At 45.5% G+C, this 61,659-nt stretch overlaps 3 protein-coding genes across 4 annotated transcripts in view; 2 read left to right on the forward strand and 1 right to left on the reverse strand.

Annotated features, from left to right (window-relative positions):
• The window catches only part of LOC309716471 (atrial natriuretic peptide receptor 1-like), a 66,264-nt gene extending 56,750 nt beyond the window's left edge, over nt 1-9,514 (forward strand). The window contains exons 18-23 of the mRNA XM_082550267.1: nt 27-173; nt 2,489-2,612; nt 3,749-3,817; nt 3,958-4,132; nt 5,918-6,016; nt 6,600-9,514. Coding sequence (XP_082406393.1) covers nt 27-173; nt 2,489-2,612; nt 3,749-3,817; nt 3,958-4,132; nt 5,918-6,016; nt 6,600-6,745 — 760 coding nt within the window. The 3' untranslated portion in view covers nt 6,746-9,514. The remainder of the gene's footprint in view (nt 1-26; nt 174-2,488; nt 2,613-3,748; nt 3,818-3,957; nt 4,133-5,917; nt 6,017-6,599) is intronic.
• Nucleotides 9,515-24,225: 14,711 nt separating this feature from the next.
• Nucleotides 24,226-40,191, reverse strand: dek (DEK proto-oncogene). 2 transcript variants are annotated; one of them, XM_082550273.1, is made up of 12 exons: nt 40,059-40,191; nt 39,102-39,255; nt 38,917-39,015; nt 38,718-38,827; nt 38,179-38,273; nt 37,341-37,470; nt 36,956-37,255; nt 36,744-36,866; nt 28,140-28,224; nt 27,561-27,703; nt 27,117-27,185; nt 24,226-24,552 (listed from the first exon to the last, which is right to left on the reverse strand). In XM_082550273.1, exons 2-12 carry the CDS (start codon nt 39,223-39,225, stop codon nt 24,541-24,543), a joined length of 1,290 nt encoding a protein of 429 aa, XP_082406399.1. In that variant the 5' UTR covers nt 39,226-39,255; nt 40,059-40,191; the 3' UTR covers nt 24,226-24,540. The 2 variants fall into 2 exon arrangements, with proteins under 2 accessions (XP_082406399.1, XP_082406400.1); XM_082550274.1 differs by having other exon boundaries at nt 36,962-37,255; nt 40,059-40,181.
• A 6,704-nt stretch (nt 40,192-46,895) lies between these two features.
• kcnv1 (potassium voltage-gated channel modifier subfamily V member 1) lies at nt 46,896-59,994 on the forward strand. The gene is made up of 4 exons (XM_082550272.1): nt 46,896-47,044; nt 52,037-52,363; nt 54,966-55,633; nt 59,080-59,994. Exons 2-4 carry the CDS (start codon nt 52,050-52,052, stop codon nt 59,589-59,591), a joined length of 1,494 nt encoding a protein of 497 aa, XP_082406398.1. The 5' UTR covers nt 46,896-47,044; nt 52,037-52,049; the 3' UTR covers nt 59,592-59,994.
• Nucleotides 59,995-61,659: the final 1,665 nt, after the last annotated feature.

A 61,659-nucleotide genomic window follows, 5' to 3' on the forward strand; every position in this document is an offset into this window, starting at 1 on the left:
CCAGAACACCATGTGTGTGTTTTCAGGGAGTCACGGACCAACATCCTGGACAACCTCCTGTCCCGGATGGAGCAGTACGCCAACAACCTGGAGGAGCTGGTGGAGGAGCGAACGCAGGCGTACCACGAGGAGAAACGCAAGGCCGAAGCCCTGCTGTACCAGATACTACCACAGTCAGTACTGCAATTACTGCACACAGTGCGGCTCTACAGTAAACATACCCTCCTCCTCCTCAGGTGCACCTTTGGACATCTTCCTCACAGCTGGGTTCTGAGCATGTGCAGTTGTGCGTGTGATGTATGGGCCGCTCGTCTATGGCGTTATTTTTGTGCGTCTATTCTGAGAGCACGTAAATAAAATGTTTGCAAGTACAAATGTTGCATTTTGAGGAGAAAATTATTTTGCGCGAAGCAAACTCATCGCCGCATGCAGGAAATGTGTTTCAGTGTTTGCTAATGTCCATAAACACACAGTAACAGCCGCTCTGTGTGCTCACAGACGTCTGCAGACCTGCTCTCAACATCTCTGCACGCTCAACTCTTTGTACAGCGTTACAAATGTGCCACAAAACCAGCCAATCACAGACTTGGATGCAAAAATTCTGATTGGCTGTTTTGGTCTCCAATCAGCTCGACAGCTACTGCGTTCCAGAAACACGGTCCAGAGTGTAGCCAAACCCCTTTGCAGTTAGTATGTTTAATTATTTGTTTTTAAATATAGACTTTTTAAAGAGCATTGTTGGTTTTAAGCTAGTTTGAACCAAACCGCTCTGCTGGATCTGGCTAGTAGCTGGTGAGCTCGTGTGTGTGACAGCAAACACTGAAACACATTTCTTGCACGCAGCAATTATTTTTCTTCTCATAAAATTATTTTCTTCTCAAAATGCAACATTTGTCCTTGCAAATTTTTTTACACCAAAATAACAGCATACTCCTCCTGCCGTGTACTTTGGAGGGTCTGCTGGGTGGAGGCACAGCTGGTTGGTGTAAACAGAAAGAGGCGTTCCCCTCTTCTACTGCCCAGCTGTGCACAGGTGTGACCTGTAGTCCCGCTCACACACCTGCGCCTCGATGCTCGAGCTTATCAGATATTTGTCTGAATGCTGGACGCAGCGCTCTTCGGCTGTGGTGACCCTCGATGTGAAGGCGGGGTCGATTTAAACATGGCGATGGTCTTGGTGTGAGTTTGAGGTCTGTGGCGACTAGAACTGATAATAACTTAAAGATTATTGATATCATTATTGATTATTGACCGTTGTATTGAGTCTCGCTGGGTTCTCATTGGCTCAGTGTTGCAGTCGTTACTCAAAAAAAGTCATCATTACACAGAATAAAAAAGTAATGCAGTATGTTACTTAATTACTCCCAGGAGAAAGTATTTGGTTTGAATACTCGTTACATTACTTGGCTGTTACAAAATAAACTGAGTCACAGTCGCACACACCAACACAGATCCTGAAGAGACTTTAAAGCGGTTGTCATGGTGATTCTATAAACATTGGCAGGTAGACACAGAGGCTGCAGCCTCACCTCTTTGTTTCCTGTTCAGGCTCTGGCTGCTGGGCTCAGGTCTGCATACGCGCTGCTCGTCTCTCGGGGTTTTTGGCTAGCTTAGCGTTAGCATGCCGTCTGCGCTTGCAGGCAGTCGTGTTAGCGGCCTGGATGGATCTTCCGCTTCACTATTACGCTGTCGTCCTTAGTAATGTCTGTATCCACGCTGCGCAGCTCTTTTCCTCTAGCACACGAGCTGATGTCAGCTGATTGTAGCTGGAGTGCAAGAACTGAAAAGCAGGTAGACCAATAATTCCAAGGAACTGGACTACTGGGAACCAGTTCTGGATTCTTGTCCTATAGTGTTGACATCAAAGTAAGCTTTGTTGTCATCTCTGCTATATACAGTTCAGTATATAGAGAGACAGATGACGAGGCTCCAGTTCCAACAACCATAAATACAGGAAGAGTAAGAATAAATATACACTTTGAGGTAAAAAGGGTTAATAAATGTAACGTTTACAATTTATAAAATGAGATTTAAAGTGACTTTGAAGTGGTTTAAAATAACCAACGCAGCAGTTTTACAGTATAAATGATTTAAAGTGACCAACATGAGCAGGACTGTCCACAGAGCAGCGTCTGTGTTTACAAAGGCAGCGATGTGTGAAGTCCAGTAGAGTCAGTTACTGGTTTGTGTGGGTGTGTGTGGTGGGGGGAGTGGGGGAGCTGGTAGTGAGGTCAGGAGTCTGATGGTTTGTGGGAAAAAGCTGTCTCGCAGTCTGGAGGATCGGGCCCCGATGCTGCGATAGCGTCTGCCGATGGGAGGAAAAGAGTCCGTGTGAGGGGTGTGCACCAAGCGCACATGTCAGACAGGGGCATCCAAGGTTGGATGTCCAGCAGCAGAGGTGGTGAAGGTCCCGAGGTGCACACGGACATTTTTTATGGGCGGAGCCCCCTGCTCACACACTCATGGCGCCGTATTGTCTCTCTGTCAGTTCGGTGGCCGAGCAGCTGAAGCGTGGAGACACGGTTCAGGCTGAAGCCTTCGACTCGGTCACCATCTACTTCAGTGACATCGTGGGCTTCACCACCATCTCCGCAGAGAGCACGCCGATGGAGGTGAGACGAGTTTACCTGAGTACTTCAGTACTTCTCACACAGCTTCCAGGTCCAAAGACACAAACACAGAAAGCCAGACGGAGAGTAGCACCGGACACCTGATCCTCCCAAATCCGAGCTTGGACTCTGAAATTGGCTCTGCGTCCTGTCACGCCGTCAGGGCTGCGTGTGACTGACGTGTCAAACGCCTGCAGCGTAGTGCAGGTGTCTTATCAGACACGCTGGTGTTTCTGCTGCAGGTTCAGACGCTGCATGCTTGCCACCATGTTAGCACGCGGGCTGAGGGCGGCTGGCGAGATCCATATTTCAGAATCACATGCTCAACGTATTTGTGGAGAACAATGGGCTGGTCGAGGGGAGTAAAATATCGATACTGCGGCTTCCTCCCACGTGCAGGCAGTGGGGTTAGGTTAATTGGTCGTTCTAAATTGTCCATAGGTGTGAATGGTTGTCTGTGTGTTAGCCCTGCCACAGACTGGCGACCTGTGCAGGGTGTGCCCCGCCTCTCGCCCTAAGACACCTGGGACAGGCTCCAGCCCACTGTGACCCTGATAAGAACGGATGGATAAAAGGTGGAAATAGATTCTCATATTTGTACTGCAGGGATCAGTAACTCATGAGGCAGCACGATTAACGATGTCCCAGCAGACGGGGCGTCCTCGGCTGGCCGGACGCCGCTGCATACATTTACGGATTTAATCTAGAAAATTCTCCCTCACCTGTCCTTGTAAGGGTTTTTGGATAGTGACTAAGAGTATGATTTGGAATTAAAAAGGAATTTCAGTGCATTTTATTTGAAATTACAATCTAATTATATTTACCTACAAATACACACTGGGATAAGGAGGAAACCAGTCAGAAATAATTATACTGGAAGTTTAAGTAACCTGTAAGTCGTCTCAGGCAGGGCTTCATGCAGATCAATGTAATGAATATTAAATAAAGTGCTTTGATGTACAAACCTGACACCACGTGTCAGTGTTCGTGTAAGTATAAATCTATAATCACGCTGTTGTATCAAATAAAACACACTGAATTATAAAGTGTTAACATGTTCTCTCACACACTGAAAGCCAGCGGCCTGCAGGGGGCGCTCAAACACCGTCCTTCAGTCTGACGTGCTGATGTCTCTGCAGGTGGTGACTCTGCTCAACGACCTCTACACCTGCTTCGACGCCATCATCGACAACTTTGACGTTTACAAGGTAAACGGCTCGTTTCTTTCCTCCGACCTGTTCTCAGGGCAGCTCTGAGCAACAGAGCGCATCGCCATGGAGACCAGCTCACAATAAGGACAACTTTTAGTGCGACTCTAACTGATGTCACGGTGCTGTGGCGCCCCCAGGTGGAGACCATCGGCGACGCCTACATGGTGGTGTCGGGGCTGCCGGTGAGGAACGGGAAGCTGCACGGCCGAGAGATCGCCCGCATGGCGCTCGCCCTGCTGGACGCCGTCAGAGCCTTCAAGATCCGCCATCGACCCGAGCAGCAGCTAAAGCTGAGGATCGGCATTCACAGCGGTGACAACACACACACAGACTCACACTGACACAGACACACACTGACACTCTCACACACAGACTCACACTGACACTCTCACACACAGACTCACATACACAGACACACACACATACACAGACACACGCACACACACACACAGACACACACACAGACTCACACTGACACACGCACACAGACACACACATACACAGACACACGCACACACACACACAGACACACACATACACATACACAGACACACACACATACACACACACACAGACACAGACATACACAGACACACACACAGACTCACACTGACACACACACACACAGATACACAGACTCACACTGACACAGACACACACAGACACACACACAGACACACACACACAGACACACGCACAGACACACACATACACAGACACACACACATACACACACACACAGACACAGACATACACAGACACACACACAGACTCACACTGACACACACACACACAGATACACAGACTCACACTGACACAGACACACACAGACACACACACAGACACACACACACAGACACACACGCACAGACACACACACAGACACACACACACAGACACACGCACAGACTCACACTGACACACACACACACGCACAGACTCACACTGACACATACACAGACACACACTGACACACATACACAGACACACACTGACACACACACACAGACTCACACTGACACACACACACTGACACACTGACACACACACACACAGACTCTCACACACACACACACACACACACACACACACACACACAGACTCACACTGACACATACACAGACACACACTGACACACATACACAGACACACACTGACACACACACACAGACTCACACTGACACACACACACTGACACACTGACACACACACACACAGACTCTCACACACACACACACACACACACACACACACACACTGACACACTGACACACACACACACAGACTCTCACACACACACACACAGACTCTCACACACACACACACACACACACAGACTCACACTGACACACACACAGACTCTCTCACACACACACACAGACTGACACACACACAGACTCTCTCACACACACACACAGACTGACACACACACAGACTCTCACACACACACACACAGACTCTCACACACACACACACACACACACAGACTGACACACACACAGACTGACACACACACAGACTGACACACACACAGACTCTCTCACACACACACACAGACTGACACACACACAGACAGACTGACACACACACACACAGACAGACTGACACACACACACACAGACTGACACACACACAGACTCTCACACACACACACAGACTCACACTGACACACACACTGACACACACACACAGACTCACACTGACACACACACAGACTCTCACACACACACACAGACTGACACACACACAGACTCACACTGACACACACACAGACTCTCACACACACACACAGACTGACACACACACAGACTCTCACACACACACACAGACTCACACTGACACACAGACTCACACTGACACACACACTGACACACACACTGACACACACACACAGACTGACACACACACAGACTCTCACACACACACACAGAGACTCACACTGACACACACACACACAGACTGACACACACACACACACACTGACACACACACACACACACTGACACACACACAGACTGACACACACACAGACTGACACACACACACACAGACTCACACTGACACACACACGTGGTGACTGCCCCGTGTCCTCGGCAGGTCCCGTGTGTGCGGGCGTGGTTGGTCTGAAGATGCCTCGGTACTGCCTGTTTGGCGACACCGTCAACACGTCATCACGTATGGAGTCCACTGGCGAAGGTACGTGCACAAAAACAGGTCACGTGACCTGACGCTGCAGTTTCAGCCTGAAACCTCTGAACTGTAACTAAGTACTCGAGTACTAATCCAGAGGGAACATTGAACTTTGACCTCTGCATTCTTCAGGTGTTCACACGGAAAATAAATGGGTTCAGATCCTCGTGTTAACGATCACACTGAATACACATAGGATGACCAGGTCACGTGACTTGGCGCGATAGATAGACGTGAACGAAGACGTCGCTCTGTGAATGCTGACGCAGCAGCGCCCTCTGCAGGCTGTTGCTTCCCTGTTGACGGGCTTCAGTTTAGTGACTCGGTCTGAGTCAGCTGATACTGCAGTTTGTGCTCCATGAACAGTTTCTCTGTTACACGTGTAACAGCTGAGCTTCATTAACAGGAAGCAGATTTATTAAAGCCCCTTCAGAATAAAGTAATGTTCTTTAAATAAACAGCAGATTAGATTTTTGCAGGTTGGACTGAAAAACCTAAAGCAGCATTTTTATTCCTGCTGCTGTTGCCAAACATGACGTGTGTGTGTGTGTGTGTGTGTGTGTGTGTGTGTGTGTGTGTGTGTGTGTAGCGCTGAAGATCCACGTGTCGGCGGCGACTCGAGACGTTCTGCTAGAGTTCAACTGCTTTCAGCTGGAGCTCCGAGGGGAAATCGACATCAAGGGCAAAGGGAAGATGACCACCTATTGGCTGCTGGGAGAGAGCGACAGCCAATGACAAAGCACTGTCAACAGGAGGACGACAGGAGAGGATGGATAAACGAGGAAAGGAACTGAGGAGTGAATAAGGGGTAACACCGCTACAGATGAGGGGACGAGGAAAGGACAGAAGGGAGCACAGCTTGAAGGAAAGGAGGACTCACTCGAGCGCTCCCCGCCTCCTTGCTGCTTCTCATCTCCGAGCAGAAGGACTTTGGATGGATTGGGACTGTCGGACGGGAGGAAGTGACACGGGAACGGAGGGACACGCGGACCCGGACTCTCCTCACACTCGGATCAAAAGTGTCCTGCTTTCCGGTCCTGGAAAAAGAGTTTTTCGCCGTCGTCCCGCTGGTACTCCGAGCAGTTTGTCTCTCCACGCTGACGTTCACCATGCTGCCTCTTCTTCACTTTTATGTGGCCCTGCATTCATCATCTTCATTTCCTGTCCCTGCTGTCACTGGAGGAGGGGCACCTGGACAGGGCGCCGCCCTGCTAAGATGGTGAGGCTAAGGCTAGCCAACAGGTTTGAACCTGGAACCTCGTTGCTGTGAGTCAGCGGCGCTAACCATTAACGTGGGGTGTAATCTGAGCTCAGTACTGCCCCCTGAGGCCAGACACAGGAAGCACCCACACCACAGCAGAGAGACGCTGTTTGTCCTGCCTGAGAAGCAAACACAGCTTCTGTGGGAGGAACATCTGTGCTGTAGCCCCTCCCACAACCTCTGACGTCAGCGGCTGCGGCTTTGAGCACGTTTATTTGGTGAAGCCGCACATTTAAGATGACCTCCTCACAGTGAGGGTGAGACGCTGAGTTTGGGGACTGTTCTTCAATAAGCAACCAGATCAGCGTACGTCAGAGGTGTGGACTCGAGTCACATGACTTGGACTCGAGTCAGACTCGAGTCATTAATTTTATGACTTTAGACTTGACTTGAAAAAATGTTCTAAGACTTGTGGCTTGACTTGGACTTTTACACCAATGACCTGGGACTTGAATTGGACTTGAACCGGTTTACTTGAAAAGACTTGATATTTTACCCCAAATATAAAATTTAACATGCATATTATATAGAGATTGAAAATGTGACGTCATTCACGGGTAGAACCGCAAAGGATTCTGGGAACTCGTGGCAAGCGGTACTAGCGCACGCAGGCTTTCAATTAAAATCAGTTATACAGCGATAAAAAGAAACACAAAAATGTCAAGAAGCTGTTGTATTATTAACTGCAATAGCCGGTCGCATGACAGCCACGGGAAGCCGACGGGTAAAGAGATCGGTTGTTATCGGATTACGTCGTTGAAGAGAAATTGTTCGAGCCATGTTTCCGAAGTAACAAAGAGGCGACTGGATTGCAGCCATTCAAAGATCAAATATAACGTCCCAGAACACTCCAGCTCACAGGTTAGTCTGCTCCAAGCATTTACACAAAGGTCAGTCTGCTGTTGTAGTTAATGCGTCATTTTCATAACATAATTAGTGATATAGGTTACAAGCAAGTCTGGCACTGAACAGAAATTGTCGCGCTATGCTCCTTTGTTTATTGTGCATAAATAGTGAATTGTCCTGACACAATATTGCGTTTCGCTTCTGTTATTATGGTACATTGACAAAAACATATACTTTTATTCACAGGATAAAACAGGTTTTTTGTATCACTAATTGCCCAGTACGATTACAGCATACAGTATTATTGTCACTGCTACATTTCTGTGATGCTACCAGAAATTATTTCCACTACTAATTAATTACCGTTGAGCTCAAAGGTTATATTAATAAACGGTTAAGGAATGTGTATTTATGAAGACGATTTGTGAGACTGGTAAACTTATGATACGTATGATGGTCTTTACTTTCTACACCGTGCATTTCAAGGTCCTGCACCCATCCGTCGGTAAACTGTACCTGGGCTTGTTGCAGTGACCGGAAGTTACTAAACTTCATGAGTGTATGCACTCACTCCAAGAACCGTATGATTATAAATATGCATATAAATATGCTACGATGAGATAGCTGACTTCATCTAACTAGCAAATGTTGTCCAGGCTACGTTGGTGATGCAGTTTTTTTTAATGTGTATGATATTTTTGTCATGCGATTTTAAAGCCGGTCCTACAACCGCATCCAAGAATAACATGCAGCTTATCTCAGAACTGTCGGTGAAAATTATTCTTGGAGCTAGGTTTAATTGAGCTGCATTTTAAAGAGGTGCAATTTCACAATTTGTGTATATTTTCTAAGTTCACTATTTTGTCATGTGTTGAGAAAAACACAGATTTTAAAATTACATGGTCTAATATTTAAATTTAGCATAACTGCAACATGCTTTTTTCGTTTTTTTTTTAAAGACTCGAAAGGACTTGAAATTCAAAATTTCAGACTTGTGACTTGACTCGGACTTGCCTGACATTACTTGAGACTTACTTGAGACTTGCAAAACAATGACTTGGTCCCACCTCTGGCGTACGTCACCTCGCAACGATCAAAGAATCAACATGGAAACCGCGCTGCTGTTTCAGAGCCCGAGAGGAACAAAAGACTGCAGAGCTGCAACGTGTCCGAGCACACCGTCGTCTTCTGCAGCTGCTCTACAGCAAACGCACATCTGTGAGGCGCCGGCACAAACAGCTGGAGAACATCAGAGACTTTCACCAATTAGTGTTGAATGGATCATTGTAACATCTGCACATGTTTCAGATCATTTAAAGTCATTTATATTCTGCTTATTGAAACTAGATCAACGTATTTTAATCCCACCATCGTCTGAATAAAAGCCTCGAGCTGTGTGTGGTGTGGTTAACTTTGATGTCTGAGAAATTAAGTGAAAAAATGAAATCATCTCAAATTAAACTTTGCTTCCTCGCTAATGCTAATGCTAGCTGTGTTTCCACAGGAAGTGCAGATTGTAGCTGACGTCAGAGGACACTCGCACACTTTCACCAGTTTACAGTCACACACCTCCAGTTTAGGTCCCGCCTCTCAGCTGGGATGGACCCGTCCATACAGTGGACACAGCTACAGAGATAAGCACAGCTTTCGATGACAGCAGGCGACTGCGGGCACAAGATGGCGGTAATGTGAAGGCCGGATCAGACGAGTGACGGCGCTGTCTTTGTGCTCACCGCGTTGCTTGTGACGTGACGACTTTCACATCACATTCTGGGTCACAGTCTTTCGCCCGCCATGCAGTGGCGAGTCTAGAAAATTTTTGTTGGGGGGGCCAGGTAGGGGCACAGATTTGGAGAAGGGTGGCAGATAATGTTTTAAAAAAATTCTACCAACCGTTAACCATAATTCAATAATCCTATAAACCTAATAACCAAATGCGCTTTTAACTCTTATTAGAATGAGATTTTAACCACTACGGTGCAAAGTTTTTAGATACTGCGTTGATAAAGTACAAGAGATACAATCAGTGCTTTGTCAGTGTTCATTCAGTGTTCATCCACCAAGAGTCAGCCTTTTGCTGACTCTTGGTGGCGCTGTCACTTGGTGTTCGCTCGCTCTGTGGTAGAGTATCACTTCCTGTTCCTGCTCAAACACAGTGGTGTTTCTGAGTAGCTTATTTGCTTAGCAATTTAATTAACAACTTTTAAATACATTCTTTTTCATAGTATAATCTTCACCTGCTTCATCCGAAGCACACTTTCTGTGTACTCACTACCTAATTTATAGCCAAAGTATTCACTCACTGTCTCTGTACTGTCTCGCTAGCCTAGCTTAGCTCGTAGCCGACTCGTTAGCACCATGGCTACTTCACCTGTCCCTCCTGCACTTTCTTGCTCATTGTGTCAGATGTTTAGTTACTCCTCGGCCTCCTTTAGCAGTAATGATATCTGTAACAAATGTAGCATATTTGCAGCGCTGGAGGCCAGGATTACTGAATTGGAGACTCGGCTTCGCACCCTTCATTCACCCGCAGCTAGCCAGGCCCCTGTAGCTGGTGCAGCCGAAAATAGCGTAGGCCCCGCTAGCTGTTCCCCGGCAGACCCCAAGCAGCTGGGGAATCAGGGCGGCTGGGTCACGGTGAGGAGGAAGCATAGTCCTAAACAGAAGCCCCAGGTACACCACCAACCCGTTCATGTGTCTAACCGTTTTTCCCCACTCGGCGACACACCCGCCGGGGGTCAAACTCTGGTAATTGGCGATTCTGTTCTCAGACATGTGAAGCTAGAGACACCGGCAACCATAGTCAATTGTCTTCCAGGGGCCAGAGCAGGCGACATTGAAGGAAATTTAAAACTGCTGGCTAAGGGTAAACGTAAATTCAGTAAAATCATAATTCACGTCGGCAGTAATGACACCCGGTTACGCCAATCGGAGGTCACTAAAATCAATATTGAATCGGTGTGCAACTTTGCCAAAACAATGTCGGACTCTGTAGTTTTCTCTGGTCCCCTCCCCAATCAGACCAGGAGTGACATGTTTAGCCGCATGTTCTCCTTAAATTGCTGGCTGTCTGAGTGGTGTCCCAGAAACGATGTGGGCTTCATAGATAATTGGCAAACCTTCTGGAGGAAACCTGGTCTTGTTAGGAGAGACGGCATCCATCCCACTTTGGATGGAGCAGCTCTCATTTCTAGAAATATGGACAAGTTTATTAAACCCCCCAAAATATGACTATCCAGAGTTGGGACCAGGAAGCAGAGTTGCAGTCTTACACGCTTCTCTGCAGCTTCTCTCCTCCTGCTACCCCCCCAAAAACCCATCTCCATAGAGACTGTGTCAGCTCCCAAACAGACAAAAAACAAACTAAAAACCAGCAACAAACAACTTAAACATAAACAATCACAAAGAAAGAACAATACAGTATCCACATCTGAACCAAAGAGTAAAACAGTGAAATGTGGATTATTAAATATTAGGTCTCTCTCCTCCAAGTCTCTGTTAGTACATGACTTAATAATTGATCAACAAATTGATTTACTCTGCCTTACAGAAACCTGGTTGCAGCAGGATGATTATGTTAGTTTAAATGAATCAACACCCCCGAGCCATTCTAACTACCAGAAACCTCGAAGCACAGGCCGAGGGGGAGGTGTGGCAGCAATTTTTCACACCAGCCTATTAATTAATGAAAGACCAAGACAGACTTTTAATTCATTTGAAAGCCTGATGCTTAACATTGTCCACCCCAGCTGTGAAACTCAGAAACCAGTCTTACTTGTTATCATCTATCGTCCACCTGGGCCTTACACAGAGTTTCTGTCTGATTTCTCAGACTTTATATCTAATTTAGTTCTGAGCTCAGATAAAATAATTATTGTGGGTGATTTTAACATCCATGTAGATGCTAAAAATGACAGCCTCAACATGGCATTTAATCTGTTATTAGACTCAATTGGTTTCTCTCAAAATGTAAAAGAACCCACCCACCACTTTAATCACACTCTAGATCTTGTTTTAACATATGGCATAGAAACTGAACATTTAACAGTGTTTCCTGAAAACCCTCTCCTGTCTGATCATTTCCTGATAACATTTACTTTTACAATAATTGATTACACAGCGGTGAAGAGTAGACTTTATCAAAGTAGATGTCTTTCTGAAAGCACTGTAACTAAGTTTAAGAATATAATCCACCCACTGTTATCATCTCCAATGCCCTGTACCAACACAGAGCAAAGCAGCTATCTGAACCCTACCCCAACAGAGGTCGATTATCTTGTTAATAATTTCACCTCCTCACTACGTACGACCCTGGATACTGTAGCTCTTGTGAAAACTAAGGCCTCAAATCAGAAGTACCTGACTCCGTGGTATAATTCTGAAACACGTACCCTAAAGCAGATGACTCGTAATCTGGAGAGGAAATGGCGTGTCACAAATCTAGAGGATCATCATTTAGCCTGGAGAAATAGTTTGCTGCTTTATAAGAAAGCCCTCCGCAAAGCCAGAACATCTTACTATTCATCACTGATTGAAGAAAATAAGAACAACCCTAGGTTTCTCTTCAGCACTGTAGCCAGGCTGACAAAAAGTCAGAGCTCTTTTGAGCCAACCATCCCTTTAACGTTAACTAGTAATGACTTCATGAACTTCTTCACAAATAAAATTTTTATCATTAGAGAAAAAATTACCAATAATCATCCCACAGATGTAATATTATCTACAGCTACTCTTAGTACCATTGATATTAAGTTAGACTCTTTTTCTCCAATTAATCTTTCTGAGTTAACTTCAATAATTACTTCCTCCAAACCATCAACGTGTCTTTTAGACCCCATTCCTACAAAACTGCTCAAAGAAGTCCTGCCATTAATTAATTCTTCGATCTTAAATATGATCAACCTATCTCTAATGATCGGCTATGTACCACAGGCCTTCAAGCTGGCTGTAGTTAAACCTTTACTCAAAAAGCCATCTCTAGACCCAGCAGTCTTAGCTAATTATAGGCCAATCTCCAACCTTCCTTTCATATCAAAAATCCTTGAAAGAGTAGTTGTCAAACAGCTAACAGATCATCTGCAGAGGAATGGTTTATTTGAAGAGTTTCAGTCAGGTTTCAGAGCTCATCACAGCACAGAAACAGCTTTAGTGAAGGTTACAAATGATCTTCTTATGGCCTCTGACAGTGGACTCATCTCTGTGCTTGTCCTGCTAGACCTCAGTGCAGCGTTCGATACTGTCGACCATAATATCCTATTAGAGCGATTAGAACATGCTGTAGGTATTACAAGTACTGCGCTGCAGTGGTTTGTATCATATCTATCTAATAGACTCCAATTCGTGCATGTAAATGGAGAGTCCTCTTCACACACTGAGGTTAATTATGGAGTTCCACAGGGTTCAGTGCTAGGACCAATTCTGTTTACATTATACATGCTTCCCTTAGGCAGCATCATTAGAAGACATAGCATACATTTTCACTGCTATGCAGATGACACCCAGCTCTATCTGTCCATGAAGCCAGATAACACACACCAATTAGTTAAACTGCAGGAATGTCTTAAAGACATAAAGACCTGGATGGCCGCTAACTTTCTGCTTCTTAATTCAGATAAAACTGAGGTTATTGTACTCGGCCCTGAAAATCTTAGAAATATGGTATCTAATCAGATTCTTACTCTGGATGGCATTACCTTGGCCTCCAGTAACGCGGTGAGGAACCTTGGAGTCATTTTTGACCAGGACATGTCCTTCAACGCACATATTAAACAAATATGTAAGACTGCTTTCTTCCATTTGCGCAACATCTCTAAAATTAGAAATATCCTGTCTCAGAGTGACGCTGAAAAACTAGTTCATGCATTTATTACTTCCAGGCTGGACTACTGTAATTCATTATTATCAGGATGTCCAAAAAACTCACTGAAAAGCCTTCAGCTAATCCAAAATGCTGCAGCAAGAGTCCTGACAGGGACTAGAAAGAGAGAGCATATTTCTCCTGTTTTGGCTTCCCTTCATTGGCTTCCTGTTAAATCCAGAATTGAATTCAAAATCCTGCTCCTCACATACAAGGTCTTAAATAATCAGGCCCCATCTTATCTTAATGACCTTGTAGTACCATATCACCCTATTAGAGCGCTCCGCTCTCGCTCTGCAGGCCTACTTGTTGTTCCTAGAGTATTTAAAAGTAGAATGGGAGGCAGAGCCTTCAGTTTTCAGGCCCCTCTTCTGTGGAACCAGCTTCCAGTTTGGATTCGGGAGACAGACACTATCTCTACTTTTAAGATTAGGCTTAAAACTTTCCTTTTTTTCTAAAGCATATAGTTAGGGCTGGACCAGGTGACCCTGAATCCTCCCTTTGTTATGCTGCAATAGATGTAGGCTGCCGGGGGATTCCCATGATGCATTGAGTTTTTCCTTTCCAGTCACCTTTCTCACTCACTATGTATTAATAGACCTCTCTGCATTGAATCATATCTGTTATTAACCTCTGTCTCTCTTCCACAGCATGTCTTTATCCTGTCTTCCTTCTCTCACCCCAACCAATCACAGCAGATGGCCCCGCCCCTCCCTGAGCCTGGTTCTGCCGGAGGTTTCTTCCTGTTAAAAGGGAGTTTTTCCTTCCCACTGTCGCCAAAGTGCTTGCTCATAGGGGGTCATATGATTGTTGGGTTTTTCTCTGTATCTATGAAGCGCCTTGAGGCGACTTTTGTTGTGATTTGGCGCTATATAAATAAAATTGAATTGAATTGAATTGAAATTCAGCATTCAAGGACATCAATATTTGCATAGTATTTTTACTGACATGTAGTGCACATATGTTTTGAGCAAAAACATTTTTGAATATTAAAATACAAACATTTGTAACAAACAATTGACAAATTAGCCAATGCCAATGTAAAACTTTATCTGCCTGTTAAAAAAAAGATAATCTTCTCACAAACTGGTGTTTGATTTTGAAACAGGAAAAAAGTGGAGAAACAAATGAAAAGACTAACATTTGAATAAAACCTGAAATCAGGTAAATACTTTCTATGCTGCCTTATAGTAAACTTTGGTAATATTGATCAAGAACAACACTGGCTGATGAAATCCAGTCAGCTGGCATGATGACACTGCCAGTATTAACCTGCAGGGCTGGACTGGGACAGAAAATTGGGCATTTTCACTACAGACCAGCCCCCCAGGTATTAAAGCCATAAAGACTTTGAATGAAAACAAATGCTGTTGTGACAGTGATGTACACTCTCTTGTTGGTATATGTATGATTTCTAGGGATGGGTATCGAAACCCGGTTCTTGTTGAGAACCGGTTCCCACTGTTTCAAATCCTTGGAATTGTTTGCCATTTTTGCAAACGATTCCCTTATCGATTCCAGTCGCCCCGAATGACGTCACCACGTTGCGGAGCGTCATTTACCTGGCAGGAAACACGGCAGCTCAAACGCTCAAAATCTTGGTTATACTTTACGAGAACGGATGACAACAGGGCAACTTGCAATACTTGCAAAGTAGAGATTTCATTTACGGGAGGAAACACTACGAATATGCAAAAAACACGTGATGACCTTAAATGAACGTCGTGTTTTTAATTCCACTCCGGACTCGTGAATCTCAACCCAGCAGCAGCGGTAACGTTTGCACGTCCTCTCCCGTTAATGCGGCAGGTAAATAATCAACTAACATATTATGTTAGCGCGATCTGCCTTATTACAAACCTGCCATTACTGTGCATTTAGTGACCATGATGAGAGAGACAGAGTCTGGCTCAGATGCTGGCAGTTCTCGCTGCAGTCTGCCGGTAGCGTCTCCTTTCAGGCAGGATAGACGAACGTCACCGAGCAGTGACTCAGTTTGTGGTCAAAGGTTTGCACCCGTTTGCTACAGCAGATGATTTTCAGTAAGTGAATGTGTTTAATTGTAGGCAGGGACATTACTGGATATTCTTGTGTAATTGCTACAGAAGAATATTTATTTTATTATTTTACATTTACAATGTTTTTTCCTGGGGACCCTGTGACACCCCATTGAAGAGCCGCAGGCTGGATCTCTTAAGATCTCACTGCTGGGTTTGTAAGGCCATGTTACTCCTAAATTTCTATCTTGTTCAAAGAGAAGATATAAAACAAAGTTCTGAGCTAATCGACCTTAGTGTTCTTTTTAAAAAAGAATCGATAAACAGAATCGAAAATGGAATCGAATCGTGAAAATCTTATCAATACCCATCCCTAATGATTTCTATACATTTTACGTCAGATAAAAACTTTGGTTGTAAGATTTAGATAATTATTTAATAAAAGCTAAATATTTGAATTGAGAATAAGAAAGAAAAGTATTTCTTTGTGCCCTACCTTTCCCTGTTAATGCCCTACATGGCCCCCTGGCAAAACTTTCCTAGATCCACCCCTGCACAGTTACCAGCTGTCAGCTACATAAAAAAGGATCCTGATCATTGATCAGTTTCATGATTGAAGTAGCAACAGGAGAGGCAGGGGAGAGAATGAGAGAAGAAGAGGCTGCTGTGCAGCGTAACGACAGAATAACTCCCGCTTTGTGTCTTTTTTTCATTATAGCGAAAGTCCGGGACAAACTGTTCCTTCTCAGATCAATACGAAACGTGTAATATTTTCTCTGAATGAGGGACCATTCCATTTTTTTAAAGAGCCGTTGGCAACTCTACTAACTAACCTTATGAATAAAATAAAGTTCACTGTCAGTAACATCATAGCACCCACCCAGCTGTATAAAAACTCCGTCAAGCTGGCTAGAACGCAGTACGAAAAAGCACAACGAAAATAAACTCCACCTAAACTTGGTTTATATTTGACCAGATAGACTGCAGGTCATAACTTCTTACCTGAAGCTCAGTTCACCTGATACTCGGCGGCTGCCTCGGGGCTCTCCTGCCTCCCCTTCCCTCATCCACCTGTTGCCTCTGTGGAAGCCCCGTCATAGCCACCACCAAACAACGGAGTTATTTTTACACATCGACCTGCATCTGGCCAATCCACCACCTCTCATTGTTCATGCCATTACAAAAAAAATAAAAAATAAGTCACCGGGCACATGCCGGTATGCCCGATGGCCAGTCCAGCTATGTTAACCTGCAACCAAATCTGCAGCTCCATACAGCAATGTTACGACTTAGATTACATCTTATAACTCATAACTCTTATGTTAGCTGCCCTCAGTAGCATACTGTCTGAAATATTCCACGGCTGCAATAATTCTTTAAGTGTTATTTTTTTCCTTGGTATTCTAATTTCACCGAAGTTTACTAAACTCAAACTTAATATTACTTACCGGGACATTTATTCTGTCCTCATTTTCTTTCACCGAAAAATTGTTTCCTGCGGTGCCGTCTTTCGTGCTTGGCTCTCCTACCTTTGCTAACGTGATGCATATAGCGCAGAAGCCGATGCTGCATTCACTTACACTCGGATATCTGAACTTCACCGTGAAAACATAATCGAATATTTGATTGAATTTTATTGTTTTGCCTTTGGGGTGGCCAGTCTGGTTGGGGGGGTGGCCTGTGCCCCCCCCAGGCCACCCCGCTGGACACGCCACTGCCGCCATGGCGGTTTTGGCGTGGCCGTTGCAGCCGGGTTGAAGACGTGAGCGTGCGGTCTCCTGACACACGGAGGGAAAACTCGAGTTTGTGGAAAAAATCTCGGCTTCTGCTCCCACTCAGGCTTCCTGCGCTTTAACAGTGGGTAGAAATGTCAGCGTTTGAACACATGTCTGTTTGTACAGTGTCCTGGTGGGACACCATGCATCACATTTATCTGTTTGAGCAGAATTTTCTCATTGTAAATATGTTTAAACTGTGTACATTAAACCTTTTTAGGTATTACTGATCAGTGAGTCAGACCCACTGAGACCGACCAGTCTTACGTTACATCTTAAAAACACGTTTAAAGATGGTAACCTGACAAACCTTCAGGGAAAGTGATGTAAAGACACTCTTGTTCATCGTCCTCGGGCCTGATTTAAGCCAATGTTCTGCACTGTGGTGAGCAGACGACAGCTGAGGTTCACCGAAGCTTCACTCCAGACGATCGGAGCTCAGGTCCAGGGTCGGACTTCAGTCCGGAGGACAAAAAAACACAGCCTTTCTCTGTGATGCTGCAGAACGACAGCGTGGAAACATTGAGCTCGTCTATTTTTGATGTTCTTCACTCTCAGCAGCATTCTTTGGTACCTGACAATCTCAAGTTCACATTTCCAAGTCCCTCAATGGCGTTGTCCCTCAGATCACTGAAGCATCCCTGAGGGAGACCACATCGCTTCAGCCTGAAGGGACAAGCACGGACGTGATGGATGAACCATAAGGGTGGCTGTGGTCGCTCTGCTTGCCGCTCCAGTAAGGCGCAGGAAGCTGCTGCAATGTTCTCAGTATTCAATCTCGCCACATAAGATTTAGAAAGAGGAAGCCAAAACTGGAAGAAATCGTTCGGCGAATCAGCTCACTGCTAGTTTCAAAGTTTGTTATAATATGAAAAAGTTCAAATAGAAATCTCAAAGATGATTAAAAGTACTGGAGCAAAGCTAAAAAAGGAACTTTAAAAACTTGAATCTGGTATTTTTTTAAAGAAAATTTGGATGAAGAGATCAAAATAATTTTAAATCTTGTCGTCTTTGCTTGAATGTTCCTAAACTGGCTGCAAATGGAACTCGATGATCTTAAAGGTTCTTTAATGAGACCCAGAGAACAGCGGTCACTCAGACATCCGAGCTTAGAAACAGAGTTTTCCTGCCACATGCAGTCTTCTGTTGGGATCACCTCATCTCTGGCACGAAGTGGGAGGAGGCGGGGCTTCTGCACAGCGTCCTTCTGCTACCTAGCAAGGTGAACGAAGTGCTTTAAACTTCTGCACAGGTGCGACGCTGGTACAACGACCTCACACACAAACGTGATTCTCAGTTATTGTGGAAAGATGTCTTCAGGACTACGGCATAAACGCTTCTGTATCTTTAATTAATTTCAATTTTAAATTTCGTATTCACCGATGGTTCTGAACAGAAAAGCCCGACGCCATCAAACGGTCTCCGAATCATAAAGCAGTCAGGACTTCATCTTTCATTAATGATAGATTGCATTTATATAGCGCTTTACAATCCCACTATTCATTCACTCTCACACACTGATGGAGGTAAGCTGCCCCGGGGTAGACTGACAGAAGGCTGGCTGCCACATCGCGCCATCGACCCCTCTGGCCAACACCAGTAGGCGGTAGGACATAACGACCAAGACAGACGGAGCTGGGATCGAACCGGCAACCTCCCGGTTACAAGATGAGTTTCCCAACCCCCTGAACCACGGTCGCGTTCATTCTCAACAAAATATTCAAAAAGACACTAAATAGGAGGAAACATCCCCATTTTTTGCTTTGTGTTCAGCTGTGAGAAACATTGTACATTATTTTATGTTATCCTTCAGCTTTTGTTCTTTGTCTTTTTTAACAATCGACCGAACAAGAACAATCTCAGTTTTTCCTTATTAACACGTTAGAATTTGACGTCCTCTCAGAGACGAAGGCTGCCTAACATGTACTTCCAAAGCGTCTCTACGGTAACGCTGTGTGCAGTAAATATGAGATGTTAGCCTTGCACATAAACATAAATGCCAGCAGCTGCCCGCGTACTAACAGGACTGATGATGATGATGAGTGAACAGATGTTGCAGATGTTTCTGCTTCTCCTGCCCCTGTGCAAAGCACACGCTTCATCAAGTCTGTCCCTCACTGATTGGCTGCTGCTGATGGCGTTTCATAAACAGATGGAGTGATTTGCGTTTGTCACAACATGTGTGACCCCGATACTCCCATCCAGGCTTCATTCTGAACACTAATGTCATGTTGTCACCAGGTGGCGCCACTGAGCTATGATGCAAATTCCTCTCACACATACAGGCTGTGTCCCAATCCAGACCACACCCTTCTCGTACTTCCTAGTACCCGCCGTATGTAGTCTGCGAACTGTGTGTACTACGAAGTCGAGATGGCACGATACCACTTTTTTATGTCCGATACCGATACCATAAATTTGGATATCTGCCGATACCGATATGAATCCGATATAGTGTTTTTAATCAATAAAACTGTTTTTAAATATCTTGCTGCATTTTGTATAAGTTCATACTCAAGTTTAAAACAACAACTACACTAAAGCTATTCTGTTATACCTGTATGCAAAAAAATAATAATTTCATAGTTCAGCAATACTGATCAATCTAATAAACTTAAACCTACACCATCCTCCCTATTCTGGTATTTTAAAGAGTACTTAGTGTAAATATTAAGCAATCTAACTAATAGGGTTCCAACTCCCAGCAACAACAAAAATAAATAAATAAAAAATAGGGAACCACCCCTCACGCTCCACCTCATGATGCTTAATCGACGTAATCAACCTTAATTTGATGCAGTGTGAAAAGAAATGCACAGAAATCAATTATTTTTCAAGAAATATTAAATAGATTCAACATCTTTCTTCAACAAAATTGCAGACTGCACAGATGGTACCTTCCCAAAGGAAAAAGTACTATAGGGTATATATAGGGTATATTAGACTTAACAGTCACTATATACAGTAATGGACTTCTATTCATTTTACATCAGATTAAAACTTTGGGTGTCAGATAATTATTTATTAAAAGCTCGACATTTTAAATGAGAATAAGAAAGAAAAGTATGTCTTTGTGCCCCCTTTTCCCTGTTCATGCCCTATCGGCCCCCCTGGCTAAACTTTGCTAGATCCGCCCCTGCACAGTTACCAGCGTCAGCTACGTAGAAAAAGATCCTCGAGTAGAAAGTAATATTAAATAAATTCTAACAACAGCTGATCAAGCTTAAACGTGCTGCTGTTGTTCAGCCGCTGGTTTCCTCTTTCTGCTGCAAAGTGGGCCAAAAGCAAAGGAGAGACGGACTCGCGACAGAAAAGCCGATCAGCTGATCATTAAGCAGTTTCATGATTGAAGTAGCAGCAAGAAGAGGCAGTCGCTCCATATATCGCTTGTTAAGCTTAACGCAGGAATGCTTTACATTCAGAGATGGACTCCACATGCTATCCAGACCACCGACAGGTCCCGCATGCCACAGCCGCTCTATCACGTGATGCATACTGCTCCGACGTGCTAACGTTCTGAGGCGAGTTACGGCGTGTTGCAAGTTTTGTGAGGTGCTTTCGTGATATTTAATGGATCGGATTACATTTTTTATTTTTCTCCGATATCCGATCCAGTAGATTAGGTCAGTATCGGACCGATACGTAATATCGGATCAGTCCATCTCTACTACGAAGTAGGAGAAGTGAGAGGCTGGTGAAACGGGACGGTCTGGCCTCCGTCGTGCTGCTGAGGTTGCCTAGCAACCATGATACTAACCACGAGAAACGTTTCATACAGCTTTGTGTGACAGAAATGGAGAAAAATGTTTTTTAAATTTTTTATGACATCACTTTGATTAGTTGAGTATCTGAGGCAGCAATATAACACAGCTCACATTAACAGTGCAGTGAATCCTGCTTGTGCCGTGATGTTCAGGACTGCAAACCGAGCAGCATCACTGACTTTCAGCTTGTTAGATTAGATTAGATAGAACTTTATTAATCCCTCGGGTGGGTTCCTCTGGGAAATTCGATTTCCAAAAAAAAGCACAGCACCGACAGAAGTTACAGAGTTATACACACACACACACATATATATATAAATACAGAGACAATATAAATAAAATATACGAAGGGGATAAATAGAATAAATAGGAATAAAAATAAAAATACAAGTGAATTGCACATTTCAAGTATTGAGTCTATTACACCGTTGACTATTTACAAAAGTATTGCACAAAAAGTATTGCACATTGTTGTGTTTGTGGATATATGACCGACTTTAATTATCCACAAAATCATCACATTCTCTGTCAGATTAAGCTCAGCTATTGAACGGCGCATATTTAAAGGCTTTAAAACCAAGTTAGTACAAACGTCACTAACGTCACAACTGTGCCGACATGTGACCAACAGTCATGTTTTAATGTTCTTCATTATTAAACATTTGCACATAAATAAGTGACATCATATTCAGTACTTACTTAAAGTTTACTCTTCAGCTGCTCCGCTTCAGGCATCCGCTGTTTTTTCTTTTTTTCGAACAAAATATCCACACCCACCGCCGCGCTATGAAATGTGGGATATATGGGACCACGAAGTGTACACCGGACCACACTTCAAATTTGGGGAAATGAAGGACGCATTTGTCGGCCTCTTAGAATTGGAGAAGTGTCCCAAAGCGTCGGGCTGCATCCTTCGAAGGACCCGGCCTTCGCGGTCTGTGTGCCGGGTCCTTCGAAGACCGAGAAGGCCGGAAGTGCGAGGCTGTGAAATGTGACGTTCTCGCCTTCAGATTAGCGTCACCGCTGTCTCGGTGGAGTTTAATAAATTCGGCCGTCTGCTCTTTCCTATCTAAAATATAACAGGACTCTCGACTGTCTCACACTTTGACGTTTATTCAGCTGTGTGAAAATCCCGGAGGAACCCAACGATGGATTAATAAAGTTTAATTTAATCTAATAACTTTAATCTCATCCAAACCGATTCACTCCGGAACAAATAAAACGCGGAATAAAACAAACAATTACATTTTTAAGTTATTTGAGTGACTTATAACCTGAGTAGCGAAAGACGTCGCTGTGACGTAATCGGTCTACAAATGCGCACTACAAAGCGTGCGGTCGCTGGATTGGGACGCAGCCACAGCATCACCTGTCACCCGACTCCTCTCGTCCTACCACAGCTGCACTCAGGTTGTCCCTTTACCTGCGGTGTGATCTGTGATTCATTGATGAATGCCGGTGAGCAGCAGGAGCTGTTTGTGTTTCAGTCTAGTAAAAGCTAATAAAATAATCACAGCTGTGAGTGTGGGAACGATCTCCTCGGGATGAGACCCAGAAAGGACCTGAGAGAAAATGAAAGAGCTCGCTCCACCATTAACATGCGTGAATAACTTAAAACATTCAAACCAAACGATGCCGTAATAATGTTTGATGCTCCAGATTTTTACAATCACACGATGGGTGATGTAATCTGTGAGTATTTAGACCACAGCAGGATGCAAACCACAGACTTCTGCAGATGAAGACTGTGTTAGAGGATCAGTGGATCATATTCACAGCTCTGGATACAATTTTTGTATTGAACACTCAGGGTGGGGAACTCCAAGGGCCAGTATCCTGCAGGTTCTAGATCTCACCCTGGGTCAGCACACCTGAATCACATGATTAGTCCATTACCAGGTCTCTGGAGAACTTCACGACACATCAAGGAGGTTGTTTAGCCATTTAAATCAGCTATGTTGGGTCAAGGACACGTCTAAAACCTGTGTCCCCTGAGTTGCAGGGACCCCCCCAACCCGCAGATGGCGTGCGTGTAAGCATCTGACTCAGACACACGAGCAGTAAATTTCAACCCTGAGGAGAGGCGGGAACATTTCCTGCACCTGGAGATGCAGAGCTGAACGGCAGCGAAGAGCATCAAGTGATTCTGACAGTATGCACTCAGCAGTTCGGTCAAAGCCCAGATCGCTGGGTTAGGGTTGTCGCTGCTCACATGTCATCAACATCTCAATACAACATCGGCAGACTGTCGGCACGCTGCACAGTAAGCTTCAGAGTCAAACGCTGAAAGGTGTCCTGTTATCCGTTAGTTTCAGGAGAGAAAAGCACGGTTTGAACGATCCCTTACTTACTGCTGCCGAAACAATCCCATGTCCTCAGATTTCTACAACAATCGCTGTCATGTCTCCGCTCGTCTTTGTTGATGTTACCAACATAAGTAACTTTGCACAGCCTTGTTATAATGTTGAGCATCAGTTCTGTTTGTTAATGAACTGGTCTCCTCGGGTGCTCCTGTCTGCACTCTGTTTCCTCATTCTTAGTGACTCTGGAATTACTTCGGCCCTGAAACATGTCCAGGCTTTAAGGAAGTCCCTGAAACTAACGCCACGCAGCGCTGATGATCAGGTGGAGACTTCCTGTTCCTGAGTTTGAGGCTGCCGTTTCCTGTTTGGTGGCTGTGAGGAGTTGGTGGGTTAGAAAGCGCTCGGAGACGAGTTTGTTGAAAAAAGGTAGAATTTTAATCAAAGTTTTTCAGCACATCTCAGAAGATTCAAACGAGAACAAAACAACAGAAGAAAACTCGAGAAAAGCTTCGACTACGACAGAGTCCAGAGCTCGGCTCTCCCGGAGTCACGCTCTCTTTACTTCCTGTTCCTCAGACAAACAGCTTCTGCTCTGGACTCGACAGCGGGCGACACAACAGTGATGAGTTCACGTGAGAGCTCCACGCAGGAATAAAAAAAACGTATATAAAAGAGAAAGCAGATGTGGGGGGAGGAGCTGCTGGCCGAGGTCGTTCCCTTCCCGTCTTCATGTGATGAGCTGTGAGGAGAGAAAACACAGCTGAGGAACACCTGCAGGGTTCACCTGTGAGACCAGAGCACCCCAAACCCTCGCCGTTCCCATGATGCACCGCCGCGTGGCAGAGGCGGGGTCACCAAATGGCAGGGTCTGTGCTTTGATGGTTAAACGGCTGCAGTACTGTGCAAAGGTCTTGAGCCCACGTGTGTTAGAAGAGCTGTATGATTTCACACGTGTAAATACAGAGTTTGATCCTTCAGCTCAGCGCGAGGACGTGCAGGGTGACGCTACGCCGCTTCAGTAATGCTGAGGTCCTGTTCCTCAGACCTTCATCAGCGTTTCTTCCTGTGAGGCTCAAGACTTTTGCACATGTAACCCACATAAAAAGAGCTGCATCTATAACTAAGCCGAAAATTTAAATTCCAATTGGGAGCGTGCCCGTGAAGGCATCGCGACGCGTCATGGCGCGTGTCTGCACATGCCTGTTGTGACCAATCACATTCGCGAGGCACCGATATATGCCTTCCGGGTTGTCGTCTCGAAAAGACGCGGGGGAGAGGCGTTAGCGGATGGAAGCAACAGGTACGTGGGGCGAGCGCTCTTCGCTGTTTACTATCTTGGCTTGTTTTTGAATTAATTGTGGATTGCGTTCAACAGTATTTTGATACCGCCGTGGGTAGATGCGTGGGGCTCGTATGTGACATCGCACGTAGTGAATGGTGAGTTGAGCCTGAATGTTTGTTTGTATTTGTAACCTGTATCAGTATGCCAGTGCTATTAGCTGATGGGATAGCTGAGGCTGAGGCTTACTGCATTACTACTGCTCTCACTTTATGTGGCTGTAGTTTTGTTATTTGAGATTGTCATTTGTTTTAATTCATTACAATGGTTGGATATGTATTTGTTGTATTTTCTCATGGATTTTATGTGTACACTGGAACTAAAGCTAGCTTGGGAAGTTTAGATGAATTTTGCTAATAGTGGTTTTGTGATTATAGTGCAGGCTAGTGGTGCCCTGGAGAGACCACAGCGACACCACTACTTTGGATGGCGAGCTAGGCCCAACGAGCCAGAATCCCAGCTACAACTTCCTGCGGTCTGGTAGGAGGCTGCTGCGGCCTACACTCTCCCCTCTTGGTTTAGTCCCCTAAATCTCACTTCTGAGATTTCAGCTTTGGAATCTTAGTGCTGATCATCCTACTTCAAATTTCAACCTGTCTAGACTGTCATACGCGTTGGACTTATATCACTCATGAAATAAACTTTATGGACATTGTTGCCAGAGGTTGGACGAGGTTCCTGCACTGCCGTGCAGCGGATATTTTACAAGCTTGAATTGTTTTATTTTTTCCTTGTCTGCAGATTTTGTAAATATTGGTGTTTGGTAATTGCACTTTATTTTCACTATAAATAACAATTGTAATCACAATATCTGTGGTTGTACGGTTATTGTACTTCACTCACCTCCTAGAGCCGAATCTGATATCTTCTGAATTAGCCCAACTATTCATAACCAACTTAAATTATTTTAGCTTATGTACTTGCTACACACAGTTCTGTACATGAACGTAAAGAAACAAAGTGAAAAACAACACATGACGGCGGTTTGTGAACTTCCTGTTTGCAGACCGAACGGTGACAGCGAGCGAGGAGGGCGGGGTTTTGGTGGCGGCTCAGGTGGCTGCAGAATGAGAAACGCGTCCACACGCAGCAGCCAATCAAATGGTTTCTAACATGTGTGGTTTTGATAAACATGGTGACGCACCGACTCGCTTCCTGTTTTGGTTTTTAAAGAAACAGCAAGATGAAGCTGCTCTGAGAGGACCCTACTGGACATCAGCAAACCTTTTCCTCCTTACCTTTCACAATAAAAGCCCACAACAGACACTTCCTGCTGTCATTAAATACTGTACGTAATGTCTGTGATGTTCAAGTATTTATAGTCATTTGTAAAAGACTCGTTAATTGTGGTTTATCAAGAAAGATTTGGTGCATGGCTTTAATCTACAACTTCCTGTATGTGAGAAGCATTTCACCTCAACAGAAAGCAAACCTGACACGTTTCTATTCACCTGTAAATATTAACCTGACATCGAGGAGGACGGTAACCTGGGAATAAATCAGCTGATCTCCTGTTGGCTGATGAGCGGGGCTGGAGCTTCAGCAGGTAACACACAGGTGAGCAGTCAGGCTGCAGCCCCGCCTGCACCTGCTCATGTTTCACAATCACCGTGACGACCGCTCTGAAGTCTCTTTGTGTGCGTGTCGTCATGGGCTCCGTGTCAGTGTGTGCGACTGTAGCTCAGTTTATATTGTTGGACGACAATTACAGAGTAGGTAACGAGTATTCTGTGTAATAGAGTACTTGTTTTGAGGAATGACAAACATGTGACCCACAGCATGCAGCGACTGCTCAGAGATGAAGCCTGTGGCAGACACGCCTCTGACCTGCTGCTGCCCTTTACTGTGGACAGCAAAGCACTGCACTAATGTCCCCACACCATCAGGAAGAACAGCGCGTGTGTGTGTGTGTGTGTGTGTGTGTGTGTGTGTGTGTGTGTGTGTGTGTGTGTGTGTGTACTCACAGATTTGACGGTCTGTTTGATGAAGTCCTTCTTGGTGCTCAGGTCGTGCTCGGGGTACGTGTCAAACACCTGGAACAGAGTGTCACGCCTCACCGTCAGACAAACTGAGCTGTGACACGCACACACATGCACGCACACACACACACGCGCACCCCCCTGACCCCCTCAGTCAGCTGGTTTACTTGTGGGGACCAACGTGTCCGTCCCCACAAGTCTGAGACAAAGTCTCACCCAAATTACAGTTGGGTGAGGGTGAGGGTGAGCATTATGTCAGAGTTAGAGTACCGACACTGTGTGTGTGTGTGTGTGTGTGTGTGGGCAGGCCTTTTCTGGGCCCTCGAGCCACATGTTTGGACAGCTGCTGCAGCCTGAGGGTGACGCCCCCACCTGTCCACACTGCTCAGCATCTGTAACCATGGTAACACAAGAAGCAGGGAGACTGACCCTCTGGCAGATCTGCTTCATGGTCATCTCCTCCAGGTTGGCCTCCTTCAGCAGACTCTGCACCGTCTCCTTCAGCTGCTCGTCGCTCGGCCCCTTCTTCACCATCTTGATCAGCGGCTCGTCGTCGTCCGAGCTGTCCTCCGCTGCACGACAACGAGCCGCAGAAAAACACACGAAGAAGAAGAACAGGAGATTTACAGCCAGGTCTCTGACATCATCGTCCTCACTGTGGAGGTCGCTCCGAAACACGCAGTGGCCAATTCATTAGGAACTAAACAGACTCATATTCTGACCAATCAGGATGTTTTGGACGAGCCTGGGTAAACATCAGAACAGGAAGTCTTCGTCACACCTTCAGCTGCCTCGTTTCTGAGGGCTCTTATTTTGGTAACAAGGTTAACGGTTGTCACCTAAAGTCTAAGTGAGCACTTCGCTGTGAAACATAAATTTATGGTTTTTACCTGCAAACTGGGCGTTAAACTTTGAGCTACCTGGGTCGGACCCACACCTGGGATCAACATGAGCGCGACGCCGCAGACCTCTGATCACAGGTCACACTGATCGATGAGACGAGCTCACCTGTGTTGTTCCTGCGGTGGCTGCTGCTGTCCGCCTTCTTCGTCTTGGCCGCAGGTTTGGCTGCAGCGGCTTTCTTCTTCCTGGGCTGGAAAAGAAATCATGTAACGTGGGCTGTATTCAGTGGTTAGAGGCAGCCGACACACTCAGCAGGACAGTCAAAAGCTTGCGACCATAGTGGCAGTGGGAATTCCACAGTGTTTGTCCTTTAATAAACGCCAACCTTACAAGCCCGACTGAACGGCTGCTGTCTCATCATACATGAAGCGAGCAGAGTTCATACAACCTGTAACGTTACGTTGAGTTAATGAGGTAAACACATGAGGTGTGCGAGCACGCTTCTCCCACACTCTACAGAGGGCACCCGTGACATCACTAAACATCAAATTAGGCTGTCTTAAGGAGACACCGCACTATTATGGCTGTTACAGCCGCCATCATCGACTCTGCAGAGCGAGAGGATGGTCACAGAGAGCTGCTGGAGGAGGATGTGGTCCAGGCGGTGGTTTCCGGGAACATCAGCCTGCATCTGGATGAAGACGTGTTTGTAACGTGAGGAAGCTTCAGCTGCGTCAATGAATGAATTTGATTGACAATAAATTGTGAATCAAACTTGCATTACAGTGTTGGACTAAGGTGCTCGTAAATCTGGGAGTAATATGGGTCCTAAACTCAGTCCTTTAAGGTCCCGAAGTCAAACAAACATCACTGAGAGTTAAAAACGGTCTAAATTCTTTCACCTTTAATAAAATGATCAGTGTTGCTGCTTTACCAGGTGGAACTATGAAGTTTAACATCCAGGCATCCATGAAAACAGGATTCATTACATTTAACTGAGTTAGAAGTTAGCAGGAAGTTAGCTCGCTAGTTTTGCTAGTTACCTAAACATGATATAGCATGTTCTGACAGAGATTTCTGAAAAAATTAAAACGTACAGCTCTGCTGTCACTTCCAACATAAATGAAGACAGAAAGCTAAACAGCAGTGACGTTTGTAGGGTTACTGAAGTTGGGCTAGCTGCTATATAATGATATACGAATGCTAGCGACACAGCTATGTTAGCATAACATAAACACTGAAGCTGGAGGATGAACGCTAACTTTTTCCCACTCGATAAAAGTTAACGTGAGGGTTCCTGATGGTTAGAGATAAATGCAGTCGCATAGCAGGATGCTGTAAACGGACCAAACTTCAGTCAGGAGAACAACTGAGATAATCCATCCACAATACGAGGTTAGTCATTAATATACTGCAACAACGTGGGAACAGAGCAGCTGCGAGAGAATTCAACATTAATAAATCAATGTTACAGAAATGGTAAATGGCCTGTATTTGTATAGTGCTTTCACTAGTCCCGCCTAGAGACCCCAAAGCGCTTTACACACCCAGTCATCCCAACACACAGTCACACACGGGTGGAGGCAGCTACAGTTGTAGCCAGAACCCGGGGCAGACTGACAGAAGTGAGGCTGCCATATCGCGCCATCGGCCCTTCTGACCACCACCAGTAGGCAACGGGTGAAGAGTCTTGCCCAAGTCAAAGGAGCTTGGAAAGAAAAGCGTCTGGACTTCTTTACGTTGCTTGAAGACGTTTCACCTCTCATCCGAGAAGCTTCTTCAGTTCTAAGGTCAAATGGTGGAGAGTCCCAGATATAAACCTAGTGGGAGTTTCCCCCCACAGAGGGACAAAAGGACCCCCTGATGATCCTCTAATCACATGACCCAAGGTGTGAAACTGGGTGTGGGTCACAATCAGCCAGAGTTTCGGGTGTATTCATTGTGAAACCTGGCCCCACCTTATCATGCGAATTCCTGAGGTCAGATGGCCCAGGATGTGAGTGGGCGTTAAGGCGTCTGGGGAGGATCTCAAAACTGGATTATAGATGGCAGAGAGTTGGTGTCGTAAACCCCGCCTCTGTTCAAAGATGGTCGCTCACAGTGGACATAGATGGCTTCTTTCACTCCTCTTTCAAACCATCTGTCCTCTCTGTCCAAAATGTGAACATTGGCATCCTCGAAAGAGTGACCTTTGACCTTTAGATGCAGATGGACTGCTGAGTCTTGTCCTGTGGAGGTGGCTCTTCTGTGTTGTGCCATGCGCTTGTGAAGTGGCTGTTTGGTCTCTCTGATGTAGAGGTCTGAGCATTCCTCGCTGCACTGTACAGCATACACCACATTGTTAAGTTTGTGTTTTGGCGTTTTGTCTTTCGGGTGAACCAGTTTCTGTCTGAGCGTGTTGCTGGGTCTGAAATACACTGGGATGTTGTGCTTGGAGAAAACTCTCCTGAGTTTCTCTGATACACCGGCTACATAGGGGATGACAATGTTGTTGCGTCTAGGGATGGGTATTGATAAGATTTTCACGATTCGATTCCATTTTCGATTCTGTTTAACGATTCTTTTTAAAAAAGGAGAACACTAAGGTCGATTAGCTCAGAACTTTGTTTTATATCTTCTCTTTGAACAAGGTAGAAATTTAGGAGTAACATGGCCTTACAAACCCAGCAGTGAGATCTTAAGAGATCCAGCCTGCGGCTCTTCAATGGGGTGTCACAGGGTCCCCAGGAAAAAACATTGTAAATGTAAAATAATAGAATAAATATTCTTCTGTAGCAATAACAAAGTGTAACATAAATTATTCTGTAGCAATAACACAAGAATATCCAGTAATGTCCCTGCCTACAATTAAACACATTCACTTACTGAAAATCATCTGCTGTGGCAAACGGGTGCAAACCTTTGACCACAAACTGAGTCTCTGCTCGGTGACGTTCGTCTATCCTGCCTGAAAGGAGACGCTACCGGCAGACTGCAGCGAGAACTGCCAGCATCTGAGCCAGACTCTGTCTGTCTCATCATGGTCACTAAATGCACAGTAATGGCAGGTTTGTAATAAGGCAGATCGCGCTAACATAATATGTTAGTTGATTATTTACCTGCCGCATTAACGGGAGAGGACGTGCAAACGTTACCGCTGCCCGTAAATGAAATCTCTACTTTGCAAGTATTGCAAGTTGCCCTGTTGTCATCCGTTCTCGTAAAGTGTAACCAAACTTTTGAGCGTTTGAGCCGCCGTGTTTCCTGCCAGGTAAATGATGCTCCGCAATGTGGTGACATCATTCGGGGCGACTGGAATTGATAAGAGAATCGTTTGCAAAAATGGCAAACAATTCCAAGGAACTGAAACAGTGGGAACCGGTTCTCAACAAGAACCGGTTTTCGATACCCATCCCTAGTTGCGTGGACATAGATGAAAGAAGCATCTATGTCCACTGTGAGCGACCATCTTTGAACAGAGGCGGGGTTTACGACACCAACTCTCTGCCATCTATAATCCAGTTTTGAGATCCTTCCCAGACACCTTAACGCCCACTCACATCCTGGGCCATCTGACCTCAGGAAATCACATGATAGAGTGGGGCCAGGTTTCACAATGAACTCACCCGAAACTCTGGCTGATTGGGACCCACACCCAGTTTCACACCTTGGCTCAGACGATTAGAGGATCATCAGGGGGTCCTTTTGTCCCTCTGTGGGGGGAAACTCCCACTAGGTTTATATCTGGGACTCTCCACCATTTGACCTTAGAACTGAAGAAGCTTCTCGGATGAGAGGTGAAACGTCTTCAAGCAACTCAAAGAAGTCCAGACGCTTTTCTTTCCAAGCTCCTTAGGCCTTCATCAATTGGCTTTGTTCAATGGTCATAACAATTCGCATATTAATGATCAAGGAACTGAGCTCCCACGCCATTGTTCATTCAGTGGTGCTGGTTTCAGTCATTGTGCAAATGTCCTGTTTATATGGTTGGGGAAACCTGCAGTCAGCTGAGACTGAAGAAGTCACCTGGATGAGTGACAAAACATTTCTCCCACTGAAAACGTCCAGATGAACAGAATCAACCTTTTGGGATTTCCTTACCTGGATGATTGAGCATGCATCAAGACACTGCACAGATTCATTTTCTAACATGTCTTTATTTGATTATTCATTCCCCAAATGCCATATATTTACTCGAGGACTTAAACTGAGCAGCACCTGTCATTATAAACAGGTGAAGCTTGGCTGATGCCGTGATGTCAGTGGAGATGGGAAAATTCTCACAGTGATCATGGATTTGGATACCTCTGTCGTAACCAAGATGCTGTGATGGACCTGGAGGAAACATTTGACACCCTGCAACAGAACTGGTCTGTGACAAACCTGCAACGTTCAGCTGCTCACACCGGAGCAGACACCTGTCCCACAGGCTGATGCGAGTTTGAACATTTGCCCAAAATGCTTGTAACAGGGCAGCCCCTAGCGGCTGGAAAGACAGTGAGACAGACCAAGGCAAGTGTAGTGGAACAAAGTATTTATTTGCTATATGGCGCTCCTTACCACAATTAATTTGTCGAGCTTCTTCACAGCACAAAAATCCATCCTCTAATGACAACTGGCAGCCTTAAATATGTTCAGCTGTCACAGACTAAACCATTATTCCACTCTCAGGTAAATTCTTAAATCCCAACCTTCCACCACAGTATACAATATATCAATAAGAATAAATAAATACATAAATACATTTTCACATTTACATATTAATAAATACTTCACACTTTAATGTTACAATAAATTATCACAGACAGAAGCAGAGCAAATCAGGATGAAAGTCTCAGCCACGCTCTCCAGTGCCAAAGTCCCTCCATCCAACCTCACAATACAAGAAAAGAAGGCCGTCGCTTCCCTGAGCAAAGACCACAACATCACTGTTTTACCAGCTGATAAGGGAAGATGCACCGTGGTCCTAAACACTACAGATTACCACACAAAGATCACTACTCTCCTCAGTGACAACAATACCTACGAAGCCTTAAAGCGAGACCCCACAAGCAGCTAAAAAAAGAAAGTTATAGCTTGCCTTCAAGACTTTGAAAAGGACAAAATCATTGACCGCCTTACATATCACAGCCTTTACCCAGGGGATGCCATACCCTGCATTTACGGACTTCCTGAAATCCACAAGGAAGCTGTCCCACTCAGACCCATAGTCAGTAGCATAAACTCAGCCACTTATAACATTGCTAAACACCTTGCTACCATCCTTGCGCCTCTCGTGGGGAACACCCCACACCACATCAAGAACTCCACCGACAAGGTCCAGAAACTTCCCCTGGATCCAGATGAAACCATGGTGTCCTTTGATGTAGTCTCTCTCTTCACCTGCATACCCACCACGGAGGCCGTGGAGACTGTCAGAAAACGACTACAAGAAGACAGCTCCTTGGAGGACAGGACCAACTTCAACCCCGATCAGATCTGCACACTGTTAGACCTCTGCCTCACCACTACATATTTCAAATACAACGAAGGCTTTTACAGACAAAAACATGGCTGTGCCATGGGCTCCCCCGTGTCACCTATTGTAGCAACCTTTACATGGAGGAAGTGGAAAGGAAGGCTCTTGGCTCTTTCAAAGGAAGAGTACCCAGCCACTGGTACAGATATGTGGACGACACCTGGGTCAAAATCAAGACACAAGAAGTGGAATCCTTCACTGCGCACATTAACTCTGTGGATAAAAACATCAAGTTCACCAGGGAAGACACAAAGGACGACTGTCTGCCTTTCCTGGACTGCGCTGTGCACATTGAAGAGAACGGCAACCTCAACATCGAAGTTTACCGGAAGCCCACACACACGGACCAGTACCTCCTCTTTGACTCCCATCACCCTCTGGAACACAAACTTGGAGTAATCAGGACCCTACACCACCGGGCAGAACATGTTCCCTCTAAGCCTGAAGGGAAAAAGAAGGAACACACACATGTAAAGGAAGCACTCAAAACCTGCGGCTATCCTAATTGGGCGTTCTTAAAGTCAGCAAAGAGGCACAGAAAAGAAGACCAGACACCAGCGAGGGAGGATAAGAAGGACAGACGCAACAACATTGTCATCCCCTATGTAGCCGGTGTATCAGAGAAACTCAGGAGAGTTTTCTCCAAGCACAACATCCCAGTGTATTTCAGACCCAGCAACACGCTCAGACAGAAACTGGTTCACCCGAAAGACAAAACTCCAAAACACAAACTTAACAATGTGGTGTTTGCTGTACAGTGCAGCGAGGAATGCTCAGACCTCTACATCGGAGAGACCAAACAGCCACTTCACAAGTGCATGGCACAACACAGAAGAGCCACCTCCACAGGACAAGACTCAGCAGTCCATCTGCATCTAAAGGTCAAAGGTCACTCTTTCGAGGATGCCAATGTTCACATTTTGGACAGAGAGGACAGATGGTTTGAAAGAGGAGTGAAAGAAGCCATCTATGTCCACTGTGAGCGACCATCTTTGAACAGAGGCGGGGTTTACGACACCAACTCTCTGCCATCTATAATCCAGTTTTGAGATCCCTCCCCAGAAGCCTTAACGCCCACTCACATCCTGGACCATCTGACCTCAGGAAACCACATGATAAGGTGGGGCCAGGTTTCACAATGAACTCACCCGAAACTCTGGCTGATTGGGACCCACACCCAGTTTCCCACCTTGGCTCAGGCGATTAGAGGATCATCAGGGGTCCTTTTGTCCCTCTGTGGGGGGAAACTCCCACTAGGTTTATATCTGGGACTCTCCACCATTTGACCTTAGAACTGAAGAAGCTTCTCGGATGAGAGGTGAAACGTCTTCAAGCAACTTAAAGAAGTCCAGACGCTTCTCTTTCCAAGCTCCTTAGACTACGATGACTGAGAACCTTCACAGACAGTCAATGGTCAATGGTAACTTTATTGTCCCTGATGGGAAATTGATTCGCAGTATGTCAAAACAAACAAACATACAACCAACACATCACGTACACTCATTAAAAAAATTCTATAATATAATATAAGCCTGATAAAACAACCTAGATATTCCATCGAAAAAAGTGCAATGTGCAATGGCAACAACACTTACAATTTAGTGTTGTTAATTAAGATAATAGCACTAGGTACAAACGACAATTTGTGTCGCTTTGTCTTCACTGCAGTCATTTTATAACGACGACCTGATGGAAGCAGTTGAAAATCGTTAAAGAGAGGATGATCTGAGCACAACAGGACAGAAGTTGCCTTCCTCAGCACCTGCCTGTTATAAAAGTCCACAAGCTGGACCTGAGACCTCCCTGAAATCTTGCCCGCCACTTTAACCAGATTGTTAAGTCTGGTCTTATTATTCAGGGACATATTACCGTACCAAGCAATGATACAGAAAGTTAAAACAGATTCAATAAAACTTTTATAAAAGAGAGTCATCATTTCAGATGAAACATTAAAACCTCTCAACCTCCTTAAAAAGTCTTTGTTGGGCCTTTTTCACTGTAGCAGCAAGATGTGACTCAAAGGACAGAGTCTCATCAAGAACAACCCCCAAGTACTTGTAACTATCCACCATTTCAATGGCTGCACCATTTACCACTGTAAGCACAGGATGAGGGGATGTCTCCCTGAAATCTATAACCATGTCCTTGGTTTTCAAGGTGTTGATCATTCAAGGACTGATCACACCATGAAACAAACTCCTCCACAACAGGCCCATGGGAATCCTCTTCACCATGAAGGAGGCTTGCAATGACTGTGTCATCTGCATATTTGATGAAATGCCTGTTGGCCTGTGTGCTGCGACAGTCATTAGTGTACAAAATATACAAAAGAGGAGAGAGACAGCAACCTTGTGGTGAGCCAGTGGAAGAGTTCAGCTGTTTGGAAAAACAGCCGTTTATTCTCACACACTGTGATCTATCAGTTAAGAAGTCTAAGATCCAACCAACGAGATTAAAATTGCCCAAGGACACAACGACCGAGACTGTCCGAGCCGGGGCTCAAACCGGCAACCTTCTGATTACAAGACAAACTCCCAACTCTTGAGCCACGATCCTCCAGAAGTGGAGGAAGCAAGAAGAAAAAAAAAAGAAGGGGCAGGGATAGCTCAGTAGGTAGAGTGGTGGCCCCATGATCGGAAGGTCGGGGGTTCGACTCCACTGAATGGCTACCCTGAGGTACCCCTGAGCAAGGTACCATCCCTTCACACTGCTCCCCGGGCGCTGCACTGGTGGCTGCCCACTGCTTCACTGGGTGAATGGGTTAAATGCAGAGGAACTATTTCCCTATGGGGACTAACACGCACACTTTAAAAAAAAAGAATGAGTTGAATAAAGTTTGATTTATCTGACTGCTTTGTTTCCCTTGATGTGTCTTATAATCCCGTGCACCTTATGGTCCGAAAAATACATATTTGACTTTTTTATTTGGCACACTGCAGTTTAATGTTGCAAAGCTCCTCTTTTTAACTTCAGTGGATGTTGTACATGGTTATGCTCAGGATATGTCAGCCCATTTCTACTGGAAATGCCTTTTGGTTAAACTTTCAGCAAAGAATTTGCATTTGCACTGTTAAATGTTTATATAGCTTTAATGTACATAAAACAGCTGCTTGTTTAAGTGAAAATAAATGGATGGGGTTTTGCACTAGTAAAGTTGTGGAGTTGTATTTTGTCTCGCATCAATTACATCGTCAGTTATATCGTTATCGCAAATTTTCAAATTTATATCATGATACATATTTTTGGCCATATCGCTCTGCTCGCGTGTTTACCTTCTCATCTGCATCGCTGTCCGACTCCGACTCATCTGAAACTTCCTTCTTTGATCGCTTTTTGGGAAGACCCGTCTTCTTCGCTGGTGTCCGTGCTCGCTTACTCCCTCTGCTGGACTTGGACTGGAACACACACACACACACACACACAGGTCAGACCGTTTCCTGTCAGCTGATCATCTTCTGCTCCACCTGCTTCACTCTGTGCTCACCACCACCTCCTCCGCAGACTCCTCAGACTTGTCAGACTGCTCCTCCTCCTCTTTCTCTGACGGTTTTTCCTCAGCGTCTGATCCTTCCGCCTCCGCCGAAGCTCCCGCCTTCTCGTCTTCCTCATCGTCGTCTTCGTCGCTGCTCGAGTCCATGACGATGGCTTTGGACTTGCTTCCTGTTTTGGACTTCTTGGGGCTGGACGACGAGCTGGCGGTTTTGGTTTTGTTCTTCTTCTTCACCATCGGGTCGTCGCCCGACAGCTTCTTCTTCGATTTCCTCTTCTTCTTCACTAGCAGCCGCTGCCGAAGGTCAGAGGACACGTTTAATAAAAACTGAAAAGCTCAGGTCCAGGAGAGTCTCGGCGCCACAGGTAGCTCAGCTCACCTTGCCACTGTTCTTCGGTGCAGTGAGGAAGGTCAGGATTCGGTCCACCAGGTCCGAGTGGGTTCCTTTCTTCTCCAGATCCAGCACGCTGCAGACCACCTTCAGCTTGCTGTTTGTGAAGTTTGAGTTCCTGCACGGAGAGAGTCAGCGGTTAGCCAGAGAACGAGCTTCATCGTGGACAGATGAAGGTTTCACAAACACGGCAAAAGGTTTTTAATCGATCTCGCTGCCCGCCGCGTTAAAGTCCGACGCTCAGAGGTCACCGCTCCATGCGACGGCTCCCCGGCTCTGAGCGCGCTCAGACACGCAGCTGAAGACGTCCGAGTGGGTGTTTGCTGAGGATGGTGTGACGCAGAGCAGGAGTCTGCTCTGTGGACTCCTCTGTAGTCATCACTGGGGGGTACAGTGGTAGTACTGCAGTAATACATCACATATTCATGTTTGATATGACGTGGTAATAAAAACGCCCTGTCAGACTGGCGACCTGTCCAGGTGTACTCTGCCTCTCACCCAATGGTTACTGGGGATAGGCTCCGCCCCCCCAGAGGATGGATGGAGCTTTGTGGACACACGGATCAGGTGATAAGTCACAGGTCACGTGTCTGAGACTCCGTGTTTGATTTGGTAGTTTTAAACTCATAAATCACGTCTCCAGCTGGAATCGAACCAGCAACCCTTTGTTTGAATGAAGGTCAGCAGGTCGTTTAAACGGCATTATCCGTGGGGCGTCCCGCCCAAGCACACGAATCCCCACCTCCCGTAAACGCACCGAGCGCTGCGTGACCTCTGACCTTCTGTCTGTAGGTTACCGTCATGGAAATACTGAGCGCACACTTACTTGAGAAGCTTTTCCCGTTTTTTGGCAAACTGCTCGCTGTCGGCATCAAAGGCGAAGCCGTTGAACAGCCGCAGGTTCTTCTTTATCAACGCCATCTGAAAAAGAAGGAACAGCGCTCAGAGTCAGCCCGATCACCTGACACGGTCAGCACACAGGTCAGAGCGCCGTGGGGCCACGTCCCCTCAGGGCGCGCACGCTGCTCGGCAGCAGACCGGACGTTTCACCGATGCAGAGATCGTCGTTACGGTTTTGTTCACGTCTCCTTTGTCCTGCGTTTAGAGGATCTGACCCACACGGACATTCCCGCTCAGACATCTTTATTTGTTTCAGAACTAAAAAGTTTCTCTCACAGTCGGCAGTTTCAGTTTGGACCACACTGACTGAAACACAGCGCGAACGTGTTTGCTGCCAACTCGTGGGCAGAGGTCCTCTCAGATACAGCAGCAGGTGGCAGGAAGTAGAACCCCCTCAGCGGGATTTACTCTGAGTAATCTGGCTTTTAAAACCGATTTCTGTTTTGTGTGTTTAAACGTTCCCACCTTCCCAGGTCTGTCGAACAGGATGGCGTGCAGAGGTTTCAGGTCAGCCGGCTTCATCTTGGTGATTTGGTAGCTGGTGCGAGGAATGTCTCCCAATTTATCGCCGCTGCCTGAAAACGACAGAGACGAACAGCAGCAGTGTTCAGACACGTACACGTCACGCTGAGACCAGTGGAGGCCACGGCCCGTCGTCTCTCACCGTCTCCGATCTTGAGCTTCTCTCTTTGTTTCGGCACCTGGAAGTCGAGCCTCTCCACAGTCTTCTTTGCCCGTTTCCCTTCGATGATTTCTCCCACAACTGCGACCAAAACAAACTCAAACATAAATCACTGGTCTGAGCCAGCCCACAGGCCCGACCCCCTCACGCCGTCTGATCCCCGTTACCTGAGATTTTGGAGCCTCTTTTATTGGGACTCGTCTGGTCCTCCTGTGACAGTTCCTGCTGGTCCTCCACCTCCTCCTCAGACACCGCGGAGCTGTCCATTGCCTCCTCCGCTGCGTCACTCATGTCTGACCTGTTGCCGACACTCCACGAATCCTAGGGGCAAGAAACAAACACACACCAGCGGGCATGTGGTCAGGATTCTTCCTCCCGGACTAATCAGAAGCAGTACACTGCCATCACACACATGAGGCTGTGAGAGGTGTGTGCTGCCATGTGTGTAACTGAAGACATGCCCAAGTTTTCTTTGAGCAGTCAGAGCATCTGCATCAAAATCAAACCCAGAGAGAAGAAACTAACACACAGTGAGTGGAGACATGAGCCGAAAGGTCCGCTGACTCCATCACGTTGGCACTTGCAATCTGTCACTCCTGTTTTATCTGGCAGGTGCGTCTCTTTGTAAAATCTGCTGAATTCTGAACCGAGTCTGGCAGCGCGGGTGCTAGCCATCAATCCCTGGAGCCCAGTTTAACTTTACTGTGAATGTTCGCTGAATGAAACGCGGGCAGGTGTGTGCGCAGGCGCTCGTGTGGAACACTCAGGTTTGACTCTGGGGGGTTTTTGCGGGCTTTTGTTTGTTTCTTCGCTCTTTGCGGATTCTTGGCGCGCAGTTAGCTAACAGGCTGAGCGCTACCCGGCAGCTTCCTCCCTCCTCGCCGCCGAGCCCGCTGACCTGGCGGTCACCTGTGCGCAGACGGTCCGCAAGTGAATGGAAAACGTGAACCTGCCGTTACCGTTTATCGGCGGACGGCTGCAGCTAGCACCGCGTGCTAACGCCGCCGTTAGTCGCTCAACAGTCACCGAGCCATAACCCGCCGATAAACCGGCCCGGAGCAGCCGCACACGAGCCTCCGGAATCCCGCGGAGAAACAGTGGATCAACAGCTGAGAAACACTCACCTGCTCCCGAAACTGCGCGCGAGCCGCCGATCACCTGTCAGCTCTGTTTTTGATTTTGTAATGGCGGTTTCTCTACGGGGCGGGGACTCATGCGCAGGCGACCACCGATTGGATCTCTCTCCGATGACGTAAAACCCGTTGCGTCCTTAAAGGGAAGCGAACCCGGGTGACGTCGCGTTGCCGCCCCCTGTGTTCACACTGCAGTACTACAGGCAGGAAAAAAAGGATTAAGACAACGATCAACTAAAACTGCAATAAAAAGGAGAAAAACATTTCAATCGAAGAAATGAAATAAAAAGAACAAAGCAAGACTCCTTATTTATAAAAACTACAAGTGCTGAACACCTCAAAGACTAAATCAACAAAAACAAATATACTGCTGTTAATGTTCGTCCTGCTGGTAATGAAATGATGGATTACTGCCTCAAAGGAGACAAAGATGTCACCTCATGAGAGAGAAACTGCGTTTATCTCACATTTATTATATTTAATAAGGATAAAAGTTTGTCTCGGGTCGTTTATTACTGTCGCTGTCTGACTTTTACCCCCAGCATCAAAAATGAATTACAAAAGTGACAGAAACATTCAAACGTCTTTATGAAAGTAACTCATGCAGACCAAACGAAACCAGGAGGACAAAGTCTGGCTTAACCGAACCAAAAGGAATTCGCTTTAATGAAAATGCAACGCCGATCGGAATAATGGAGGATAGTTTCAGCTGGTAGCTCCACATCTGTCACAGCTGCCCCGCTTCCCTGTACTGTTCGATCCCCGGCAGGTTGGAGGGTCGAACCGTTGACTGCAGGACGCCGTGAATCACATCACATGATGTGAACCATCGCAGCAGCTTTGACACTGCCGACGTCACACAGTCTGATCATTTTAAGCAATAAAAATTAATCAAATTGGATTAATTTAATACGATTTAAACACACGAACGACAGAGCACAGGTGAGCACTATCACAGCAGGTGAGGACAGATTGGGCGGGGCCACCTTACAGAGGAGGGAAAGACTTGACAGGCTATAAGAGTAAAAAGAACCAGAACCCAAAAGAGAAACCAGAACCTAAAAACAGAGATCAGGACCCCAAAACAGGAACCTCTCAGGCCGACACAAAGCTGCTGTAAACGAGTCCAAGAATGAATCTGAATCATTTAAAAACAACAACACGTCTGAAAATAAAAAGTGCCTTTAATCATTTTCCCTCCCTCCTTTTCCTCACAGCAGCACAAATTACGAACTGGAACTTTTTATGGCCCAGAAAGACGAGGGCTCTGCAGCGCCACCGTCTGTCAGTCCTGACAGGAAATGTATGCGAAGAGTTTCAAATTAAAACCGTGACTGTGAGCACGCTCAGTCTGCAGCTTCATGACATGAAACCATCAGCACACAGCAAACCCAGCATGCCCAAGTTAACACTGACAGATTTGATTTCAACATTAAAGCGTCTATATGGGTCCACACCATGAGCGTTAATTTAACTCTTTTTGGAGAGTTTTTAACTCTGATTTAGTGTTAAATCCCAAATCTGTCTGGAGTTGATCATTTAACACTTGTTAATGCTAACTAGGTGTTAAGAGTTTATATATTAACTCTCACAGAGTGTTTTATTTTAACTACATCGGAGTTATCTTCCAATTCATTGTAAAACTTCTGAAATTTTACAAATTCCTTTGGAAACAAACGTTTATTAAAAAGAGGCCATGTTTTTCTGAATAACCTTTGTTTTGAACTGTGCACCAGTGTACATGCTCTGACTTTCATTAGAATATTGTTTATCAAAGGGACATATGTGAGCTGGCAGTGCAAACAGCACGCTCATTACTCTTTTCTTCAGTACAATATGAACGTCCTCCCTTCATCACTTTGTGGAGCTCCAACTCCCCCCATATCCCACCTTCCCAAGCATATCCTACCTTCCCAAGCATATCCTGTGTGCAGAGTCAATAAAAGTTAATTGTGTACTAATTAATTGCAGCACAGTACAAAAAAAAAAAAGAATAATTTCTGAGTAACACGTGGTTTGTATTTTCCCAAAAGACAGTTCCAGATACGAATCCATTGCCCATATTTAAAGCCAATATCAGAACAGGTTTGTTAACATGGTGCTCTCTCAAACAACCGAAGAACACAGACAACAGTTAATGCTGAACTACATATAAAACAGTCTGTTTCATTTTGACCTAAACCGTGTGCACAAAACTCTGCAGGGATGTCGACCCACAGTCAGCGCTTCTGCTGTTTGCTACGTCGGTTTGGTGGTTTTCAGGCTTCACGTAGCATCATTATGTCAACAATCTAAACATTGTTTTAGGTGTAATTGAGCCAAAACCTGACTGAATATTCATATACAAGCTGTTTTCCAAGGCTATAGTGTTTGGCTGCAAACAACAGATTTCACCGAGCAGCGAGGCTAATGCCTTTCACGCCGCTTTGTCTCAACTCAAAAAAAGTCACAAAAGTAAAAGAAAGTAATAATAATTAAAACAATCTCAGAAAAAAATGACTTACCAAGCATGGCAGACAACTCAGAAATCTGTAGAGCAAAATGTTCTGAAACGGCTTCACTTTCGTGCTGGGGCCGGAGTCTGTGCATTTACTATTAGTGTCATAGCCCCTTTAGGAGTTCAGAGTTCAGAGGTCAAGAGTTCACGCTTCCATTGTAACGCCTCCAGATTTGATATAGAAACACTCGATTTTAACAGTATTATTTTACACCTCAGACTTACGTCTAAAGACTGTAACTGTCAAATTAAAGTACGAACACCAACATATTTAACACTTTTGAATTTGCTATGCAGGTCATTTCCAGGCCGGACACATGGTGGCGCTGTGGCAGCAGCGTCTGTGAGGCTCACAAAAGTGGAGCACATTTTTATTCTCGGGCTCAGTCGCACTGTTGCCTAGCAACAGCAGCAGCATCTCAGAGAGAGGGGCGTCCTGTATGGAGGGTGATTAATGCCGCGTATGGCTGCACACCAGCTCGCTCTCGTTATTATCAAGTTTCACACTTTGGATGTTTGTCTTCATCTCTGTGGACGGGAACAGGGTGGTTGCTGCTCCGCCTTTTCCTCTTCACCCCACACAGTGGGCAGAGTCAACTGTCCAATCAGAATTCAAAGCAAAACTGTAAAAAAACATGAATTCTGCCTGCAGGGAATGAAGTAATCAGATTACACTGCAGGCAGATTTGTTACTGACGGAAGCCTCGTGGTGTCAGAGTGAAGCACACCGAGAATGATTAAGAAATAAAACTTTATGTAAATGCCACTTTGACTTATAAAGCCAGCAAACGCGTGTGAGCCCAGCCGAGTGTTTTACACCTGAAACGGTGAGTACACATTCTTTATGCTTCGTGTTCGAGGTAGACTGTTTTTACCTATAATAATTATTTTAACACTGAATATATGAGCTGAATGCGCGAATCTAGTCTATAAACAACAAAGAGTTTCAGGGCCAAATTAAGAAAAACATAATAATGAGTCAGTGCAACAAACCGATCAGCCGTCCTGCGATACAACACCCGTCCTCTTACTGCTCCAGGCCCTCGATGACCTCACAGCTGTTCAAATCCACTGTTCCACGATTTCCTGTGTGAGCAGCTTCTGCAGTGTCTGTGCAGCGTTCTCACGCTGATCACCATCCTGCGTCTTTGAGCTGAAACACAAATCACGTTCTTCCTTTAACCATCCTGAAGTACGACCTCACAGTTTGTCCTGAAACAACAGCTGTAATCTGCACAGATCATTTGTTTTCTTCATGTTTCCATGATACTCAGTCCTGATACTCAGTCCTGATACTCAGCCATGATACTCAGCCACGATACTCAGTCCTGATACTCAGCCATGATACTCAGCCATGATATTCAGGCATGATACTCTATCCTGATACTCAGTCCTTATACTCAGCCACGATACTCAGTCCTGATACTCAGCCATGATACTCAGCCACGATACTCAGCCATGATACTCAGTCCTGATACTCAGCCATGATACTCAGCCATGATACTCAATCCTGATACTCAGTCCTGATACTCAGCCACGATACTCAGCCATGATACTCAGCCACGATACTCAGCCATGATACTCAGTCCTGATACTCAGTCCTGATACTCAGCCATGATACTCATCCATGATACTCAGTCCTGATACTCAGCCATGATACTCAGCCATGATACTCAATCCTGATACTCAGCCATGATACTCATCCATGATACTCAGTCCTGATACTCATCCATGATACTCAGTCCTGATACTCAGTCCTGATACTCAGTCATGATACTCAGCCATGATATTCAGTCCAGATACTCAGTCCTGATACTCAGCCATGATACTCAGTCCTGATACTCATCCATGATACTCAGTCCTGATACTCAGCCATGATACTCAGCCATGATATTCAGCCATGATACTCAGTCCTGATACTCATCCATGATACTCAGTCCTGATACTCAGTCCTGATACTCAGTCATGATACTCAGCCATGATATTCAGTCCAGATACTCAGTCCTGATACTCAGCCATGATACTCAGCCATGATACTCAATCCTGATAGTTAGTCCTGATACTCAGCCACGATACTCAGTCCTGATACTCAGCCATGATACTCAGCCATGATACTCAATCCTGATACTTAGTCCTGATACTCAGCCACGATACTCAGTCCTGATACTCAGCCATGATACTCAGCCACGATACTCAGTCCTGATACTCAGTCCTGATACTCATCCATGATACTCAGTCCTGATACTCAGCCACGATACTCAGTCCTGATACTCAGCCATGATACTCAGCCACGATACTCAGCCATGATACTCAGCCATGATACTCAATCCTGATACTCAGTCCTGATACTCAACCACGATACTCAGTCCTGATACTCAGCCACGATACTCAGCCATGATACTCAGCCACGATACTCAGCCATGATACTCAGTCCTGATACTCAGTCCTGATACTCAGCCATGATACTCATCCATGATACTCAGTCCTGATACTCAGCCATGATACTCAGCCATGATACTCAATCCTGATACTTAGTCCTGATACTCAGCCACGATACTCAGTCCTGATACTCAGCCATGATACTCAGCCACGATACTCAGCCATGATACTCAGTCCTGATACTCAGCCATGATACTCAGCCATGATACTCAGTCCTGATACTCAGCCATGATACTCAATCCTGATACTCAGTCCTGATACTCAGCCACGATACTCAGTCCTGATACTCAGCCATGATACTCAGCCACGATACTCAGCCATGATACTCAGTCCTGATACTCAGTCCTGATACTCAGCCATGATACTCATCCATGATACTCAGTCCTGATACTCAGCCATGATACTCAATCCTGATACTTAGTCCTGATACTCAGCCACGATACTCAGTCCTGATACTCAGCCATGATACTCAGCCACGATACTCAGTCCTGATACTCAGTCCTGATACTCAGCCATGATACTCATCCATGATACTCAGTCCTGATACTCAGCCATGATACTCAGCCATGATACTCAGCCATGATATTCAGGCATGATACTCTATCCTGATACTCAGTCCTTATACTCAGCCACGATACTCAGCCATGATACTCAGTCCTGATACTCAGTCCTGATACTCATCCATGATACTCAGTCCTGATACTCAGTCCTGATACTCAGTCCTGATACTCAGCCATGATATTCAGCCATGATATTCAGGCATGATACTCTATCCTGATACTCAGTCCTTATACTCAGCCACGATACTCAGCCATGATACTCAGTCCTGATACTCAGTCCTGATACTCATCCATGATACTCAGTCCTGATACTCAGTCCTGATACTCAGTCCTGATACTCAGCCATGATACTCAGCCATGATATTCACCATGATACTCAGTCCTGATACTCATCCATGATACTCAGTCCTGATACTCAGTCATGATACTCAGCCATGATATTCAGTCCAGATACTCAGTCCTGATACTCAGCCATGATACTCAGTCCTGATACTCATCCATGATACTCAGTCCTGATACTCAGCCATGATACTCAGCCATGATACTCAGTCCTGATATTCAACCATGATACTCAGTCCTGATACATAGTCATGATACTCAGCCATGATACTCAGTCCTGATACTCAGCCATGATACTCAGCCATGATACTCAGTCCTGATACTCAGCCATGATACTCAGCCATGATACTCAGTCCTGATACTCAGCCATGATACTCAGTCCTGATACATAGTCATGATACTCAGCCATGATACTCAGTCCTGATACTCAGTCCTGATACTCAGCCATGATACTCAGCCATGATACTCAGTCCTGATACTCAGCCATGATACTCAGCCATGATACTCAGTCCTGATACTCAGCCATGATACTCATCCATGATACTCAGTCCTGATACTCAGCCATGATACTCAGCCATGATACTCAGTCCTGATATTCAACCATGATACTCAGTCCTGATACATAGTCATGATACTCAGCCATGATACTCAGTCCTGATACTCAGTCCTGATACTCAGCCATGATACTCAGCCATGATACTCAGTCCTGATACTCAGCCATGATACTCAGCCATGATACTCAGTCCTGATACTCAGCCATGATACTCAGTCCTGATACTCACAGCTGTGATGACCAACATCACTTTAACACTGATGCTGAAGATGTGATATCAGTCATGACTGGAATATCAGTACTTGCTTTATTCATCTTCATGCACGCTCACACGTCTGCACCGCTGCTCTCAGGGTGCTGCTTGTTTGCCACCTCATACTGCAGTGTGTCACTAAGCGGCCTCCATACCTACAGCCTCAGTTTTAAAAGCACACCGCGAATCAGAGAGAGCAGAGAGCTGGAGGGAGCGCCAGGTCCTCCTGCTACAGACCTCCTCTCTGAACACCTCCTCGTCTCTGACACCAGCTGGACTTTCTCTCTGCTGTCAGCATGTGAGGACGTGGAGCTATCGCCTCTTCATTTGGAGCAGGTGAGTCCGTCAGCTGAGGTGTTTTCACTGAAGCAGCTCTCAGGTGGTCTGAAAACTGTGACCTGTCATTTCTGTGCATGTGTTTTAGGACACGTCTGTAATCTGCAGCTGATGCAAAGACTCTCTCCAAACGGAGTCATCGACTCTTTGCTTAAACGAAGATTTTAAGCTTTTAATAAAAGACCCAAACTGTCACTTTAACCTGGGGGGTGGGGGTGGGGGGTGTAAACTGAGGTGTGTTTGTGTTCTCCTCAAGTCCCGGAGGGAAATGTTTCATGTTCTGCTGCTGGTTTGATCATCTTCATCATCACCGTCATCGTCTTCCTGTAAACAGGTCAGGGGCGATTCAAGCATTAGAGCTTTGGGGGTGAGAGCTGCCCAGCCAGGCAAGATAAATCATAAGATTCTTAAATTCATCAAGTCCCTCTGTGCCTGGGTCCTCGTCACAAAACATGACATCACTGTTTTGTACATTTGAACACAATTTAATCCCACATCTGTGAAAGAAAAGCAAAACACTTTTTTGAAAAGTCTGTAACAAAACCATCAAATCTGATAAAGGTTATTTAAATGCTGCTAAAGAAGAATGGATTGGAATAGAAAAATATATATGCTAACCTTAATTACTGGGGGAGAATAATGAATGATGCTCATAGTAAAAAGTAAACTGACTGCGTTTTTTGGACAGAGATTCACTTTTAATGTGTGTGTGTAATATAATACAGATACATAAAAAACACTCCCAAAACAGAATAAATTATTACAAATAAAAATCTTTACTGCAGATACTAATTTTACTAATTTAATAAGACTAATTTTGTGTTGTAAGATTTATGACTTTCATGCTTTCATAGTGGTGCTTGGGACAGCTTGACCTTTTATCAGGTGGTCCACACTGTAACAAGTGTGAGAAACACTGATAAGTGTGTGTGTGCTTTTGGAAAACATTTAAAGCTGCTGTACAGAATCTTTGAAACAAGCTTAAAACACTTTTAGAAACAGAGCATCTGCTTCTCTTTACAGCTGCTCGCTCCACCAGGGCTGTTTGGCTCTTTCTGATAGTGAGCACATGTGATGCACGTACTGCAGCAGTCATACAGACAACTGGACGGTCCAAAGGTTGGCCGACCTATTACTGGCTGAGGTTTTAGTAGAGCTGTGGCTGAACCACATACAAATATATCATGAATTTCAATCTCCCCGATCAATGATAATGTTATGTTGGGATGTTGTTAAAGAGGCTCAAAGTGTTTCAGCCCAGTTTGTTTAGCAGATTCTGTTTAGCAGCTTTAATACAGGGAGGACACAACTTCCAGACTGTGAGTAAAATCAGGTTTTTCTCTTTGTCAGTTTCACAGTTTCTGCCTGTCACTGCTCCCTGTCTGTTTGCTTACCTGGTTCTTCCTGACCTTGTACTTTCTCCTCACGTTCCCTCTTTCCTCTCTCCCTCTTTGGACTGACAATCGAACACAAATAGATTCAACTAGATGAAAAATTACATTAATATGAAAAAATACTAAAAATACTCCTCTCTCAGTTTAGTTTCAACCAAAAGGAAAATAACCAAACCACACGAACATCTAATAAAAGATATAAATATTGAAACAGATCCAACATTATTCTTGATTGAGGGATCATTTGATTTTACACTTTTACCTGAATGTGGCTCTTTTTTTTGAAAAAAAACTTCCTTATATCCATTATGAACCTGGCTGTCTGCACAAAAACAATGGTAAATGGCCTGTATTTGTATAGCGCTTTAGTAGTCATCCACACATTCATACACTGATGCTGGCAAGCTACATTGTAGCCACAGCCACCCTGGGGCGCACTGACATGTGTGTGCCCCAGGGTGGCCCCAAAACACACACACACACACACACACACACACACACACACACACACACACACAACAGGAGTTATAAGGTTAATGGGCATCCAGTCAGTCAGTATCCATTTCAAACAGGACAGTGGTAACAACAGCAGGCTGCAGACAATTTTAAGTTTTAGGTTTTAAACAGGCTGTATACATTTCAATGGGAGCAACAGGACGGTCAAATGTCGCTGATTTTACTACAGAGCAGGTCGGATTGTAGGGCAGCAAACATTGTAAGAAAACATGTTTCCAACACTGCAGGTTACCTGTTTTTCAGCTAAAAAGAAACATGTTCTGACTCCTACCAACTATATAAAGAGCAACTGAAGGTTAAATGCAGCTAATATGTCCTGTTTTAACCCTTGGATGCACAACCTACCAGTACTCTACCTCTGTGGGGGGTCACTCCCACTAGGTTTATATCTGGGACTCTCCACCATTTGACCTTAGAACTGAAGAAGCTTCTCGGATGAGAGGTGAAACGTCTTCAAGCTACTCAAAGAAGTCCAGACGCTTTTCTTTGCAAGCTCCTTTGACCACGATGACCTGGATGACTGAGAACCTTCACAGACATCCTACCAGTACCTACACTCTTCCACGAGTGGGGTCAAAAATGACCCCAAATAGAAACAATGCATTTTGCTATAAACGCAGTTGTTATTCTTCCAAATCTTTAAAACAAAGAGTTGTAATATTTTCATATTTGAGGTGTTCCTCATAAAACATGTTTGTGACATGAGGCACTTTGCATTTTTATTTATTTTTTCATTAATTTTAAGAAATTGCAGTTTTTGTATCACTTGTACCACTTTTGTATGCTTGCTCTGCATATACTGCAGGAGCTCGGTCTTCCCTCTGAAAGGCACAAGTTGTTCATCCACTGTAACACAGTCACTGAGGATGAATTTCTGCCTGCAGTTGACCAGGAACAGGCCCCATATGTAGCTGAAAGCTGCCACGTGGTTTGTTTTCAGTCGGTAGGCTCTGGTCCTCTTGTCATCAAAGTGCAAGACGGGCGAATATCTTTAAATCGTTGAATTGACATAGTGGCCTTGTACAATGGGTTATGCAGAGGACTCCCAAAAAACACACTGACTGGTACATCCCAGTTCGTCTCACTTCCTGCAAGGATGGTCAATCAAATGAAGGCCAGGAGCTTATGTTTGATTACATTTTTCCACTCTTTTCCCCTGTCTGTGGCGACTCTTCGTGCCTCCATGTTTGTGCATGTCAGCACCTCTTCTATTATATTATCAGACATGAACATCTTCCATGCATTTACTGGGGAGACAGTAGTAGACCCAGGTGCAAGCCCTGGCTGACTAATTCAGAATATTGTGGCTAGAGCAGTAAGAGGGGCTCATTCTGTGTCTGACTGGCTTGTTCAGTGGGGAAGGGGGGGGGGGGGACAATACTCTGGGTCCTCTATATCTTAGATGTCAGATTCTGAGTCAATGCCTCTGACGGGCTCTTCATCCCATCCGTCCTGGATCATTTGTAGGGCCACAGGGATCCTAGCTGGCCTCATAGCGGCCGTGTTACTTTAGATATTAAAAAAAAACATCAGAAAGGACAATGTTTGAAATGCACAGGAAACTATAAACAGGGCTGCACATAAATGGTCCACAGGTGCACATTCGCTGTCAAAATAAAAGACACGCACCAGATAAGAAGTTGGGATGCTCGTTTGCGTACATTAGATGTTCTGGAGGAGGACAGACATTTGTTCAGAACTCTTAAAGATGTCGAAGAAGCAAGCTCCGTAAGCAATTACTTTGGTGTTCCTCCACCGCAAAAGAAGCACGTATTCTCTGAATACTTTTATTTTGACAGCGAATGTGCACCTGCAGACCACTTATGTGCAGCCCTGACTATAAATCATGTATGTTACTGTGTAAAAATTAATTCTTGATCCATCAGAAGTGTAAGTGGGTCAGTCAGAGATGCTAGGAATGAAAGTTTCATAGAAGATTCCAGAGGAACTGCTTGGGGTCATTTCTGACCCCACTTGTGGAAGAGTGGGGTAGTGATACAAAAACTGCATTTTTTATAAATTAATGAAAAAAAAATGCAAATGGCCTCATGTTACACACATATTTTATGAGGAATACCTGGAATATGAATATATTACAACTTTGCATTTTAAAGATTTCGAAGAAAAACAACCTGTGGGGTCATTTTTGACCCCACATGTGCATCTAAGGGTTGAGGCAGGCACTAACACCTCCGCTCCGCTGCGTCTCAGCCACCATCGCTCTGGCAGCAACGGTGCTGGAGCCAGAGCAGGGGAGAGCTGGAACAAACCATTTTAGGAGGGGGGGGGGGGGGGGGGGTTATCTATACATTTGTTGTTAAAATGTGTCGACACTCGACCCCCTGCTGTTCTCAGGCTTCACAGCCAATACTGTCAAACAGGAAGTGAGTTTACGTCCACACATCAGAGAGTCCACTGGGACGCTTCATTAGTGATTCACACGTCTGAGCCAACCACACCCAGCAGCGCTTTCAGGTGGTGGACAGCACCTCGCTCTCTCCTCGTGGAACATTCAGAGTAAGAATGACAAATTTGGACAGAGACACCACAGAAAAAGGAATGAATGGTGACAGGAAGAGATTCATCAGATTACTTAGGACTGCTCGCTGCGATATTTCCATACAGCGCAGATCTGCTTCATGCTTTCAGCCTGATTCTCTTCTCTCTGATTCGTCCATGCTGCCGGCGCACGTACTTAGCATCCTCCCCTCAACACATAACAGAGTCTCATCTGCATACAGCGACACGTCTCGTTCCTTTCTTCCAGCTCCTGCTCTCCGTTCTTAGTAACAAAAGAGTAATCGGGTGTTTACGGGTACAGAGAAAGGTTTTTGGGGACTGACTCGCTGCTTTCTTTAACAATCACATCCTCTCTCGATGCTCCAGCAGCAGGATTAAAGTCGCTCATGTTTATTCAGCAGTTTCTACTCATAAACACGTCAATGCTTCCTGACAGGAGCCGATTCCACCAGTCAGCAGTGTTGTTGAGGATTTAAGCGTAAACAACAACCAGGCCGCTGTATACATGTCAGTGTGCCCCCTGTTGGCCAAATGCTGTCTTCTCACCCCTGTGCTCCTCCAGCTCCTCCTCCACCATGAGCGTCTTCTCCAGTTCGATGGCTGGTCTGGGGTCGGAGGTGTGTGGCGACACCGCCTCCCTGGTCTCTTTGGAGTCAAGCGTTTTCCTCAGCGAGCGGACGGCGTCCTGCGTCAGCGACACACTCAACTTCTTCATCATCAACGTTGGCGGGAGTCGCTACATGCTGTCGCAGGATCTGCTGGCGTCCTACCCGGAGACCCGGCTGGGGAAACTGGCCTGCTGCAGCCGAGACTCGGCGCTGGAGCTCTGCGACGATGCCGACTTCCTGGAGAACGAATTCTTCTTTGACAGGAACTCCCAGGCTTTCCAGTAGGTGGCGCTCTTTCTCCTTGCAGAGACAACGAGTTTAAAGTTAAAGTTTAAAGTTAATGTGCTTGTGCTGGCCTGCCTGTAGCTGCTGTAGACACGGCGCTGATGACTCGTAAAATTAAAAACTAAATGTAAGAGCACTCAGAGCTGCAGACTTTATAGGTTTCTATTTTTTATTAGTTTTTATTTAAATAAATTATTTGAGGGTTTTTTAGCTTCCAGAGTTGGTTTGAGTTCAGCGTTTTTGTTTTCATCATGTGGCCGGGATTTCAGATTACCATGACAACACCATCAACACACAGGCAGATTTTTAGGTGTTGTTGTCTGTTTTTATATTTTTATGACATCTGATTTAAAATTCGATCGCATTTCTTCCCTTTTATCTTTGCCATCGCTCAGAGGAAGCTTCACTTCACACCTGGCGGTCTATGTTCAGGTGACCTCTGTTCAGATTAGTAAGGGTGAAGAAGTGAAGAGTGAGCATGCTCAGTCGGCTCAGTTTTCTGCAGTAAAATAGCAGGGTCACGTCCGGCACGCTGACGGCAAGCATCGTGCCTTGATCGGGCGCGCTCAGACGGTGACGGGCTCTGAACACGGGAAAATAAAGTTTCCTTCTGTCTTTTCTTCTTCTTGTTTCATGACATCTGATTTAAAGTAGAGATGGCACGATACCACTTTTTTATGTCCGATACCGATATCATAAATTTGGATATCGGCTGATACCGATATGAATCCGATATAGTGTTTTTAATCAATAAAACTGTTTTTTTAATATCTTACTGCATTTTGTATAAGTTCATACTCAAGTTTAAAACAACAAAACACTAAAGCTATTCTGTTATACCTGTATGCAAAAAATACACTGCACCCAAAATATTTCACAGTTCAGCAAAACTGATCAATCTAATAAACTTAAACCTGCAACATCCTCCCTGTTCTGGTATTTTAAAGAGTACTTAGCAGAAATATTAAGCAACCTAACTAATAGGGCTGCAAACTCCCAGCAAAAAAAAATAGGGAACCTCCCACCCTCCACCTCATGATGCTTAATCGATGTAATCAACTTTAATTTGATGCAGGGTGGAAAAAAATGCACAGAAATCAATTCTTTTTCAAGAATAATTAAATAGATTCAACATATTTCTTCAACAAAATTGCAGACTGCACAGATGGTTCCCAAAGGAAAAAGTACTACAGCTTACTAGGGTATATTAGACTTAATAGTTACTATATACAGTAATGGACTTCTATACATTTTACATCAAATTAAAACTTTGGGTGTCAGATAATTATTTATTAAAAGCCGACATTTTAAATGAGAATAAGAAAGAAAAGTATGTCTTTGTGCCCCCTTTTCCCTGTTCATGCCCTATCGGCCCCCCTGGCTAAACTTTGCTAGATCCGCCCCTGCACAGTTACGTCAGCTACGTAGAAAAAGATCCTCGAGTAGAAAGTAATATTAAATACATTCTAACAACAGCTGATCAAGCTTAAACGTGCTGCTGTTGTTCAGCCGCTGGTTTCCTCTTTCTGGTGCAAAGTGGGCCAAAAACAAACAAGAGAGATGATCAGCTGATCATGATTGAAGCAGCAACAGGAGAGGGAGGGGGAGGCAGTCGCTCCATATATATCAGTTGTTAAGCTTAACGCTGGAATGCTTTACAAACATTCAGAGATGAACTTACTTCTCTCGGGGATGAAATGCTGGTTTGGTAGTGAGGCTACAAATACACAAAGCCGCTCGATCACGTGACCACACTGCTCCCACGTGCTACGGTTATGAGCTGAGTTACGCTGTATTGCAAGTTTTGTGAGGTGCTTTTCTGATATTTAATGGATCGAATTACATTTTTTATTTCTCTCCGTTATCCGATCCAGTAATTTAGGTCAGTATCGGACCGATACTGATAGGTAATATCGGATCAGTCCATCTCTAATTTAAACCAAATAAATTTGAAGGTTTATGAACATATACTGTGATATCCAGCAGGGGGCGACTCCTCTGATTGGACAGAAGTCTCTGACGAGGTGTTCCTCCTGCTCAGCTGATCTCTGAGCTCAGTCCTTCCGTCCTGATGGGTTTCTGGTCTCAGTCTGACTGAAGTCCCTTTAGCGGGACTTCCTGTCTACTTCTGCGGTCGCTACCACATGACTCTGTCCTGGTTTTTAGTTTAATCCACCTTTCGTTCATCACGCCAATATGGTGAGATTTCACTAACATAAGAGACATGGCGGCGGTCGTGTTCACCTTATAAATTTTATTTTGGCTCCATGAACAGGTGACGATTAGAGGACTTTGGTTTATCTCAGATGAAGGACGCCAAGGCTCTTTCAAGCCACAAGGACGGACGTCACTGAGCCCAGAGATCGGCTAAGCAGGGGGATCACCTCCTCGTAGACTTCTGTCCAATCAGGCTTCAGAGGAGTCGCCCCCTGCTGGACTTTAGAAGGATGCAGGAGAACAGCACTGAAGCCTGGCAGGTCTCTGCTTGGACCGTCACCCTGAACTGCTCTGATCCAGACTCTGGATGTTTGTTTGGACTGTTTCTTCAGTCAGAGTCGTGCAGACTGAGCTCACCTGTGTCTTTGTGTTTGTCCACAGGTACGTGATGAACTACTACCAGACGGGTCACCTGCACGTCATGGAGGAGCTGTGTGAGATCTCCTTCCTGCAGGAGATCGAGTACTGGGGCATCGACGAGCTCTGCATCAACCCCTGCTGCCGTGAGCGCTACTACCGCCGCAAGGAGCAGAAGGAAAGCCTCGAGGTACAACGGGAGCTCGATGCCAACGATGGGGATGAGGACTTTGCTGGCGTCGCCTGCCCAGGCACTCGCCGCCGCCTCTGGGACGTCCTTGAGAAACCCGAGTCATCGCGCGCTGCTCGGACCTTTGGCTCGCTCTCGATGTTCTTCGTGGTGTTGTCGGTCATCAACATGGTGCTCATCTCGCTGGACTTAGGTGAGGACTTTGGAGTGGGCGGCCTCGGCATCGGCGCTCCGCTGCTCTTCGACGCCCTGGAATACGTGTGTGTCGTGTGGTTCACGATCGAGCTGGTGCTTCGGTTCCTCTGCGTTAGGGACAAGTGCCGATTCAGTCGGAGCATTCCCAACGTGATCGATCTGCTCGCCATCCTCCCGTTCTACGTGACACTGGCGGTGGAGAACCTCCACGGAGGATCCACTGAGCTGGAGAACATGGGCCGTGTGGTGCAGGTGCTCCGCCTCCTGAGGTCGCTCCGCATGCTGAAGCTGGGCCGGCACTTGACAGGTAAAAACTCCTCATACCTGTTATTAACCTCTGTCTCTCTTCCACAGCATGTCTTTATCCTGTCTTCCTTCTCTCACCCCAACCAATCACAGCAGATGGCCCCGCCCCTCCCTGAGCCTGGTTCTGCTGGAGGTTTCTTCCTGTTAAAAGGGAGTTTTTCCTTCCCACTGTCGCCAAAGTGCTGCTCAATCGGGGTCATATGATTGCTGGGTTTTCTTCAGACACCTTTCAGATTCAAATACTCTAAGAAAGGATCAGTCTCACTGACTCTTATCACATTTCCAGCTGCTCTGTCTTTTCTTTAAACTCAAATATCTTAACAAAGGAGAAATGAAACGTGTTGGATGTATTCCAGCCGGTCAATGATAATTGTTAATGAGTTACTTTAAAGGCTTTCCTGCTCTGCATGTGCATCGCAGCAGCACTAGTTATCTTTAGGTTTTAGCACAAAATACCACATCAGCACCTGAAAGCCTTCATTTGCACTGTTTATGAGACAGTGGTGAGGGTGCGTATGAGTGACAGCTGGGATAAAGGTGGAGGTGGGAGTACATCAGGGATCTGCTCTGAGGCCCTTCCTGTTTGCAGATGATGTCAGGCAGGAGTCTTTATGATCTCCAGTGAGAGCTTAGAGCAGGTGGAGGTCTGCTCTGCAGAGGTGGAGGTGAGCCTGGAGAGAAAAGGAATGAAAGTTGTAGAAGATGAAACAATCCATGTGTGCGAATGAGAGAGAGGCAGGTGAACATGCTGGAGCAGAGGATGAGTTTAAATACCTGGGCTCAACCGTCTACAGAGAGGTGACGAAGAGAGTGCAGGCAGGTGGAGCGGGTGGAGGCAAGTGTGACAGAAGGACACCGTGAAAAGGGAAGGTCAAAGGATGGAGGTGAGACCTGCTGTGATGGGTGGAGCCGAGCTGAAGGTGTTCAGTGAGCAGGCTGGACGTGAGGGACGGCTCAGAGTCAGAGAGGCTGAGATGGTCTGAGCTGCAGGCAGGTGGAGGTTCATGGATGTAGTGAAGGAGGATGTGCAGAGGGTTGGAGTGTGAAATCAGTTCCTGTAAAAGTAGGTGTGAGATCAGACTCGCCTGAAATGGCAGTTTTATTAGAGCGCTGCATGTGACGGATTTAAGACATGATGCAAAGATCCGGGGAGAGAAGAAGAAATGGAAATCCTGTCAGAGCGAAGCCGCTGCTGTGAGATTACAGCCGGGAGGTTCTCCGAGGACAACAAAGACCAGAATATATATAGATTCTCATCCTGGCGAATGAGCGAGGAAGTATGATTACGTGAGCCCGAGTGTGTCAGGCTGACGTACGAGCGCTTTGATCTGAGTGATTTGGGGAAGGCTGATCATCCCTGGACTCAGCTCATGAATAATAAAAGGAAAAGGCAGAGGGAGGAACTTTAATCATCTTAAACTATTGAAATAAATAATACAGAGAAAAGGCAAAGACTGAAGTCGGGCTGTAAAACTGAGAGAAAAATAGGTTACAAGTGTAATCTGCAGGTATAACAGCTGAGGGTGACTAACGGTCTGCTGCACAAACACACTCACTGAGCACATCACACGCCAGAGTCCTGAAGAGGCTTCATCTCCTGTGACCTAAAAACGATCGGGAACCACCGAGGGAACTAAAGATCAGGACTGAAGATCCAACAATATCACCAGGATCTCCAAACCCTGACGTTGTGAAATGAACATTCCAGAAAGCTTTTTATATATATATATATATATTTTTACCATATATGTGTATATATACATATATATGGTAAAAATATATATACATACATATACATATATACATATATATATATATATATATATATATATATATATATACATATATATATATATATATATATATATATATATATACACACACGAACGAACGAACATCCAAGAATACATTGGGAAGATGGCCCCAACTGACCGAGTGCTCAGTGAATACCTCAGGCAGCAGAAACCCAAGAAAGAGGAGGGAGACGAGGAACCATCATGGAAGGACAGGCCCCTGCACGGTATGTACCACCGGCAGATAGAGGAGGTGGCTGATATCCAGAAATCCTACCAGTGGCTGGACAAAGCTGGACTGAAAGACAGCACAGAGGCACTAATCATGGCAGCACAAGAACAAGCTCTGAGCACAAGATCCATAGAGGCTGGGGTCTATCACACCAGGCAAGACCCCAGGTGCAGGCTGTGTAAAGATGCCCCAGAGACAATCCAGCACATAACAGCAGGGTGCAAGATGCTAGCAGGCAAGGCATACATGGAACGCCATAACCAAGTGGCCGGCATAGTGTACAGGAACATCTGTGCCGAGTATAACCTGGAAGTCCCGAGGTCAAAATGGGAGATGCCCCCAAGGGTGGTGGAGAATGACCGAGCTAAGATCCTGTGGGACTTCCAGATACAGACGGACAAAATGGTGGTGGCTAACCAACCGGACATAGTGGTGGTAGACAAACAGAAGAAGACGGCCGTAGTGATCGATGTAGCGGTTCCGAATGACAGCAATATCAGGAAGAAGGAACACGAGAAGCTGGAGAAATACCAAGGGCTCAGAGAAGAGCTCGAGAGGATGTGGAGGGTGAAGGTAACGGTGGTCCCCGTGGTAATCGGAGCACTAGGTGCGGTGACTCCCAAGCTAGGCGAGTGGCTCCAGCAGATCCCGGGAACAACATCGGAGATCTCTGTCCAGAAGAGCGCAGTCCTGGGAACAGCTAAGATACTGCGCAGGACCCTCAAGCTCCCAGGCCTCTGGTAGAGGACCCGAGCTTGAAGGATAAACCGCCCGCAGGGGCGTGCTGGGTGTTTTTTTTATACCTATATATATATATATATATATATATATATATATATATATATATATATATATACACATACATATATATATATAGGAGGAGTTTGCACATTCTTCCCGTGTTTGCGTGGGTTCTCCCCGGGTTCTCCAGTTTCGTCCCACAGTCCAAAGACATGCTCTTTGTGGGGACAGGTGAATTGAAAAATCTAAATTGCCCATAGGTGTGAATGTGGGAGTGAATGGTTGTCTGTCACTGTGACAGACTGGCGACCTGTCCAGGGTGTACCCCGCCTCTCACCCTATGACACCTGGGATAGGCTCCAGCACCCCCCGCGACCCTGAAAAGGATAAGCGGGAGCGAATGGATGGATGAATTGTCACATTACATATATATTCAAAGAACCATAACAACTTGCCTTGAGGATCTTTATATTGTGAGGTAGGCCCTGCAATAATCCAGAGAATCAGACTTTGGCGACAGCGGGAAGGAAAAACTCGCTTGGAACAGGAAGAAACGTGCAGCAGAACCAAGCTCAGGAAGGGAGCTGTTGGGTTAGGGGGAGGAAGTCGTGAGAAAACAGGATCAATAATAGTAAGAGGTGTATAAACGCCGTCTGTGACCTCCGTCTCTCTTCCTTCCAGGTTTGAAGTCTCTCGGTATGACCATCGCGCAGTGCTACGAGGAGGTCGGCCTTCTGCTCCTCTTCCTCGGTGTGGGCATCTCCATCTTCGCGACCGCAGTCTTCGCCCTGGAGCACGACCTTCCTGCCACCACCTTCACCAGCGTTCCCACCGCCTGGTGGTGGGCGACCACGTCTATGACCACGGTGGGCTACGGGGACGTGCGGCCCGACACGGCGGTGGGTAAGGTGCTCGCCTTCCTCTGCATCCTGTCTGGGATCCTAATCCTGGCGCTCCCCATCGCCATCATCAACGACCGCTTCTCTGCCTGCTACTTCACCCTGAAGGTGAAGGAGGCGGCGATACGACACGGCGAGATGCTGAAGCGGCTGGCCCGTGGCTCGGTGGGGGAGGCGGGGCCGGGCGTGAACCTGAGGGACGCCTATGCCCGGAGTGTGCTGGAGATGATGAGGCTGCACGGGCGGGAGAGGGCGAGCACTAGAAGCAGCGGGGGTGACGAGCTATGGTGGTAGCAAGAACAGCCCCGCCCCTATGACCTCTGACCCCTCTGAGAAACGCACACACGATGACCCCAGCAGCAGCACGCTGTACATTCGGTGTGTCACGTATGTGTCCAGCAGCAGCGTGTTCCCGTTTAACTCATGAATTTATTTACAAAACACATTTTCTCTCTGAACATTAGTCCCGCCCCCAAAATAAAGCAGGTGGCGCAGATGTCTTCCTGATGCGCAGTGGGTGTAACTCTGCAAGTCTGAACAATACTCAGATGAGCGCACTCAGGCTTGTTCTGATTGGCTGTTGGGTTTGTCTTACACGTCTCAGATGTCTAACATTAAATCTGTGCTTTGATCTTAAGCTACATTCACACGTTTCCCTCAGAGGCAATGAACCTTGTGTTCAATCATCATCGTCACGATCAATAAAGCTTTATTCAAGGATGGTTTGTGATTCATTTCTGTCATGGTGTCGATGTGGAAGGTAAATAAAATACAGACTCGGGGGGAGGAGATTAACTGAAAGCTAGCCATCATTATAAAATTACTCATTACTAACGAACATTAGTATATCATCATCATCATCATCATTATTATGTCATCAGCTGTTATTATAATGTTATTACACTAATATTATTATGTCATTCAATTCAGCCATCTTCAGCAAACACTTCTGCTTCTACACCTCTTTTCAGCTCATCTTTTTGCTTCTTTACCTCTTTTCAGAAGAAATTCTTCTGATTCACCTCTTTTCTGCCAAATGTTTAGCCTTTTCACCTCTTATCAGCACAATTCTCAGCCTCTTCTGCTCATTTGCCATCACCAGTGTGTGAATGTGTGTGTGAATGGGTGGATGACTGGATATGTAAAGCGCTTTGGGGTCCTTAGGGACTAGTAAAGCCCTATATAAATACAGGCCATTTACCATTTCAGCACAATTGTCAGTCTCTCCACCTCTTCTTTGTGAGAAAGAGTTTGGCGCAGGGAGATGAGAACCTGCCTTGCGTACCAGAAGGGCCGGGTTCGAATCCTGCTCAGGGCAACATTTTTTTGCTTTTTTTTTTTCAACTTTTTCAGCTTTTTTCAGCCCTTAAGGCATCCACACAGCATTTTCGCAGGAAATGCAAATTTTTCTAGTTATTATTCCTGTCGCTTCCGTACGTTTTTTGAGTCGCAACTACTCCCACAGTTTTTGTGCTATTTATACCGTTCAAACTTTAAAAAAATTCTGCTATTTCTGCTAATGACGGCTATATCTTTTGGTGCTCATAACTTCTATACTTTTTGAGATATTGAAATTTTTTTTGCAATATTTTTTGCCCATTTCTGCCATATTATCAGTGGCCTCACTGATTTTCCTTGCCGGGTTGACCTGTGTTTTAGCTCAGTGAGATAAAAATCCGTTCTCAGACTGGGAGGCCGGGGTTCAAATCCCGCTTATGGCAAAATTTATTTCAGTTAACAGTAAAACTTTTTTTTTAACTCTCTTCAACACAAATTTCATCTTTTTCACCCCTTTTCAGCAGAATTTTCAGTTTTTTCACCACTTTTCAGTACAAATCCAAGCTTTTTCAGCTTTTTTCAGCAAAAACCTCTTTTCAGCAGAATTCTGCTCATTGAACTCTTTTCAGCAGAAATTCTGCTGATTCACCTCTTTTCTGTAAACTTTTTAGCCTTTTCACCTCTTATCAGCACAATTCTCAGCAACTTCTGCTCATTTCAGCAAAATTGTCAGTCTCTCCACCTCTTCTTTGTGAGAGTGACATTGGAGCAGTGAGATCAGTAGCTGCCTTGAGACCAGAAGGGCCAGGTTCGAATCCTGCTCAGGGCACCCTTTTTTTTCGACTTTCAACCTTTTTAGCTTTTTTCAGCAGAAATCTTCAGCGTAAGGCATCCACACAGCATTTTCGCAGGAAATGCAAATTTTTCTAGTTTACATTGTTGTATTTTGCACAACTCTGTTGCTTGTGAAGCTCGCACACAAGAATTTCACTCACATGTGCTGTACCAATGTACCTGCACATGTGATGTGACAATAAAAGTGATTTGATTTGATTTGAAATCCCCACAACAGTCACCTCGGGGC

Source organism: Aulonocara stuartgranti (assembly GCF_965226115.1).
Source record: "Aulonocara stuartgranti genome assembly, chromosome: 11".
Taxonomy (NCBI): domain Eukaryota; kingdom Metazoa; phylum Chordata; class Actinopteri; order Cichliformes; family Cichlidae; genus Aulonocara; species Aulonocara stuartgranti.

Bases quoted from the DNA above. Each gene is read 5' to 3' on its own strand.
- dek (XM_082550273.1), bottom strand. From the start codon at position 39,225: ATGAGTGACGCAGCGGAGGAGGCAATGGACAGCTCCGCGGTGTCTGAG. The intron at 38,828-38,916 runs GTGAGAGACGAC...TGTCGTTTTCAG, and splicing joins GAAGCTCAAGATCGGAGACG to GCAGCGGCGATAAATTGGGA. The intron at 38,274-38,717 runs GTGGGAACGTTT...CTTCTTTTTCAG, and splicing joins TGTTCGACAGACCTGGGAAG to ATGGCGTTGATAAAGAAGAA.
- kcnv1 (XM_082550272.1), top strand. From the start codon at position 52,050: ATGAGCGTCTTCTCCAGTTCGATGGCTGGTCTGGGGTCGGAGGTGTGT. The intron at 52,364-54,965 runs GTAGGTGGCGCT...GTTTGTCCACAG, and splicing joins AGGAACTCCCAGGCTTTCCA to GTACGTGATGAACTACTACC. The intron at 55,634-59,079 runs GTAAAAACTCCT...TCTTCCTTCCAG, and splicing joins GCTGGGCCGGCACTTGACAG to GTTTGAAGTCTCTCGGTATG.